Raw genomic sequence first — 72,089 nt, 5'->3', positions numbered from 1 at the left:
AAACAGACCTGTGTCTACTCACATGGCAGCCTGCCAACACTCATTACACACACACACACACACACACACACACACACACACACACACACACACACACACACACACACACACACACACACCTACACAAACGCCTCACACACAAATGGAAAGAATACACACACCCACACACAAATGCGTACACACACATGGCAAACATACACACACCACACACTCAAAGTAACAAAGACACACTAGCGAGACTGATGGAATCTGAGGAATTCTACACCCGAGCCAAGTCACATCCACGTTCCGGAAAATTACCCTTATTAAGGGATCAGACCAGCCCACAATCAGACAAGCAGCCTCCCCAACAAATGAGCAAGGCACCCCAAACAAAGCAGCACACACAAATACACATGGACAGACACTCAAAAACTCATATAGTATAGTATGCAAAATGTTTGTATAGCTTAGATTCACCCAGATAGAAGAAGATATTGGCCACAACAGAAGGTGAAGTATAACATACATTGACATGGACTGTTTAAGAGGTATTGGGCTGGTTGCCCAAAATAAAAAGCATCTTCAATAGAGATGTTCCATTGACAGTGTGATGTAGGCTAACTCTGTGCCCAGGAAACGGCCCCAAAGTGTTAAGGAATGGTATGTACTCCACAGCACTATCTGTTTGCATTGTAATGCTAGTATTGTGTGTATTTTAAATATCACAAACAATACGGATATGTGTATTATGACCGTCGTTGGAACTCAGTATGTCTTGATATTTTAATTTCAAGCTCTATGTTTGGCTGTCTTTGAATAAGGACTTGTGTACTTTGTTTTGTGGTTTGCACACATGTCTTTATTTCAAAGTGTTTACTGACCTCTCAGCCGTAGCTGGAACTCCTGCATCAGTTCGTCTTGTTGGGGCAGCAGGGGTGCTGGAGGGCCGGGGGGCCCCTGGGGGCCGGGAGGGCCGGGAGGCCCTGGTAGACCATGCTAGAAAGACAGAGACAAAAGCAAAACAATGAAATCATCCTCCATGTTGTCCGCTAACCTTCTGCAGGGATCAGCCCGAGTTAGCTTGGATTCAGTGCATGCATACTGCAGCAATTTGTCACAAATCTAGCGAAACAACCAACTAACTGTCACTCTCAACATTTCCAGTCATTATTTAGCTATTGTAAAGGCACATTCTACACTTAAGGCACCTGAGAACACACCCTTGAGGCCTATAGCTGCATGACTAAAGTCTTAAACTATCATTCCCTCTGTCTAACACTATGGTTTGACACCAGAGAGCAGATTGATGCCCATATGGGAAAATCTATTCTTCCTGTCTGGGCGTCTTAAACTCAATTCTTGACGTTCCAACCACTCCTGCTCTCTGTGTATTTGCATTTGAAACTGGGGTGAAATTAAAGGAGATGGATGTATCAATATAGCCTCACCTGTGTCATGTCCACAGCGTTTATGCTAACTACTTTTAGATCTATCCAGCTGTGTTGGAAATACCCCTGCTTCCAGTTGGAAATCCTCATGTTAGCCACAGACATTTCCTTTGATGAATATTATTCTCATTATCTATTCAACTATTTTAACTTTGTACCAGGTCATACAAGGATGATACCAGGTGAGAGGATGTGCCCATGTTGGCTTTACTTACCAGTAGCCACATGTGTGTGTGCAGTATTTACGTTTTCCTGTGTTAGCTGAGCCTTATATTTACTACTATCACAACTTACAAGTGACTTTAGTTAATTGAACATCTCCCTACCTAGCTGTCTACCTATGCTAGCATGTACTAGCCTTGGTTTAGCAATGTCAACATATCTTGTGTTACTGTAGCTGAACACTGTACCTACTTATCCCAGTTACTTTGTGGTAATGACCTTATTGTGTAGATCTTTTGTGTTTCACCTGTGTTAGACTTGTACCTACTCACCTTAGAGGCTCTCTTGGGGGGCTTGGTCTTCTTGTTCTCCCCTTTGTTGGAGTTGCGTCTGAAGATGAGCCAGGAGCTACGAGGACTTACTATGGCCGTATCTGAGGAGACTGTCTCCTGTAATTACAATAGTTTCCATTTCCATGAAAAACGTTTTTTTAATCTGTCTGTAAATATAGTGTCTGTCCTTATATTTGTGTGTGTGTGTGTGTGTGTGTGTGTGTGTGTGTGTGTGTGTGTGTGTGTGTGTGTGTGTGTGGTCTGTCTGTGTGTGTGTGTGTGTGTGTGGTCTGTGTGTGTGTGTGTGTGTGTGTGTGTGTGTGTGTGTGTGTGTGTGTGTGTGTGTGTGTGTGTGTGTGTGTGTGTGTGTGTGTGTCTGTTTACGCATGTACATGCGTATGTGTTAAAGCAATAACATACCGGGCTCTCTGTACTGACAGTGTTATTCTCTCCTGGGGATTCCTGGCTTTCTTCATTCTGTCCAGCACAGACCGTCACCAGCAGCCCCAGCAGCAGTAGTCCCTGTGCCCCACTAAGGGTGCCCCTTCCCTGGGCTGTCCGAGGCAGCATGATGAGCTGGAGGCCTGGTGGTGCTCCGTCAGGGGACTCAGCTCTTCAACTTGGCTGGCCTAGGCTTCCATCCTAGGGCCACAATGGAGATGACAGATCCTAAATAGGGTAGCACTGCTTTGTTTCTAGTGTATGAAATTAGGATTGTAATCCCAGAGTCTCCAGTTCTGTGGTCCTTCTTATTTTGGCTTTGGTGGTTGTAGTTCCACAGGATGATTGGTTCTCCAATACTTCTGTCTCCGATGTTCCTCTTGAAGGCTCTCTGATGCCACTGTGTCTCTTTATTTCTGTCTATGATACTCTGTTCCAAGAATTGAATCTATTTATACATGTGCCTCTACTATTTCTGTGCATGTCTTTGTGTCTCTCCACCTCTGTTCGTCATCTTCACTGTATATGTTGCATGCAAATGTATGTGCCACTGTGCAAGACATAAATACTGTGTGTGACACAGTTTTTGTGAGTGTGTGTGTGTGTGTGTGTGTGTGTATGTGTGTGCGTGTGCGTGTGCGTGTGTGTGTGTGTGTGCGTGTGTGAGTGAGTGTGTGTGTGTGTGTGTGGTTGTGTGTGTGTGTGTGTGTGTGTGTGTGTGTGTGTGTGTGTGTGTGTGTAGTATGGTATTGGCACAGTGGGTGGTACAAACGCTATTCCTTTTTTTCTTCCTCTTCTGTCTAGCCAACTCTCTTTTCCCTTATTTCCCCACTGCCCTGCGCTCTCTCTTTCTCTCTCTAACTCTCACTGACTGACTCTCTGTCACTCTCCTTTTTTCCACAGCAATTGTTCCTTTGCTTGTCGGTTGAATGAGGGTGTCCTATTCCCGGATAGATGTCTGACCTGTCTTGACTTCCATATTCCTTCGTCTCAGCATGTTGCTCCAATGACGTAGCTATGACTGGACTGGTTCTGTTTGTAAAGCTCTCTCTCCTCTCTATCTTTCCTTCTCACTCTCTCTCTCTCTCTCTCTCTCTCTCTATCTCTCTCTCTCTCTCTCCCAGGTCCTGTTTTATCTTCCTCCCCTCTTTCAAGACTCCTCCTCCATCTCCCGCGTCTCCATTGGCTCCCCCTCCACTCTCTCTATCTTTCTCTTGATCTTGAGCTGTCACTCTGTCCATCCACAGCTCTGTTCCCCTCGTCTGCCCTGTTCCCCTCTGTCTCTCTTTTTATCTCTCTCTCTCCCTTCCCCAGTGTTTTGTCGTTTTTTGGTCTGTGTTCTTTGTTTGTAGTCTCTCTCAACATCTCTCTCTCTCTCTCTCTCTCTCTCTCTCTCTTAGTTTCCCTCTCAATTCTTTCCCTTTCTGCCGCAGGTTCTCTTCCTCTGACTAGCCAGATTTCCCACATGCCATGGTTTTCTCCTGGGTCCTAGCTCCAATAGGGTAGCAGTTACTCACTGACCAGACCTAATGCAGTTGAATAGAATGTTGTATGTCCTTAAAACCTACACTAATGATGTTGATCTTGTCAATGTTTATTGGTAAAAAAAAAAACTGTCAGGGGAGAGAGAGACGCTTGCATTATCTCTCTCTCACACACACACACACACACACACTGACACACACACTTGCACCCATGCATGCATGCACGCACACACTCATGCATGCACGCACGCACGCGCGCGCGCACACACACACACACACACACAGAGCAGAGATAAGAGAGGGGAGTTGCCAAGATGATGACATTTGTCAGAAAAGTTGCATGAGAGACAGAACTGTCTTGATGATGAAATGTTAGTTAGAAATTGGGTATAGAATTTCAATGGACATGGGTTCCCTATCGATGACATTGATATTGACAATTTCAGACTACATGTGTACTGTATGTGATCTCTGTAACTTATTGTTAAGTACTTTCATAGCAGGCAAGGCCATGCAAACTTACTTAATTGTTTAACAGATATAATTTTTCCCGAAAAGTGAGGTGAGTGAGCGAAAAATGAATAAATCACGATCAAAGTGTGTAGGAATATCCATCTTAGATGACAAACTTGAAAAGTATGAGAAATACAGTATCTCTCAAATACCATAATGATTTATATCCTACCAAAGTCTACACATTGCAGCATATAGGGCTTTTCCTTATTCAGGTATACATGTGTCAAGAAAACATTCATGATTCGTCATGCAAAGTGCCTCCCACAATGAAGGTGCTTGCTGCTCCCTGGTATTGAAAGGCGCTGATCAATGCTCGGCAGCAATTGCTCAAAATTGATTCTCTCAAACACAGTCAATGCCTTTTACTGCCTAACCACCATGTAAGTTGTTTCTAATGTAGTGTTTCTAACATTTTTTCCAATACTCACCAAAACAAGGATGATATGCAATATCATCTAATATGGGCTGATAAGAAAAGAAAAAGGATGATATGTCGTTAGATATGTCGTGTGTCGTGTAATTTCTTCCACAGCAACACAATAGTTTTCAGGTTTGCAATGAGATGAAATAAAGAGATCTGAAGGTTGACGTCTTTTGGAGAGGGTACTTTATTCAATGTTATAAAGAAATTATGTTTCAGGCTAGCAGGTTATCTCTTTCTCTCTGGGACTCATCTCCCAGAGAAACTATATAAACTAGCCATGGAATTTGGCCTGGTAGGCAACAGGTTCTAGGCCCCCCTTTCCCTAGCTTCTGGTGTTATGTCTCTGCGTTGTGTATTTGATAGGTTACTACGAGGCCAGAAGTGAGGGGCACATAGAATACTTGGAAATAGAATACAGAAATCATGGGACAATTTCATTTTTTTTATTTTTTATATTTCACTCTAGAGGGGGGAATGAGCCTACAGTGCAATTATTGCAAATACAATATTTGCAACAATGTCTCATCATTTGAATGTACAGTGCTTTATCTTCTCATTGTGTTCTTCGGGACGCTGCATTGTCTGAGTATGTTTGAATAAAGATATTGGTCTCTTGAGTTAATCATTTACTTTGGTTATCAATAGGCCTTCATGAATTTGTAATGAAAATGTCATTGTCCCCGCAACACCTGTGAGCCAATAGTCTCTGGGATGATCTCTGCTGCCCTCTGGCGGGCAGATGGAACCGTGACAATCGTTCTCATCAACAATTGACCCCCCCTTGTGGCCTGAAATTGCTGGTGCAGTGTTCTAGCATTTTCTTCACCACTGTAAGTCTCCAGGAGGCCTCAGGCCTCAGGCCAGTTTACTCATCACACAACTGTAGTTGAACAAACCACTTCTATGACACAAGATGGATACATTACACCTATTACAAAAGCACACCATTTACAACCAATTAAAAACATTTATGTATGACAGCAAAATATTGTTTTCATAGTAGATACTGAAAATAGACAAAAGGTGTAACACTAAACCACCTGCTGCAGTAAGTCCTGGGTAAGAGGATTGGAGCTTCCTGTCTCTGTCTTAGCATGCTCTATAGGCAGCGATGTAGGCTCTGAGTAAACACACACACACGCACACACACGCACACACACACATACACACACCCCAGCCAAAGAGGCTGTGTAATTCCACTGCGTCCTGACAGACAGCAGGTAGCCTTGGGCTGCATGTCTTCAGAGTGTGAGAAGATTGTGTGGTACAGTATGAATAGAATGTAGCTAATCCAGTATATAGCAGAAATAGGCGTCTATATAGATAATGCTGTATAATGACAAAATAAATTATATTTGGCGGAGTAGATCTATTTGATATAGTGAGAGAAGGTGTTGTCAACCCTTATTTACAGCAATGCTTTTCAACTCATTTATTGGGAGGCCGGCATGTTCAGATCCTCTGTGAATTGTTCTCTTGCTGCATCTTTCCTCATTGTCAAGGTGAGTACAAATTTGCATTTTGTATGCATATGTATAAGTAATTTTCATATAAGTACTGTGTGTGTGTGTGTGTGTGTGTGTGTGTGTGTGCGTGTGTGTGTGTGTACTGTGTGTGTGTGTGTGTGTACTGTGTGTGTGTGTGTGTGTGTGTGCATGCGTGTGTGTGTGTGTGTATACTGTGTGTGTGTGTGTACTGTGTGTGTGTGTGTGTGTGTGTGTGTGTGTGTGTGTGTGTGTGTGTGTGTGTGTGTAACCCTGTCTGTCTGCATCTGTACATGTCTATGAATTTGAATATTATTCTCAAGAAGGTGAAATGGACCAGTGGGACCCTTCGCCCCTCAAGCATTTTGTGGTGGCGAAGATGACAATCAACAGTGTGTTTGATCAGCTGCTAGAGTTTGTGAAAGAGGGGTCAGAGTTCGTAGAGGGTAAGAAGAGACATTCAGAGTCTTCACAGTTGTTGCATGCATGTTCTTTGAAGTTTAAACAATTGTTATAGACACAAAAAATAACTCTAGGGGAAGTATAGTTGACCTTGGTCTTTTGTCGCTATAATCTGCATCTAAAAAGTGTCTTTCACACATACTGCGTCTATTACCTTACATACACCTGGTTACCCTGTCATATTTTCGGACATTTCGTTCTCATCTCATTAGTGTCTGCATTTGTAATGTCAGAGACACGGCGGAGTGCAGATCTGGAGCAGGTTGCAGTTGAGGAGCAGTGCGTTGAGATCCAGACCTGCGCCAGGAAACTGGCCTCCATTCGGGAGGTGCTGGCTCGCAAGCACATGAAGGTGGCTTTTTTCGGCAGGTGAATGAGAGAGATGACAACAAAACAGAGTGCTGCAGTGCAATCTGGGGGTTTCATGTGCAGTATGATTAGAACAAATTTGTCAGTATCTCTTTTTACAGTGGAAAGTAGAGGCAAATAACCATGTAGATGTTTAATGACTGCTGATGTTGGTTTGCTTTGGTAAAATGTGGTCTTGAGATAAAAACTATAATTGATATGACTAGGATGACATGAGAAACAATAGCACCAGGCCATATCAGTGTATGAATATGGTTAATGTTCAGAGACCTTTTCCTCCCTCCTCCTCTCGCAGGACGAGTAACGGTAAGAGTACGGTGATCAATGCCATGCTGAGAGACCGGGTCCTGCCCAGTGGCATTGGCCACACTACCAACTGCTTCCTGAGGGTAGAGGGCACAGATGGGGATGAGGCCTACCTCACCATAGAGGGCTCCGAGGACAGGAAGAGCATCAAGGTCAGAGGTCAAACTGCAGTATAGGTCCTGAAAAAGCAACATTACAGTATGTACATACCTTCATATGGTATATGTGACAAACTCTTTCACAGGATGATGCCTTTCCAATGCCTACTTATCTTGATAACCATTTGTGTCATGAAAAGGAAAAACAGGGAAACGATTCTGTCCATGATCATGCCTTTGGGTATGCTACCTTTTCTATACAGGCAAAACAATTTTGAAAACCGCTCCCCCTGATTTTAGCTATCTCTCTCTCTCTCTCTCTCTCTACCTCCTTCCCTCCCCCCTGCAGACAGTGAATCAATTGGCCCATGCTCTGCATATGGAGCACAGTCTAGACTCAGGCTGCCTGGTGAAGGTGTTTTGGCCCAAGTCCAGGTGTGCCCTGCTATGTGATGACCTGGTTCTTATGGACAGGTAAACACACACACACACACACACACACACACACACACACACACACACACACACACACACACACACACACACACACACAAACACACATACACAGCTGAGATACTGTAAGAGTGGGGAGTTGCCAAGATGATTTGTCATAAAAGTTGCATGAGAGACAGAACTCGCCTCATGATCAAATGTTATTTAGAAATTGGGCCACACACTTTGTCACAGCGTCCTTCACATTTTTCCACATTTTGTTGTGTTATAGACTCAGTTTAAAAAGGATTAAATTAAAATAATTTGCCATCAATCCACACACAATACCCCAGAATGACAAAGAGAAAACAGGTTTTTAGAAATTTCTGTAAATTTATTAAAATTGAAATACAGAAATACCTCATGTACATAAGTATTCAGACCTTTGCTATGACACTCTTAAAATGAGCCAAAATGCTAAAATTTAATCAACAATCACTCAGTAAATTGAACTGAGTCCATCTTAATGCAAGGATAATAGTGTAATTTTGGAATTAATATCTTTGTTTTTATAGCCTCTCTGATTTGCATAGGAATCAATTACACACTGTGTGGATTAGGATGTCACTACCAACTCAACAAATTTCATAATTTTCTCTTGATCCTGACAAACTCCCCAGTCCCTGCCATTGACAAACATACCCATAACTTGATGCAGCTACCACTATTCTTCACACGAGAGATGGTGCATTGCATGTGCTGGATTTGCACCAAACTTAATGCATTGTAGTAAAACCAAATAAACACATTTCCAGCCACTTTCTTTGCTGTATCACTTGAATTCATTGTTGCAAACACAAATATGGATATGGGATTATTTTTGGCCACTTGGTTATAGACCAATTTTGTAGAGTGACTGAGATGATGTTGTCCCATCAACTGCTTTTTGCTCCTCACTATCAACTTTGTAGATTTGTGTAAGTCTCCCCAGGCCTCAGGGTCACATTCCTGAGCAGTTTTGTTCCTCTCCATTTGCTCAATTTGGAATGACAACCTGATCCACACAGAGCGTAATTGATTCCTATGCAAATCAGAGACACTATAAAAACAAAGATATTAATTCCACAATTCCATGAACTATTATCATTATATAATTATATAATTGTATATGTGTCATAGCAAAGGGTCTGAATACTTATGTACATGAGGTATTTCTGTATGTCAATTTTAATAAATTTACAGAAATTTACTGAAAACGTGTTTTCGCTTTGTCATTCTAGGGTATTGTGTGTGGATTGATTCTTTTAATTTAATTTAATAATGAGTCTATAACACAACAAAATGTGGAAAAAGTGAAGGGGTCTGAATACTTTCCGAAGGCACTGTATATTCTGTGTTATATATTTAATGTTTGGTTTAATTGTCCTATCCATATTCTAATGCCGCCTTCTTATAGCCCAGGGACAGATGTGACTTCTGAGCTGGACAGCTGGATCGACAAGTTCTGTCTGGACGCTGATGTCTTTGTGTTGGTGGGCAATGCAGAGTCCACCCTGATGAACACAGTGAGAAAGTCTCAAAATCTGTAGATTGACACATCATCAACACCATCGAAACCTGATCTTGTCTTGCCAACACTTACAATAACACCTTGAAGAATATTACACCAACCTGAACAAGTTAGGTAGTATCTGAGTTAGTTGTTCTCAGATCACCTATGACTAACTTCTCATTGCAAAAAGTCAACAATTTTTGTATAGCATCTCTACCCATGTACATCTATATTCTGATTACTTTCCACAGGAGAAGCTCTTCTTCCACAAAGTGAGTGAGCACATATCCAAGCCCAACATCTTTATCCTGAACAACCGGTGGGACGCCTCTGTGTCAGAGCCAGAGTACATAGAGGATGTGAGTCAAAGACTAAAAGAAACATTATCAAAAACTAAATAGAGAATTAGGATAGACAATAGAGTATCCTTGATCCCATGATCTCAGAGCAGTGACTGCATCTGACCATAACAGGAGAGGCTGGTGAAGGTAGAAAAGACAGGCTCATTGTCATGCATGGAATGGAGTGAGGAATGAGTCTCATGGAACCTCATTCCATTCCATGCATTACAGTGAACCCGTCCTCTGATTTCAACCTCCACCAGCCTCGACTGGACCATAACTCTAGGAAGAGGAAGCTTGTAGTTAGATTGGATGTCACAATTAACTCTGTGAACACTCATCGGAATGGGAAATGAATTTAGAAATAAATGTGAACATGTGAATGACCAAGTGCTTTCTTTGCAGGTGCGTAAGCAGCACTTGGACCGCTGTATTGGTTTCCTGGCAGAGGAGTTGAGGGTGGTGAGTCCGCAGGAGGCACCCGGGAGGATCTTCTTTGTGTCGGCCAAGGAGGTGCTCAGTTCCAGGATGCACCATGCCCAGGGAATGCCAGAGACAGGTGAGGAGGGAGACAGGTAAGGTACCAGAGACACGTGAGGAGGGAGACAGGTAGGGGACCAGAGACAGGTGAGGTGGGAGACAGGTAAGGTACCAGAGACAGATGAGGAGGGAGACAGGTAAGGTACCAGAGACAGATGAGGAGGGAGACAGGTAGGGGACCAGAGACAGGTGAGGTGGGAGACAGGTAAGGTACCAGAGATGGGTGAGGAGGGAGACAGGTAAGGTACCAGAGACACGTGAGAAGGGAGACAGGTAGGGGACCAGAGATGGGTGAGGAGGGAGACAGGTAGGGGACCAGAGACAGGTGAGGTGCCAGACAGGTAAGGTACCAGAGACAGGTGAGGAGGGAGACAGGTAAGGTACCAGAGACAGGTGAGGTGGGAGACAGGTAAGGTACCAGAGACAGGTGAGGAGGGAGACAGGTAAGGTACCAGAGATGGGGGAGATGGGAGACAGGTAGGGGACCAGAGACAGGTGAGGTGCAAGACAGGTGAGGTACCAGAGACAGATGAGGAGGGAGACAGGTAAGGGACCAGAGATGGGTGAGGAAGGAGACAGATAAGGGACCAGAGATGGGTGATGAGGGAGACAGGTAAGGTACCAGAGACAGGTGAGGAGGGAGACAGATAAGGGACCAGAGACAGGTGAGATGCGAGACAGGTAAGGGACCAAAGACAGGTGAGAATCCAAGAGTGGTAAATGTTACATATCAATCAATGTCAATCATAACAAACAAGGGCTGAGAGCAGGAGGGACATAGTTTGCCTCAAAAAGGAAAGAGTATCAGGAATGTGGCATTTTTCGAAAGACTGGCAACAAAAATGTATCCAATTCTCTCAGTTGGTACAAAACCTGTGTTGTGTGACTGTCACCTTACTCTTCCATGTCCAATGTCCACCAATGGTGTTGATCCCTGTCCTTTGACTGACCTATACTTCAGGTGGTGCGTTAGCTGAAGGATTCCATGAGAGACTGAAGGAGTTCCAGGGTTTCGAGAGGACCTTTGAGGTAGGAAGAGAGATATAACATTGCTGACCACTGCTACACCATTGTAATGCATGGATTGGACTGAGGAATGGTATCATTACATAGAGCCCATCCTCTGATTTCTGCCTCCACCAGCCTGCACTGTGCTATACCAATATATGGTCAATAGTTACATGCTAACCCATTTATGACCTCACAGGAGTTCATCTCACAGTCTGCGGTCAAAACCAAGTTTGAGCAGCACACAGTCAGGGCATGGCAGATCACTGAGGCCATCAAAGCAGTCATGGATGCCATCAACATTGCCTCTGCTGAAAGGAAGTGAGTTTGTTACCTAAGTCTCTTTCCTTCCTTGGATTGGGGGTAAGGTCCTGTGACAGACTAGCATCCTGTCCAGGGGGTATACTTGTACATCAAGCTGCCTCACGCTACAGAAACGCAAGATAGGCTCCTGCCCTATGGGCCATTCTGGCATGCATACATTTGCTCAAGGCTTACTAATCTTGCATGTAGATATACAGTTAGGTCCGGAAATATTTGGACAGTGACACAATTTTCATAATTTTGGCTCTGTACGCCACCACAATGGATTTGAAATGAAACAATCAAGATGCAATTGAAAGGCAGACTTTCAGCTTTAATTCATGGGGTTGATAAAAAATATTGTATGAAACGTTTAGGAATTGCAAAAAATTTTATACACAGTCCCCCATTTTCAGGGGCTCAAATGTAATTGGACAAATTAACATAATCATAAATAGCATGTTCATTTTTAATACTTTGTCGAGAATCCTTTGCAGGCATTCACATTTACATTTATGGCATTTAGCAGACGCCTTTATCCAAAGTGACATACAACAATACATTTGTTTAAGTAAGTGAATCATCTATTCAACAGTCATCATAAGACAAAGTAATCAATGCTCACACCAGGGGCCATTGGCAGTCGTAATGCCAGTAGGCAAATTTTTGGTGCGGAGGAGGGGCGTGACATGGGACAATTTGGGGAGATTGAACACCAGACGAGCAGCAGCATTCTGGATGAGCTGCAGAGGCCTGATGGAGGAGGCGGGGAGTCCGGCCAAGAGTGCATTGCAGTAGTCAAGGCGAGAGATTGAGAAGTGCTTGGACCAAAATTGTGCTGCTTCTCTGGTGAGGAATGGACGTATCCTTCTGATGTTGTAGAGGAAGAATCTACAGGAGCGTGCTGTCGCTGTGATGTTCACCACACAGGATAAGCGGTTGTCAAGGATCACCCCAAGGTTTTTGGCTGTATGGGAGGAGGTCACAGTAGAGTTTTCTACTGTAATGGAGAAGTCTTGGAGAGGGCAGGCTTTCCCTGGGAGGAAGAACAGCTCAGTCTTGTCAAGGTTGAGCTTTAGGTGGTGGGCTGACATCCAAGCAGAAATGTCTGCAAGACATGCCGAGACTCGTGTTGCCACCTGTGAGTCAGAAGGGGGGAAGAAGAGGAAAAAGTTGAGTGTCATCTGCGTAGGTGTGGTAGGAGAAACCATGTGAAGAAATTACAGAGCCGAGAGATTTGGTATAGAAAGAGAACAGTAAAGCCCCAAGGACAGAGCCCTGGGGGACACCAGTGGTGAGGGGTCGGCCAGGTAGAATGCAAACCAGGAGAGTGCAGAGCCAGAGATGCCCAATTCTGAGAGGGTGGAGAGAAGGATTGGGTGGTTTACTGTGTCAAATGCAACAGACAGGTCCAGAAGAATGAGAACAAAGGAGAGGGAGGAAGCTTGAGCGGAGTGGAGAGCCTCCGTGACAGCGAGGAGAGCAGTTTCAGTAGAGTGCCCAGCTTTAAAGCCGGATTGGTGAGGGTCAAGGAAATTGTTTTGAAGGAGGTAGTTAGACAGTTGGTTAGAGACAGCACGTTCAAGGGTTTTAGAGAAGGAGAGAAGGGAAACTACCGGTCTGTAGTTATGGACAGCAGACGGGTCAAGAGTTGGTTTCTTGAGAAGAGGCTTGACTCTGGTTGTCTTGAAGCAGCTGGGACAGATCCTGTGGATAGAGAGGAATTGATTAAGGTGGTAAGGAACAGAAGGAGGTCTTTGGAGATGAAATGGAGAAAGGGGGAGGGGATAGGATCGAGGGGGCAGGTGGTTGCCCGCTTGGATGTGATCAGCTTTAGAACATCCTCAGGGGAGAGGGGGGAGAAATCTGATAAACCAGGGACTGAGAGTTGCGCAGTGGGTTTGGGAGGAGAGGTAGCATTGTTGGTGAGAGGTAGAGGGAAGGAGCTGCTAATGTCATCAACCTTCTTTTCAAAGTAGGTGACAAAGTCATCGGCAGACAGAGAGGAGGGAGGAGGGGGAGGAGGAGGGTTGAGGAGTGAGGAAAATGTGGAAAAAAGTTTCTGTGAGAGCAAGGAAGTGGAGAGACATGAAGCAGGCATAGGTTGAGATAGCCTCTGCTTTGGCAGTTCCAAAGTCCTCCTGTGACAGTGAGGTCATGGTCAGTTGAGCATGGTGGGTAGATTAGATTAGAAGGGTTGCGAGTGGAGGTGTAACATTGATGTGTCCTCCTAATGCAGGAAATAACAGGAATGGGGAGAAAGTACATTGTGATTTTTTGCCGATGTAGAGGGAGAGGGTTAGTGGGAAAAGTATACACAATACACTCGGGGTAATAAAGAAATTATCAAGATAGAATAAAAATACTTAGTAGTATGGCCTTCCTCTCAGGCCTTCCTCAATGGACTCCACAGATAGACTCCTATGTCTTTGTGTCTTGAGTCTTCGTGTCAGGAGGCTGTCGCAGAGGCTGTGAGGCTGTGAGGCAATGACGGCCTTAAGTCTGGAACCCATGGACATCACCAAATGCTGGGTTTTCTCCTTTGTGATGCTTTGCCAGGCCGTTACTGCAGCTGTCTTCAGTTGTTGTTTGTTCGTGGGTCTTTCTGCCTTTAGTTTTGTCTTTAGCAAGTGAAATGCATGATTGATCGGGTTGAGATCAGGTGATTGACTCGGCCATTGCAGAATATTTCACTTCTTTGCCTTAAAAAACTCCTGGGTTGCTTTCGCAGTATGTTTTGGGTCATTGTCCATCTGTACTGTGAAGCGCCATCCAATCAACTTAGCTGAATTTGGCTGAATCTGAGCAGACAGAATATCCCTAAACACTTCAGAATTCATCTGGCTGCTTCTGTCTTCTGTCACATCATCAATAAACACTAGTGACCCAGTGTCATTGGAAGCCATGCATGCCCGTGCCATCACACTGCCTCCACCGTGTTTTACAGATGATGAAGTGTGCTTCGGATCATGAGCAGTTCCAAGCCTTCTCCATACTTTTTTCTTCCCTTCATTCTGGTGCAGGTTGATCTTAGTTTCATCTGTCCAAAGAATGCTGTTTCAGAACAGGGCTGGCTTTTTTAGATGTGTTTTGGCAAAGTCTAATCTGGTCTTTCTATTCTTGAGTCTTATGAATGGTTTGCGCTTTGTGGTGAACCATCTGTATTTGAAGTCTTGTGAAGTCTTCTCTTTATGGTAGACTTGGATAATAATATGCCTACCTCCTGGAGAGTGTTCTTCACTTGGCTGGATGTTGTGAAGGGGTTTTTCTTTACTTTGTGAAGGATCCTGCCAGTGTTGTCTTCCGTGGACGTCCAGGCCTTTTTGTGTTGCCGAGCTCACCAGTGCGTTCTTTTTTTCTCAGAATGTACCAAACTGTTTATTTGGCCACTCCTAATGTTGCAGCTATGCCTCTGATGGATTTATTTTGTTTTTGCAGCCTAAGGATGGCCTGTTTCACTTGCATTGAGAGCTCCTTTGACCGTGTGTTGCGCGTTCACAGCAACAGCTTCCAAATGCGAATGCCACACTTGGAATCAACTCAGACCTTTTACCTGATTAATTGATAAAGAAATAACAAAGGAATAGCCAATACCTGTCCATGAAACAGCTTTTGAGTCAATTGTCTGATTACTTTTGGACCCTTGAAAAAGAGGGGGCTACATATAAAAGAGCAGTAATTCCTAAACCCTAAATCCTCCAATTTGGATGTAAATACCCTCAAATTAAAACTGAGAGTCTGCACTTTAAGCCCACATGTAACTTGAATATGTTTTGGTAAACAGCTAAAATAACAAAAATTGTGTAAGAGTCCAAATATATATAGACCTAACTGTAGTTGAGATTTGGAGGATAAAGCAAGGGAACACTTTTTACCTCTTTGCTCCAATGACTGTTTGACCTGTGCAGGATCTATTCCCTGGAGGGTAGAGAAGAGCAGAGGGACCAGCTGGAGTTTGTCCGAGGCCAACTTAACCGTCTGACTGAGAACGTCAAAGAGAGGATCAAGACTCTTACAGAGGCAGTGGCTGCTAAGGTACAATTGAGCACACCAACACCATAGGAAAACAACCCGGTTGGTATCCTGTGCATTGTTCACTCAACTGCCCAGTGTTATGCCAAAAACATTTGGTCTTCTGGAACATCTGGAAAAGCAGTGTCAACCCCCATGGCAACTTGAATGCTTAGATCATAGAGGCTAATCAGCATGTGAAGTGTAAAACATGAATAATGCATTGAAAATAAAAAAATTGTTTGGTTTAACTGGCAAAAACCTAAAACTGATATATCATTGTGTGGTAGAAAAAAGAAAGAGTTGATTTGAGTTGAGTGAATATTATATATATATTGTATATTATCACTAAACCTCTGCTCTTTCCTCAGGTCTCAGCTGCCATGGCAGAACAGATTCACAGTCTCCCTGCACTGGTTGATGAGTTCAGCATTGATTTTAACCCAACACCAAATGCATTAACGCTATACAAAGCAGTGAGCTTTTACATTCTTCTATAGCTGACCAACAGATTACACTCCCTGTGCTCCCTTTCTACCCCACATCTGTCTTCAGCCAAACATTGAACCTAACAGCACACACAGACACACAGAAATAGAAAGAGAAAGAGACAGAGAGAGACAGACAGACAGACAGAGAGAGAGAAAGAGACTTATTGTATCTTTGCTAACCCCTACTGCAGGCGTTTGTGCTTCACTCTAAACAGGATTGAAAGGAAAGCCTCTTAAGTGCCATTGGGGTCAGGAGAGTGTGTGTGTGTGTGTGTGTGTGTTATCTGTGTGAGACTTTGTTGCAGTCATGAGGACTTAAATTGATGATTCTAAATTAATACTGTAATAAACCTTTTCAATATAGGTTAGACCAGTCCGGTCCAGTGTCAGACACCTGGGATGTGTCTGGGATGTGTTTTTTCTACAACAATGACGTTGTAGAAAAAAAAGAAAAAAAATATTGATGGATAATTAATAGGACAGCACACATTGATAAAGGGATCCCACAGGTAATTCAGCTATTTCTATGAGCAAGCAAAGCCTCAGTAGGCTACAGCAATGATTAGGGCATGCAACACTTCACACGGAGAACACTCCAAACAGCCACACAATTGGCTGTATCGTGAGCCAAGCGCTACAAGGGTATACTGTAGGTGATAAATCGCATAACAAAGTCTGGCCAACTCAGGGCACGGTGATACACACTAGTGATTTGTAGACATGCATATTTCTTAGCTGGGCCGGCAAACGGCAGAAGGTGAGAAGAACACACCCCAGGGTGATTTAAGTACACAAGACTAGACTAGACTAGACAGCTATGCCCGCCTCCCAACAGCGTTACCTCCCTTGTTACTCCCACCTCACTGTGGCTGTAATTCAAAACATTATACACAGACAAGACAGATACGCCTAGACATTTAACACATACAATAGATTTTAAAAGCATGTAACTAGTCTTTAAGACCCTCCTCCAGGGTCTAGGCTTTGTGCTAGGCTTTGTGTGCAGCGTCCGACGTGGCTCGTGTGAGCCCGGGTCTGGGGGATCAGTCGGTCCAGCACAGGAATAAATTAGGAGCAGCAGCGACAGGACGATCACTCCAACCAGGAACAGAGAGAGGGGAAACACTCCCATAGAACTGGACTTCGTACTATCTGACTCCCACCAACTAGCTAACTATCTTTTCTCCGCCAGTGGCCCTAGACAGAACACACACTGCTAACAACGTGCCCATGCTCCTGGTTCTCTTTTAATGTCTTTCTGAGAGTCCCAGACAGTGTCCTACAGGCGAGCCAGCAGGTGCAAGCAATTAGTCCATTAATTGGTGATGAAGCAATCAGTGATGTGCAGACCTTCACTACAATATTATTAAACTAGACTTGTATGAGAGAGTGTGTGGGTGTGTGCTGGATTGCAACTGTGTGGTTCTATATTGTGGTCATCTTTTCTTCCTCATCGCTTTCCCTGCAGAAGCTTCTGGTCCATGTTGAAGAGAGAATGAGTGGATCCTTGGCCTTTCGTTGTTCTACGGGGATCATTGGCAGTGTGCAGTCTTCCCAGAACAACATGATAGGTCCATTACTACAGTGCATTAGCTATTTCCCTCTTTAGATTTTCCCTATTCTTCTTATCAATGTGATAGTCGATGTTGTGTGACTCTTTCTTTGTTTTAATGTCTTCCAGAGAACATTCGGTCTCTGCTGCCAGTTCAGGAGCAGCTCCACATTCACCTACCCAGCAGGAAGTTTGACCTCGCCTACAACCTTAATCTAGCAACACTCTGTGCAGACTTCCAGGAGAATATTGAATTCCAGTTCTCCTTCGGCTGGACTGCACTGGTCAATCGATACCGTGGGTCTTCAAATGCCAAACAAGCCCTGACAGCCATGGACCAGAAGTTTCAGGTCAGGCCAGGATTTGAAAGTTTTACTTTACTGGAACAGCAAAGCGGTCACCCTCCCCCTTTTTTTGGTAAACAGCTGAGGGATGGGGCTGGAGAAATGTAACCACTCCCAAATTCATAGACTGAGCTATGGATGCAAGGAGTCTGACCATCCATGAGATCAAAATACATGTTTCATATAGTACGTTTCACTTTACGAGGTTAATGCTTATGAATTGACAGTCAACAATGCTTTACTCGCTCTGGAGACAAAAGGGGCAAGAAAATGTCTCTCTCTCTCGCTCCCCCCTTCTTGTCAGTCCCCCTCAGCCCTTTTTCCCGATACTCACTGGTCCTTTCGTTCTAATTAACCAATCAAACTGTATCAGGGTAGGTTACCTTATTGTACTCAATCACAGACTTGCTTAAATACAGTATGTAATCTCATTGTATACAGGGTTACACTTTGTTTACAAACAATGGATTAAAACAAGATTATATTTTGGGTTCTGGTGGGGTAAGACAGTTGAACCAAGCTCATGAGGCATTATACGTTAGATTACTCAGATTACCCCTTTAACTTTAACATACTATGCTTTAACTGCGATGGGATATTTCAGTAATTTGTTATTTAAAACCCCTTCTAGACTACATCCTCTGCCCCACTCAGCCTCAGTCCTCAAAAGAGTAACCCGCAGGATGAGCTGGTCTTCTCCATGGCAACAGGTCTGGTCTCACTCACCTCCCGAGCCTCCATGACCATGCTTGTCATTGGTGGAGTGGTGTGTATACTTTCCCTTCTCTTCAAATCAATTCTTACTTGTATTTCATATTATGTTGTAGTTACAGTATGTTACAACACATAGCCAAGTCATCCTGGCCCATGTAGGCAAACCTTTGGTCATAGTATATTGAGAGAGATTAATACCAATATTATTGTAAATAAATTGTAGGGGACGATTTGGGATGTCTTCTTTTAAAATATGAGCAGATTACCTTATGGGTCTCAAAACGTCATGATTTCAAGTTGTTGGTTAACCAACTGAAAAGTTATGCTTGGAATGATCAATTCAGTTATCGAAGCGCAATTGAAGCTGTATTTTCTTTCTGAAAAGGGTATGACAGGGTTGAACAAAGATTTTGTAGTTGAATGGAGATAGCCAACTGAGATTCATTTGTGAATCATTTCTCCATGAACACACGGAATGTTAGTGCCACAATTCTGCAAACAAATTAAAACAAATCCACAGTGATTTGATCTGCAAATGCAGATTCGACAGTTCTAATGCTAAAACTATTGATACCTACACAAAGCAATGCTTTTATTCATAACTTTGGAAAGATGTTTGTCACTGCTTTCATTTTATTCACACATCATGACACTTGTTTGCACATGTAAGAGATTCACAAATCTTTAGTCATATTTACAACTCATTTTGCATGTGTTAAAATAATGGTTTACAAATACAAATCTGAGGTATTTGTGTGTGGATAGTAAATTACATTTGTGCTTAGTGGTTTTTGTTTACGGATCATGGTACGCATTTGTGAGTTGTACTCTTATTTATTTACAATAATACTGGCATTAATCTATCTCCATAATATTAGACTATAGTTAACTATAGTATAGACTTGTGTCGAAAAGACCTGTACAGCACTCTAGGCAAATCATTCACATAGATCATTTAAAGACGAGGTGTATATACTGTATGCATACAAATGACACAGCGAAAAGCTACTGTGTAAACTGTCAAACACACATTTCAAATAGCTATTTCTTTTGTTTGTAACAGCTACAGCTAACTGACATGTGTTTTTATGGCTACTGTACATTATAATGCTAACATGAGTTTGTACTGCTAAAACTAACACAGGTGGTCTCCTCCTGCACTATGCGCCAGGTGTGGCGGTCGGTGGGCTGGAGGCTCATCGCCCTCTCCACAACGCTCTACGGCCTTTTGTACCTGTATGAGAAGTTTACCTGGACCAATGCCTCCAAGGAGAGGGTGCTGAAGCAACAGTTTGTGGAGCATGCCACCCACAGACTGAGGGTCATCGTCCCCCTGACCAGTGGCAGCTGCAGCCAGCAGGTCCACCAGTGAGTCACATTTGGTTTTGGTTTCTGTTGACGTTATAATGAGATCTGTACCCAGTACTTTGGCAGTTAGCTTTTTGTAATTGCAGCTGAATGTAGCTAACAAAGGACATTTGTGTCTGTCTTATTTCACCCATATTTGACAGAATGTGGAGAAACTTTCTGTTGTAAGAGATGTTGACCAGAACATTCCCCCTGCTAGTATTAGTGCTACCCCAAAACAGCTCTGATGCCTGTTTGATTTTAGATTATAGGTTTTCTGTTTTAGACATTGTTGTGGAAAAGAAGCACCCAAAATTATAACGTTGTTTTTATTTATTCAAAGCTGGTAGCAGTCAGAAGCTCAACACAAAAAGAGATTAGCCTGACATCATTAGACTCTCATAGTGGATGTTCCCATGCAGGGAGTTGGTGGGAACCTTTGACCGTCTGTGCCAGCGGGTGGACCTGAGTGAGGTGGAGCTGGAGGGCCAGATCCGCCAGCTCAGCTCCAGGATCCAGAGATTAGAGAAAGTTCAGCGACGCTCCAAAGCTCTCAGGTAAGAAGCACATTCAACCTCACTGTCATTCTAATCTTTTTACTCTGTCAAATAGTATTGGATGAGGAATTGCGGAAGCAAAAGACTGAATTGGGTCAAATAACCTCTCTTATTATCTTGCCATTTTCAGTTGTAAAATGTTAGTGCTTTAAAGCTCTGTGTTGCATTGGGGTTCTCCTGTCTGCCATTGCAGAAGCAAGAGAGAGAAGTCATTCATCCTGTACATCTGAGTGTTAGCACATTTGTGGCATATCTAAAATCTAGACAGAACAAATCCACAAAATAGTACTGTAGCATTAGCACATCTAAACCATAGAGACACAGCCATCTATCTTATAAGGTTTTCTTTGAGAATGCTATGATTTCTATCTACTGGTCAATGGGGAGTTAGAGGATATCAGATCTGTGATACTTTATTCTCTTTTTCCACAGACACAGAGCCACAGATTTGGAGTCTCAACTGGATGCTTTCTCTGCTCAGTATCTGCAATGACAGACTGAAGGGTAGACTGTAACTGTCTCTTAATAGTGGAGTTTACCAACAAATGTACCTCTGGATGTACAATACAGCCATTTAGCTAACGCTTTTATCCAAAGTGACTTACATTGCAGTGAGTGCATACATTTTCTGTATATATGGTCCCAGCGGAAACCAAACACCCAACCAAAGCATTATTAGCGCTATGCTCTACCAACTGAGCCACTTGTATGGGGCACAAATTATCCAGACACAGTATGGGTGTCAACATGAAGAGAGATGACGGGTGAGAAAATAAAATACAAAACAGTTTTGTAAAAATAGAATACACAGATGAAAGCAGAGTACTATTTTGGAGAGATACTCTTTATTGTTGCACAGAGGGCCTATTTCTACCTTTGAGAATTAATAGTTTGTGAGAAGACCTTTCAATCATACTACTGAAAATGCATTTGATTATCAGATAACTTGAAGTGAATAGAATGGTGCTGCAAGGCTACTGGTTCAGCTATCAGTTATTTTCCAAGATAGAGATTTTATACATTTAAATGAGAATGCTCACAGTAATAGATCTAGGGGTGGTTTCACCGCCACAGATTAAGACTTATCTTAGACTAAATTGCACTCTTAAAACTGGACTAACTAAAATGTAATAACTCAGGCAAGGTCTAAAAAAGACTTTCACTAATCAGGTGAAATCTGATTTTGAGAATCAAAATGAGACCCAATACAGAAGTAAGTGTTGTCTTAAATTAGAACTCGATGGAGGTAGGTTTAACTTCAAATTAGTGCATTTGCCAGTCAATGGCAGTGTTGGGAAATGACCCAGGAACACCACACAGGGCAACCATTTTAGACGTGTAAACTAGTCCAGTATTAAAAGTATTACAAATTATAACCTACTTTTTCATTTGTGTTGAATTCATGCAAACTATAGTTCAGGTTTTCTGAACTACAGCACTTGCATTTGGAAATGTATACTTATCTTCTCAGAGGTATTAATTACTGTATATGTTGTACATGTGAGAATATATACTGTGAATGGATACATTTGACTGAAGAGATGTATTTTTTTACATTTGACTGAAGAGATGTCTCCTTGCTCTGAAGTGTTACATCAAGGGGGAAATTTTGGAGGACAACCGGGAATGCATAACAGCACCCAAGACTGCAGTTCCTCTGCTTCATGACAGAAATAGTATAATAATCTAACAAAAGGAAATGGTTCTGATGCTAGTGATGTTTGTCAAATTCATGATAGACACAGCATTTTGCAGAATATGTCTATTGTGCTGAGACACCAATAGAGACGTTGTCTTGAATCATTTGCAACAGGGCTGCAAAGTTTGCAAAACATTCTCAGTTCAGACCTCCTTATTTTAGTGAAAATGTATGCAAACACATTAAAACATGATACATTCTGAACAAATCCAATGGCCCTGTTCTAAAACTTGAAAGTTCTTGTGACCACTGCGCTTTGAACAGGTGTGTTGACCAAAATGTAATAGAACTCCAAAATTGTGTAGCTGGTCCACACTCAGAAAAGAGATTCAAGGTTTATTTTAGTGTTTATTTCATTCAGCCTTAGCCTTTGTCAGTGTAATCCTGTGCTAATACGTTTAACAAGTGTGATTCCTTCCTACTCTACCTGAAGTAATCGCTGATCTCTTGTATGTATAAGCAAGGGTTCCATGACATAATGTGGACCCATCTAGTCATGGCTTAGTGAACGAGTCAGAGAAGAGAGGGAAGAAGAATGCATTTCTGAAGTATTCACACAGGGACCAGGGGTAAATCTCACACATCTGTGGCTGATCAACTCATTACGGAGATTAGAGGGTGACTCAAATATCTGCACAAGTAACAATCTTGATTGCCTTGAGGCTATAATGATTTGGAAAATTATGAGCAGATCTTGACTTTTTGTTGGATGTAAAAAAAACTATATGTTGACTTTGTATATGCCTGTGCTTATATTGATTTGACCACACACTTATCAGTGAGAGCGAAGTTTAATTTGGCCTCCTGGCTTTGATGTATCTAATAAATGTACAGAGCGATGGCTGCATGGTCTTATTGTTTTTTTTTTTCTCATTTTACCAGCCAGAGAAAAGCACAGAAAACACTAGGGGGAGCCTGTAGGCAACACTTACCGTACACTACAGTTTACCATCTCAAGTCCTGACTAGTCTAACCTTTTTAATTTTCGACCTGCAATACACTGAACCACTGCATTTCACAAAGCATAGTATTAATTTATTGCCATACACTGAAGGTTGTTTACTTACTGGTACACAACTTTCGGCACTTGTGTTTTAAACATTTCAAGAATACCAGTGTGGGCTGTTTTAATACTGTAAAAACTGTTCCAGTATGTGACTACATTGAATTAAAATGTGATGTTGTTGTGAAACGCAACAAAAGACAAATGGGATTCAATTATGTAAGAATTCTTTAATTCCTAAAATATCATTTTAATATTTACTATAAACCTGTGATTATAATTCTTCTTCACAGAAATCCAGTTGACTGTATACCCAGTTGACTGTATCGTGGCATAAACATTGGGAAATCTAAGTGTCAGCTATAAATGGGGAACATTTACAAAGGACATATGATTACACAGCATATGTTTACATGTGTAACGTATTGCATATTGATCAGTAGGCCTATGGCAATACTTTAGTTGCTTTAATGGCATATGTATAAGTGCAGTCAGATATAAGTAGAGTGGTTGTGATTAGATGAAATTTGTACTGTGGTTTGTAAATTAAATCTATTTAGGTGCATCTGTGTAAAGCCCTGGTCTCAGAGGTGTAACTGCTTTAGCCAGTTTCTCGTACTATCATTGTCATGATACGATTTGGTCAGAGGAGTTGCTTCTAGTTGTCCTTTATAAAAACATTACATATATCCCCATAATATACTGTAAATACAATCTATTAAGTAATTAGGAGTTGTTTTGCTGTATATGCCAGTTTAGCTTGAACAAGTGCAATCTAATGTATTTACAGTGTATAAACAGAAGAAAGACATTGAACACACAAATTGGAAGGTTCACTGTAAATAAATGTTTAAATACTGAAGACAACATTACATTTTTACAGTATCTTGAGATGGTAAAAGGTTGTTAGTTGACCATCTGAAAGTTGTATAATACCTTTACATATAATTGAGTAGCTTAATTATTTGTTGTGCATACTAAGAGAGAACCTTGTTACAGAAGAAAGTCAATGATGATCCATAAAAAAATAGGTTATAATAAGGTGACATATCCCCAATTTAAGTCTTGTTGAATGATCAAATGCTTGAACATTCCAATGGTCAAGATACACTCAACCCCCCCACATGTACTTTGGTTCATTTAGCCAAACATACAGTATGAGAACAGTCAATATCGCATACATCTATATAGCATGGGGCATTTGTTGTCAAATTAAACACACTTCCCAAAGAGCAAAATGTTGACATATTTTAAACAGCAAAAGTGTCTCTCTTTACTATACCTAAGCAATAAAGTGAGATCACTCTTAAAACTAGGTCACTTAAAACAGTTAAAAGTAATGTGTAATTTGTTCAAATTGGTTGCATGTCTCAGTTGTTTTGACAGGTGTGTTTGAATAGACTTTTCTCACCGTTGCTCTGACAGGCTGTTTTGGTGGGATTTAATAGATTAATATTCAACAGTGCTACTGAATGTTACTGAAACAGATGGACCAGGTGTCTCGTCAAGCAGGTTTGTGTGTGTAAATAACTAAAAACACTACATGTCAGGGTAATTCCTGTCAGGGTAATTCCTAATTGGGTAATTAAAGGGATAGTTCACGCTTAATCTCAATCTCTGTCATTAACCACATACCTTCATTACAGTCGATACACAAGTCACTATTTACGTCAATATCCTGGTTATTTAGCAACTTGCAGCAGACACATTTTACAATATATTGGAAGCTGATGGGGGTCTAATGTGTGTCCACAAGGGGCACTCAACTGGACCCCATCCGCCAACCCAGTCTCCAAATGATTACATTCTGGGGCATAGTTTCTGCAAACTGAAGAAAACAATCTGTGTGGTCGTATTGTCTAGGTATACTGGTAGCTAAATACGGAAGACTTGTAACCCGAACATTGCTGGTTCAAATCACGACTTAACCAGTCAAAGTTAATGCCTAAACTTAACTACTTGAAGTTAATGCCTAAACTTAACCAGTCAAAGTTACACAAGTCGTAATTCCAAACACTGGTATTACGATACCCCAGATCGTATTTCCAGGTCTGCAGAAACTATCAGCCAGAATGTAATAATTTGGAGATAGGGTAGCATCCATTATATTGGAACATGTGGCAGAGGACTCAATTTCAAGCTGGAGGAAAGTGGTGTTAAGGCAGAGGTGGTCTGTGCACCTGCAGACATGGGACATACATCAGTTGTGACTGGGAGAGGAAGTCTCAGTTCCACCTGGAGAGATTGATTTCCTAGAAGATTACTGAACACCGAGACATTAGGCAATCAGACTGATTGATTCCTGGCCGGAAGGAACTGCTTCCTATTTTTCTCTCGAAGGCTATGTGTTTGTGTGTTTGTGTGTGTGTGTGTGTGTGTGTGTGTGTGTGTGTGAGTGTGTGTGTGGTTGGGGGATGGACATATTCATACTGTGCTTAGAGGATTGAAAGGACATGTGACATTAACTCAACATAACTCAATACTGCAACAACAACGTATAATCAAAAGACAACAAAGGGCTTGATATGGGTTCTCACACAATACAATGGCCACAATTTGAACAATGGTAACTGTCTGTAAAAGTGATGACTTGTACACTTGATATAATTTTGATATAACTTCCTAAGGCTTCAGTTCTTACAAAATTTTGATTTCAGGGCATGCATGGCTTATATTTCCTTTATTTTTTACAGCATTTCTCTCAGTCTCTTGCTTTGTGTCTCCCTTCAATGTTCACGTCAATGTTGTGCTCTTCAGGAAAAATGCCCCAACGCAGTGGTGCAATTCCAAGGACCAATTGACCAATGACCTTCCACTTCACTGAGAAGACATTTTTCCATGGCAAGTCCCATACAAGATAAATGTGGGTAAATGTAGTCTGCTTTGAATCTATAGCTGTGTTATTATAATTTCAACCATCCAAGGCCAGTTAACTTATACATTGTTTTAATTTCTAATGGTTGGCTCATGTCTTCTTCCTTTTCTTATCATGACATCAAAAGCCTTGGCCACTCTCTTCAGTACGCCATCCATCTCTTCCACTCCTACAAACCATCCACTTCCTTTCAGACCTTTCCTTCGCTTCACATCAACAGAAGCCATTGTTGTTAACCATTCTTGGCCAATCTGGCAACCATCTAGCCAGCACCCCATTGTTTCCCTACTTGATGACCCCAAACATTCCTATTCACATACTCCCATTTCAAAAGCCTTCATGAGAAGGTCCAGGTCTCCCACGCTGGCAGCCTGGAAGAGCTCGGGCCGGTCCAACATGGAGAGGGCGATACGGAGGGCCGCCCAGATGTTAGCTGACATGACCTGGTGACTCTGTCGTTGACTCTGTCTCTGCTGGTTTAGAGCTGTTAGGAAGTTACTGGCTGCCTCTCTGTAGGGGAGAAGGGGAAATCTTGTAAACATTTTCAGCAACCAAAGATATAGCAGGGAAATTGCAGTGTCACCTAGCACATCTGTGCTTTAGACAGCTTCAAAACACGTTCCCCAAAAACAGTCAATTGACTAGTTCACGCTGCAGCTGTTGGTGACCTTAATCGTGATTGCTCTGTAAAATGAATCATGCATTTTACCTTCAGCAGAACTATCTGGAGAATAGGGAGTTGAGTCTAACCACCCTGGTTGGTTGATCTCATTGGTTCTAGGTTTGCTGCTGTCTGATGTTACTGTCTGAATTATTACAAATTATTATTATGAATTATTACATGTGGGTGACAGTGTCAGCACGTTGTAATATACAGATTAACACAAATGGATGTCATTATTCCCTGGTTGATGTCTTTCTCTTTCGCAATCATCAACAGACAACTCTAGCTTTAGACACGACCATGACGGTCACGTTTACGAATTATATTTATTTAAATTAGACAAATGCATGATGGTTGGACACCATTTGATGTTTTGAACGTTCCTCAATAAAATATCTCTATCTTTCCCTAAACCTACCCCTGACATGGTTTAAGCAAGAACGCAATTTGCATGACCCCTAGTGGAAGTGAAGTGATTTCTGGAGTACATTGCGAGTTCAAGGTCATACATAAGCTTCTAAAAACCACAGTGTACACAGCAATCACATTTACGCAGCTGTTTATTTATCTATAAGCTTAGCGTTAGCATCACTGAGTGCATAATAACAATAGTAGTGGTGATAGCATGCTCCAAATAGCATGCCTTAAAACAATTCTAAATCTGCCACTATAGCAACATCAAAGGATACATTAACTCCCCATAAGAGAGGAAGATTTTCACCCACACCTCTCTCTCCTCTCTCCCCCCGGTCCCTGATTCCTAATTCAGTTTTTCCTATATACCTATGTGCTCCCAGGTTAATGCAGCTGATCCCCAGGTTGTAGCGTGACCTGATGAAGCCAGGCTGGAGCTCCAGGGCTCGAGTGTAGGCCTCCACTGCCTCCTCACTGCGGCCCCCATTAGCCAGCGTGGCCCCCAGACGATTCCACAGCAGGTAGTCCTGAGGGATACACACAACATAATAAACATGAAAGGCGGTGATGGACAGCGTACAGTGTGCATTGAGGTGTTTCTTGTGTGTGTGTGCATGTGTAAGTCTGTCCAGTGTATGTCCATTGGTGAGTTGTGTACTTCTGGTCTGACAGACAGGGCTGAGTTGAAGGCTTCCACAGCCTTGTCAAACTCTGAGCTGAGGTTGAACAGGACCCCGAGGCCTGTCTGGAGGTCAGGGTCCACCCCATCTGTGTTCAGCAGAGCCGCCTCCTGGAACAATCCCTTCACCTCCACCAGCTGGCAGCTGTAAGTACACACACACACACACACACACACACACACTCATCACCAGAATGACAGCTCGCAGTGCAGCCAGTGCACCTCATGACAGGTACTGAAGGGCATGGATTCAGCATGCCCCCGCAAGTTTTACCGCAAAGTCAGCAAAAAATGAAGCTCAATGTTTGTAAAAAAAAAAAAAAAAAAAAAAAAAAAGAAAGGATGTGCTGCATCAAATTTTCATTTCATGATATATGAACAGCTGGAAGATGTAAATAGGTAGGGAGGGGAACATTGCAGCAACTCAACAGATAATTCAATGCTGAATTACGGTTATACATGAACAGAAAATGAAAAAAGCAGACATGTAAAAAGCAGGGCCCCCTTGTGTACCTAGCAACGGCTATCCTCTTCGATTCCATCTTTAATGTATCAATGAAGTTCTGTCATCTATGGATCTATCCTAACATTGATCAAAACAAAATAACAGCCAACCTGCCCATGGTAGGGGTATGGGGACCCCTGCAGACTGAAGCTGGAGACCCCTGCAGTGGGCTCCTGCTCCCCAGCAGCAGTTTTTTGTAGCGGGGGTTGTGGCAGATCCAACGGCGCAGAGCCTTGCAGGCGTTTTGCTGCATACCTGTGTTGGTCAGACTCACGGCTAAAGCCATTAGGGCAGGCAAGTTGTTGGGGTGGAGCTCTAGACACCTGCAGAGAGGGATCAGACCCATCCCAGTTGTGATTATTAGAATAATTGTGTAATAACCAATATTATGTAGAAATGTGCATGATATGACTCGAAAATATATGATAGGGAAGTCACATGAGCGGCACTATTTAGACCTTCTAAGCCATACTGCTTGAATGGGATTGACATTGGGGCTGCTGATAATGTTTTAAGAGTAAATAACAGTGCATGACAGGTAGATACCTAAAAAGAGTCATCTTTCAAAAAATGTATTATGAATATCACCAAATGTATACGGCAGCTGTGTTTTGGCCACGTGCCCCGTATAACAGTAATCTGATTTAGAAGACCTTGAGGAGGGAATTCAATCTATTGCTGATGCACCAACATGTTCATTTAATGATGCTATCTTGGGATAAAGTATAGGTGTATAATGAATTTGTTTGTTGTTCATTCTAGTCCAATCACCTGCATAGAAAACCAGAACATAGACACCTCATTGTCTGTATAATCTACTTGCATACCAGACATGCAAGCTTGGGTTTATTCACTGGACCCAAACCAAAAACTTTTTCATATGGTGTACAGTAATGTATTAGAGCCATGAATGCTTTGCCACCACTGCTTGCTCAAGAAACAGTACCTCCCCTCTAGATGCCTCAATGATCTATACGGTATGATTTGTCTGTAAGTGTAATGGGGATCCTAATAAACTAAACAAACATCCTTGTAGTTATACAAGACAATATACAAGCCATACAGTAGATCTCTGTGTGTGTGTGTGTGTGTGTGTATATATATATATATATATATATATATATATATATATATATATGTCAATATGTATTGAATATATAAGTTGAAACCCCTTTCTTACCTCTGAAGTGACACAATGGCCGCCTGTTCATTCTCATTTTCGGCCTGTGTGGTGCCCAGAACCTGCCAGGCCTGAAGAGGTCAAGAACATTAAATCCATTAAATTGAATCATGGTCTAATACTCAAGCAAAGGAAACCAATATCTCCCAAAAAGACATTTAACCAAAGTTGAAGAGAGCGTTTCCAATGGGAGGTTTGGTGGAACATAGCATTAGCAACAACCGAGTTGTGGACTGGACTCCCGCATTGGCCACATGCTTTGAATATTGTTGAACATTTGAATATTAAGTGTAAGTAGCTTTGTATAAAAATGTCTGTTAATGTCCATATTTGCATTATCTACGTGGACAGTAGGTCAGAGTTTAAAAGGTTCATGGTTGAGCGATGGTAGCTCAGTGGTACCTCCGCAGCAGTAGCGAGTCAACTTTTATTTGAGGTTTTTCCCCTCTGCAAAACAAACATGAGGGGGCATCGTTGAGCAATTCTAATGGGTAATATAATAGTACTGTATAAGCTATTTAGCTGACGCGTTTATCCAAAGCAACTTACATTGCAGTGAGTGCATACATTTCAGTATATATGGTCTCAGCAATAATCAAATCCACCACCTAAGTGTTTTTAGCACCATGCTCTACCAATTGAGCCATAGAGACTTATAGTGTGTTATAGACCCCTTTCGGTGTTTACAAACATAGTCTACATTACATTACTACATGTGTGCTGTAGTAAACTTTAATACAAAATTAACTATAGGCTATCCTGACAGCAAACTCCACATATAATTTGGGATTAACAGGACAGTGAGAGTGGGCCAATTGGACATTAGTTGTTTTCAAGGTGCAATCTATCTTGCGCTAGGCTACAGCGACCATTATATAGATATAACTAGTGGCGATGATCACTAGTGATCAAAACGTCAAAAATCATTGGATCTGATTGCTTGAACTGAATGTTGTCAGGCTAACATATATTTTATACAGGAAGACCATGCCATTGTCACAAAGTGGGAAAGTGTATGGTCCTCTGTGGCTCAGTTGGCATGGCGCTAACGATGTGAATGAAGGTTGTGGGTTTGATTCCCGCTGGGATCATATATAATCAAAAATGTATGCACTCACTGCAATGTAAATCGCTTAGGATAAAAGCGTCAGCTAAATGGCATATATTATTATTATATTATTAAAGCTGACAGTGGCAGTGGTAATGAACAACCCTCCAAAGACGTCATGTCATTCTAAGAATAGTTTACATTTTCCCTCCTGTCTCGTCCATCCCATCACTCCAATAGGCTTTTGCATGTGGGCTTAAAAATTATTATTGGAGCTTCCATCATAGGCCTAATGCTTCTTTTACGGTATAATCTGAAAGCAGCCCAAGGAAAAGTATTATTTGAAAGCAACCAATACTTTTGTAAACCGAAGCAGCCTGTGAGCTCCAAAATTAGGAACATTAAAAACATCATCCTACGTGAAAGAACAGATGTCTGTCCCCCTCCATTCCTCCGTCTTGCATCAAAATCAATTATGCGCAGTGGATCAAATCGGAAGTTGCCTGTATAAGCTCCTGTTAGTCGACGTGGCCTACATTGAAGCCGAGTGCTTCTTTAATTTGTCTGGATTCATGAATTTACTCAGCTTTATTTAATCATCACCGATTTATGTTAGTTTGAGTCATGATCACTGAGAGGCGCTATGAAGCTTTGATGATTTACATGAGTGATTCTTTGATTTGTGTGGATGTGGTGAATTAACCTTGCTTTATTTAATAGCATTATTTGACAGATCGGTCCACAGATATGGATGAGATGGGAGTCATGATGAGAGCGCAGTTTGTGTGAGGAAGGTTACCATATTCGTAGTCCAAGTTGTAGTAGCGCATATCCTGTTTACTTCAGTATCAACCTTGCTTTTTAACATTAGGCCTACTGAAGATGAATCCTATTGAGGCTAAGCATTTCAGGTCAGTCACGACAGCCATGATTGTCTTATTTCTTTAGTTTTGAAGTTGAGTGTGCAGTATTTATTACGTTTGGCAATGAGGACGGAAACTAGCATAGATTGGTCAGCTAGCCAGCTGCTTTAGCCAGTCACATTTCATACGAAACAACATGGGTGCTTATCATACTTCTGCTTATAAAGTAGACTGTAATGCCACTGAAAGCAATGGGCGGCAGATTGATTTACTGATGTGATGGCACTATTTCCACGGGTCCGGAAAATCTTTAAAAATTCCACGATCGTTCCACGACTTATAAGTAATGTAGTTCAAGCGAAGTGGCGTCACACTAGAATGGCGACACTTGATTTTAGACAATGGCCATGGACTCAATGGGCATTGTAAGGAGATTGTAGTGTGAGTGTAGTGTAGTGTAGTGAGTGTATTGTAGTGTTTCAATCCCACTGAAATCCAAAATCCTTACTCCTGTCTCGCAAGAAAATTCCTAACTTTATTCTGTAATCCATATATTACATTATCAAAACTGTCTTGCGCTTCTGTAAAATGACGCCAAAACATTTCCCCCGCTGTCACGTGTTGGTTGGTGCCTGTGCATATAGGGCCTATGAGAGAATGTGTGACGGTATGAGAGTAGATAAGGATATTTGAAAAACATGACTTGGTCCCATTGCTTGGTCCTCGGTAAGATAACCTGATATTTAAACCATTTCCACTCTTCATCTCTGTTGTTCATGAGCTGCTATAATAAACTTAATTTTGCAAATCTATCTGATAAGGCAAGTTGATAAGGCAAACCATCACAAACCATTCTCTTTCTCATTTTTATTTTTGTGATTATTTGGAGGGTACACCAATAATGTCAGCACTGTCAGTAATATGTACCAATAGAACAATCGATCTTTTCAAACATCCTTCACAGCTCTTGTCACCATGTCTTAACAACTTGTGTCTGCCACAGCAGCAGCATTGAGGTAGACCACTGTTGCGATGGCAGTATGAACCTTTTAAACACTGGCCTACTGTATATCCAAGTTACCCACCTCCTTACTAAGACCAACCAAACTTGGATACCTCAGAGAGTACCATTCTGTTACTGTATATTTACCTCAGAATCCTGAGGGTCTTGTAAGATGGCTGCCTCCAGTAGCAGGACAGCGTTATTCAGGTCCCCCTCTCTGGCCTTCTGCTGGCCCTCCTCAAAAGCATTGGGCCACTCTTTGTACAGGTTGTTTGTGTGAAAGTAGTAACCCTAGAAGTAACACATATACTGTAGCACTGTCATACAAATATACTGTATATCAGAACATTGATATTACAATATTGGCATCACGGAATGTGTAGTATGACTATGACCCAGAGGTTTTGCTGGTCAGGTCACATGGTAAGGAAAAGCTCCTGGCCCTAAGGCAGCTGATTCACAAAACTGTTAGAAAGTTCGGTCAAGATTCAAGCTTATGATTTCATAATGATTATGTCAAAAAGTAGGTCTACAATCACCACCTCATAAAACTGTAACATCAATAGTAAACTTTAACATTTAAACGTCATAAACAGACCCGTCACATCATCCCGCTGTTGCCATAATACCAACTCGCCATTCCGGTTACACTGTAAGCATTGTGCTCAAGGGCAAAACAGTAGAATATCTCCAGTGGGATTTAAACTCTCACTGTCCAGCCACACTGCTGCCCAATACACTAACAGTAAGTCATCATGTGACTAATACAGACTCTTCCATTCCACCAAAAAAGCTGTTGACAGTAACCATATGTTCAGATAACAACTCAAGGACAAAGTCATCCATTCAGCTAATGAAAGTTCTACTGTACCCATAAAGGTTGTAGAGCCAATAAAAAACCTAATCATGATGCCAATACTAATGTAATACCATTGTTATGTAATACCAATATAAATATGACAGATATTCTTCATTTTGTGGAATGGGAGTTGATACTTTCATCACAACAAATAAAGATAGCACTGCATTTGGATTGCCCCACAAATAGATGGTTTGTAGATGTTCAGTAGATGCGTAATTAACTGACAACAACATTTTAACAAACTATTCATTAACCCTAACCCTTATCCTAACCCAAAACCTAACCATAACCATAACCCTTACCCTTACTCTAACCCTAACCACAACCCTAGCAAGCTGTTAGGCTGAGTAATACAGGGGAAACATATACAGTATATTGAAAATAATTAAAATGAGGTGAATTAATTTGCCCCCCACACCCACCCCTCTCCCTCTCTCTCCCTTTCATTCTAATGGCTGACATCTTTCAACATTTGAGCAACAATATTTGCTCCCATTAACACAATAGAGGGAGATGAGAGAGAATTTGAGATGAAAGTATCAGCCGTCTGTGTTCTGTGACGTTTGATGTAACAAAACCGACTTTATCTTACATGCCGGCTCAATGATATGTTTCACATATGAGAGGAGTAGTGAGAATGACAGGTTAGCGTGAGAGAGCGAGAGAGTGGTTGATGGAGACATAATGGCCTACATAAGTTTAGATAGTTTTAATGAATGTGTTATGCAACATTGACATTATGACAGCCACCCCATAGCAACTTTTATAAGCACACTACTTAGTGTCCACCCCCCAAAATATATCTGTTATAACATATAGTAGAGTGCCCTGCCTAAGAAATGGGACAGTGAAGCATTTTCTCTGTATTTCAAGCAAACCATCATGATGCTTATCATGAGGCCTTATGAATACAAAGCAATATATTGCACAAGTACTCTAGGATCCAATATGATAGAGAGTCTGTCATACAGTGATGAGCAAATTATTATCAATCATTATTAACCATAAAATATAAGATATAACGTAATGTTAACTTGTTAGTTGGTCATGTGACCACTAGCGTATAGATGTAACCGAGTTGAAAACTCACTCCTCAAGTTCAAATACCCCCACCCGTGCTGTTGAATTGCTAGCTTTTCGATAGCGTAGATGGTTTACAGCAGGTATTTGAGGAAACGACTTGATGCCTGTTTCATAGAGTCCGCTTTATCATGTCCATAACTGTCTGAAGTTGTACTGGGGAATAAATGTATGTCTTTATTCTTAACCCGTCCAGTCCTTTGTCTATCCTTCAGTATTTTCATCCAATTCTTCATCATATTTATAGTGGCTTATAAGTAATGTATAACCTCATTGTCACCACTGTAGGTAAAGTGAAGCACTGTTCAAATGTTATAACATTGTCAGTATGTAGTAGTATGTAGAATACATATGTAGTATGTAATAACATGTATAATAATATCAGTGCCTCACTTTACCTCGAGTGGAGACAATGAGGTTATACATTACTTAAGCCACTATAAGTATGATACATTATATCAGCAGCTGCAAAGCAGTTTAATGACTGTACTGTATCTTTACCTACCTACCTGACCTATGTTTTATATAAACATTTGTGTAACTGTTTTAATATTGCACCATAACCTTGAAACAGTGAGTCAATACAATAAAAAAACAGCCATAAATGTGATATAGGACCTGTCATGCAAAATCAAAATCTACATAGCTGTTTCATAAATACCTGGACAATATGTTGCCGTGCATTCATAACGTTTTGTAACAAGCATCATGATGGTTTGCTTGAAAGATGTTATAATAGAGATAGTGGTTTCTAGGTGGAGACTAAGTAGCATGCTTATAAAAGTTGTTATGGAGTGGCTGGCATAATGTTTAATGTCAATGTTGCATAACACATTCATAAAAACCTTTATAAATGACTATAATGACTATGTAGGCCATACTGACTTTGTGTAATGCATATAAAGGTTTAATGAGTGATTTATGAATGTTACATTATCCCCACTCAAAGTAAAGTGTTACCATTGTATCTGTATTGTATCATTGTACCAGTGCTTAGGACATTTGTAAAACACATGTAGAATGCCGAGGTCAAAGATATTTATGGGAGATATTTGAGGATGAATGTTGGGGTTAGGGGGTTAGAGTTGGGAAAGGTTACCTTCTCCATTGGAGAAACACTGGATATTATTGGACTATTATTTTCTGTCTCCTCAAGCCAGTTCCTTCGAGCAAGTTCCTCCCATTCCGCCTGCATCTTATCCCAGAATTCCGTGTCAGACTGAAATGGAAAGAGAGAAGTATTGAGTTAATCCACTCTTGACTCTCACAAAGGACCATTTCCAAACCAATGTGTTGCCACTTTCCCAAAACCAATGTTGAAACACACTTGCAGATCTATTTGGGGTTGGATGAAAGTAAGCAATGGGCATTGTAAGGAGATTGTAGTGTGAGCCAAAAAAGCTTCACTGTATCTAAAAATATCGAAAACCATAAAAACACCATGTGTGAAATTACACTGGGGGTCAACACTAAAAGTAAATAGTAGTTTCAAAGGGAGTCTGTTTCAAACGGGTAATGTGTAGCGATCTATGAGTGGGTTGGGGAACTATAGGCTACTGATGATCCAATCTGAGATACTGAGAAGAGAAGATGACTTCACTTTAAAAGTGCACTTCACACAGGGTTGCAACACACATTAAGATAAAAACACACGATAAAGCAAAAGGTGAAAAATAAAAGGATCAGTAGACACAAGTTTACAAAACAAAGAAAGGATTCTGAGGAGAGTGGAGTCGGGAGGGCAGCGTGAGAGCAGACCATGACATGTGCAGTGTTGTTGATGTAGGCCTATGGATGCGCCAGACTGATCATGGAAAGATCTGTATAAACATTGTCACAAATAGCTTTAGATTCTATTGTACATATTCCTGGATGAAAAGCATGCTACAAAAAGAGCATCCAGCACTAAAATTCTGTGTTGCCACAAACCAATGTGTTGCCACTTTCCCAAAACCATTGTTGAAACCCACTTGCAGATCGATTTGGGGTTGGATGAAAGTGAGCAATATGGCAATAATAATAATAATAATAATAATAAGTTACTAACCCTAACCCTATTACTAATTAAAACTACATAAAAAAAACTATATTTTTCAATTACAGATCACAATTGTATTGCCAAACGTGCAAGTTACAAACAATATCCCTCCAAATGTCAAAATCAAAATAAAGTTATAAAGCTGCTTCATATTTGTTTACATGCTCCTTCCTAGACACTACACTGAATTCAGGAATTGGAAAAATAAACAAATCCATAATTTTGTTTACTGAGGCACATCGCTCTCCACTGTAACTGTAAACATTTTTTTGTAGTTTGAAGTTTTATCAGCAATTTGCTCATTTAGCCCAAGTAGGTCAAATGGATACATCTGGCTTGTACACATGGTACACAGGTTAGAGGATTTGATTTGTTTGAGTTGACTGAACTGGAAGGATTGGTGCACACAACAATAGCAAATGGCTCCAGGTCCTCCCAACCTTTTATGAGGGTTTGCTTGCTCTGCTTTTAGTCACACAGATCTACATGTGCACGCAAGCTCACACGCACACACACACACACACACACACACACACACACACACACACACACACACACACACACACACAGACACTCTCTCTCTTTGTCCTGCTCTTTCAGTTGTGGAGATATTATTTGTGGTCAAATTAAGACTCTTTTCCATGCATTCCAATGACTTTTCAACAAAATGGAGTCAACTCAATTCTTAAAGGGTTAGTTCAATGTTTTTCAACTTATCTGATGATAACCATCTGGCTAGTTGAAATAAAAATATTCAACTAACCCTGTAATTGAACTCAGCAGATTGAGATTGAGGAAATGATCAATGGCACACAAAAAAACATACCTCCAGTTACATATCAGATTGACATCAAAACAAAATGGTCAGCACATTACCATTGACTGTTCATAGGCCTTGAAGGAACTGTGCACATTATGCCCCCACTTAACTGAAAGAGGAGACACAAAGTGGTGGGGTTGGAGGGAATGAAATGAGAAGAAGGAAGGAAAGGGGAGTAGGGAGGAAAGGGGAGGAGGGAGGGCTCAACGGAGGAATATAATTATCTGATGTGGTTTCTTGTTCTAATTCCTAAACCCTCCATTGGCTGTTTCAGGAGCTATACATAGCCTCTGATAATCTTCTGATGATACTGGATATCCGTTTGTGACTGACTCTTTTGTACTATTTGACCGGAACTCTGCTTATCTGCTCTTTTTTTTTGTTGCTATTATTTGCTTTGGATTAAGTTCCACTCTCCTACACAGGCAGAGAGGGACTGGAGGGCACCAGGATGATTCAAACAAACTATCAATATACCATGTACACATGACCAATTTGTTTTATAAGAGCTTTTTATAACCCACATATTATGAAAACAACTTTAAGTGTGTGTATTTACTGTACTGCTAAGCCTTAACTTTACACACAGAGCTAAGGTAACATATCAGAACTAAATTGTGGGAAACATTACTGGTAATATATGACAGAAAGTACATCTCAACAGTCTCCTAGAAAAATATGCCTGCAGAAATGATATTAGAAGGCCACCACAACGTGCCCATCTGGGTCTTGTTTCCCAAACGCTACGCTCATCGTTAGAAGCCATGTTAGTGCATCGTAAAAATCATTGTACTTTTTTGGCCTGTTTCCCAAAACCCTTGTCACTAACGTAAATTAAGTGCCTCAGACCATTTGTACAGTAGCAACATCCATCCTAAGGTGGATTTTTGCCCTCCCAAGTTACTTTACACCCACAACATGCCTGTCAGACGATAAAATAAATCAACCCAGTCTCCAAATGAATACGTTCTGTGTGAATGTGTTATCTAGCTCTTTTGGCAGGTAAATATGAAAGGCAGAACGGTGCATAAGAAGGTTGGTGGGGTGGTGGAGATATGAACTACCCATCTTGCAAACCGACGTTGCTGGTTCGAATCACACTTGAGACAACACTTTTTTTGTTGTTGCTTATGCTAATATTTGATAATGCCTTTCCCTGACAACTTGCCCTAACCTTAACCACTCAAAGTTAATGCCTAATACTGCCTAACCGCCACGCAAGTCGGAATTTACGTAATTCTCAGTAACGTATCTTACAATTCGCCTAACTATCATAAGAAACGATCCCCCAGAACGTATTCCGTTGAAGACTATGTTAAAATGAAGGTTTATTCACCTCCGACGCTCATCTAGGCAACTTTGATTAAGTTTGCAGTGTCTTTGCATATAAATAAATTACTACTAAATGTTATCAGGATATTTTTATAGGCTTAATATTTCAATCATGAAGGTGTGGATAAATTGCAAATTGTGATTGCTTATAGATTTCATAACATGATGCCATAACTTTGATCTTGCACATAAAAATAAGCCTAATCTGTTTATTATAGCATTCATACAATCGTTTCACAAACATTGAGAAAGCCAACGTTTACCGTTGTTGCGTTGAGATGGGCTGCCATTGGTGGAAAATCTCCAAGAGCCGCTTTAGTGTCAGTATTGCGTATAACTCCTCACGTGAAAACCAGAATTGGAACAGAGAAAGCTAATCTGTGTGCAGCGTTTCCAGCCTATCGACGATTCATAATCGATTATGTCTCTTTCTGCTGTTATGATGCTCTTAAGATGAATTTAACAAAAGTTTTCTCTATGAGGTGTTGTTACATTGTTACATTGTCGTTCTTAAAGAACGATGCATTGTTAAAACTCCATCACTATCGGGAAACAAGGCTCTGTTTTATGTGTTCTGTATTCATGGATTCCTTAGGGATGTGTTGTCAGACCGGGGGCCACAATTCATATCAAAATTCTGGAAGGCGTTCTGCTCTCTTCTCTGGGCCACCGTTAGTCTCTCCTCCGGGTACCATCCCCAGTCCAACAGCCAGAGCTCAATCAGGAGCTCGAGACCTGCCTACGGTGTCTTGTGTCCCAGAACCCTGCCACTTGGAGCAGGCACCTCAACTGGGATGAGTATGCCCACAACACCATGCAGGGCTCTGCCTACTCTCCCCCTTTCAGTGTGTCTATGGATACCAGCCGCCATTGTTCCCGGACCTGGAGACGGAGGTCAGCATTCCTTCTGCCCAGGCATTCGTCCAGTAGTGCTGCCGCATCTGGAGCCGGACCCGGCAGGTACTCCTGAGAACCTCAGCCCGGTATAAGAAGATGGCGTACCGTCAGCGAACTCCTGCTCCCACCTACCGGCCTAGGCAGAAGGTATGGCTGTCCACTATGGACCTTCACCAATGGGTGGAATCCTGCAAGCTGGCTCCCCGGTTTGTGGGTCCCTTCCCCATTTCGAAAATTGTTAATCCTGTGGCTGTGTGTCTTAGACTTCCCAGATCCCTGAGGGTGCACCTTACGTTCCACGTGGCAAAGGTCAAGCCGGTGAGGGAGAGTTCCCTGGTTCCCGCCTCCAGGCATCCCCCACCCCCCCCGGTTCATCGATGGAGGACCAGTGTATACGGTTAAGCGGCTCCTGACTGTTTGTCACAGTTAGTCGGGGTCACCAGTACCTGGTTAACTGGGAGGGGTATGGGCCGGAGGAGAGGTCTTGGGTCCCCACCAGGGACATCGTGGACCCGGACCTCATCCGGGATTTCCATCTTGCCCACTCTGACCTGCCTGGGAAGTCAGGTGCTGTCCCTGGGGAGGGGGTACTGTAATATCCTGTCCTGTGCATTAGTGTTGTTTGTCTTTGTTTTTGTTATTCATTTAATTCCTGTTTTACTCACATTTTGTTTTTCATTCTGTCACTTCACTATCTGCCCTTGTGTATTTCCCACTTGTGTAATTGTCTACCCCACTCCGATTGATTCCACCTGTTCCTTACCATCATTCCCTGTGTATTTAGTCTGTGTGTTCCTCTGTCTCGTTGCCAGTTCATTTATTGTGCCTCCGTGTCAATACGTCCCAGCAATTCCCCTAGTGTCTAGTTTTCATGGTTTTGATCTTTGAGTGTTTTTTGACTTCGCCTTTTTGTCTTCTCCCTGTTGGACTATCTGCCTTGATCTTGGAATTGACTTCCTGTGTACCGTACTCTGTTTTGCCTACCCCTTTTCTGGATATATACTACCTACCCTTTGCTAGTAAAACTATTCTTTTGGATCAAGCCTGTGTCCTGAGTCGTGCAATTGAGTCCTCTGCCCTAGTATTTGTTATTACAGGTATTGCTTGTTTGAGGATTTTACCCTGAGGTGACATATTTGGGGCTAATCACATGGTTTTGAAAACTACAAGGAGTTTTAGGGAAAGAGTGAGCTTACCGTTTCCTAGTTAGCTACTGCCTGGGTAGTTTATAACCATAAGCACTGCGCTTGCGCATACAGTACACCTATCACTTGTGTTTACTAACGTGCATCTTAGCTTACGGCTATGGATGTTGTAGGTCATTCTGACAATTACTTCCTCGTCCAATACAAGGCTATTTTCTTGCAATTGTTTTATATTTCCTGGCAAAGACCTCTAATAACTTGCTGTTGAGTCATGGTGACAATCTGTGAAATGTTCCTTTAAAGTGAAGAGTAGTGTTAGGCATTAGCTTTGAGTGGTTAGGGTAAGGGTAAGGGTAAGTTGTCAGAGGAAAGTCTTCGCAAACATTAGCATTAGCAACAAGAATTAGTAAACAAAAACACTAAAAGCACTTTTGCCAAAAATTGCCCCAAAGCTGACTTGAACCTGCAATGTTTGGGTTGCAAGTCTTGTTTATTCTCCAGCCACATCTGAGTGCTCTTGTGTCACCTTGGATCTCTCGATCTCATCCTGGTCTTATGAGGAGGATCAATCTTCCGCTCGTCTCTGTCTTTCTCAGAACAACCTCCCTTATCGCTCATAGACCACTAGCCACCAACTCAATACAGCTCCATACCCCGCCCTTGCAACTTGGCGTCATCCCCTGTATCACTTTAACCATCTCCCCATAGGACTTAAGAGCTCCACTGTACTGCCTCTGCTGTCTTTCTTTCTCTGTGTGTGTGTGTGTGTGTGTGTGTGTGTGTGTGTGTGTGTGTGTGTGTGTGTGTGTGTGCGTCCACTCCAATCTACTCCTTCATTCATTGGCTCTCTTTATGTGTTTCCCTCATGTACTCAAGCCCTCACTTGTTCTGTCTATCACTATCTTTCATTGTCTCACTCTGTCTCTCCTTTCTCAAATGTCCTGTATGTTATTGTCTCTCTCTCATTCCCTACCTGGCATGTGTTTTACTCTCTCCTACCTCCTCTCATCTACTTTACAGTATAGTTGCCTCTCTCTTTTTCGTTCTATTTCGTTTCGTTTTATTTTCTCTCATCCTTCGTCTACTTTCTTTATCTACTGTATCTCTCTTTTCCTTTCTCATCCTGCATTACGTTAATTGTCCCTCTCTGCTCTGCTCTACCATTCATCATCCACCTACAATTTCCCTCTTCATCTGGCATGCTTTCATTTTCTCTCTTTCTGTTTAGAGTGTAAAACAAAAACTATCTTTTTGAATATGATATATTCCAGGATGGTATCATAAATCTATAAGATTGCTGATTCAATCAGTCAATCAATCAAATTAGCATTTGTATGGCGCATTTTACAAAGACAATTCTCTCAAAGTGCTTAACAATAACACTAAACAATAAATACAATACAAACAATATGAACTAACACTGAACCATAGACCCCCAAAACGCAGGCCAAGCAAAAAACTCTGATATGATGATATACACGAGCTGCAGAGTCAGATCATCCTTCAGTAACTCTAAATGTAGATACTGATACTGTCATATCATATTTCCGATGGATGGATGGATGATATCATGACAAAAGTGATGTTCATGGGACAGGCTTTATGAGCCGAGTTTGCAGAAATCCATCATAGCTGAGCAGTTGTTCAGCACTGGCTATGCGAGTATGTTTTGGGCTTCCCACCCACCACCCTAGCTTCCACCTGCACGTTTGCTCTGTGTTACCTACCTACGGGGGGTTTGAACTTATGGGCTCCCCACTATGTATATTATTTGTATTTAATGATTGTTTAAGTGGGGAGCTATATCAGAGTGGAACCATCAATTTACGCCAGACCTAATGTACTACCTAATGTATTACCATTTATGAAACTATTATCATATTAATGACATAAGTGTCCTAACCAAACAGCACAAGTGAGACGTCAGTGCTGACGAGGCCCAGCGGAACGTCAGATGGTGACAAATCCTGGTCAGACTGCCCCCCCCCACCCTAGGTGTGACATGGAGTGTGACATGTGACAGTGTGCTGTCTAAACTGTGCCCTGTACCCTGTTCCTAACAGCAGGCATGTGTGTGTGTGTGTATGTGTGTGTGTGTGTGTGTGTGTGTGTGTGTGTGTGTGTGTCCGTGTCAGTGTGCCTCACCTCTACAGCAGCCTTCGCCTTCACAAACTCCTCCTCCAGGGAATGATCTCTGGCGAGGACGGAACGGCCCTGCCTCTGCTCTTTGCCCACACAGCATTCCTGGAGAACACATATGGCAACGCACACACACACACACACACACACACACACACACACACACACACACACACACAGACAGGCGCAACTGTGAGCTGTCACTAACACTTCTGCAAGCCATAGGAGGCATATGGAGAATGAAATGATGTGGATCTCAATGAGGTTCATTAGTTTGGTGGGGGAAAGTATTGGTTACACTTTATAAAAACGTTCATTTATAAGCAACTTAAAAAATATTTATGAATAATGAACTCACTCTTAACAACATAAACTTTTATAAATAATTTACAGATGATTTGTTAAACATTTTAATAATGTGTACAACATTAACACATTCATAGATGTCTACATAGACATTTGGTTCGTTGATGATTTGCAAACATTTACATGATTTGCAAACAATTTCCAAATCATGACATCATCATTATCACGCCTCTATTCGAGTGTTTCTCATGTGTTACAAATGATTTGTAAATGCGTTCATAAATTATGAGCTATGCAGAATAGTGACATGATGTTAATGGTTCAATAGCCCAACAACAATGACGGAGATGTTTTATGAGATACCACACAGTCAAACACGATCAAATCAGAATACTACAACTAACTTGCTTGTCCACTGTCTCTAAATGATATGTTAGTTATATTTGTAATTGGGGGGGGGCGTTGCAGCAATATAAACAAAAACAGCACATGGTAGATATAACGTTATGCCCAATGTTTTGCATATTTATTGTCGAGTGAAGTTACATCTGAGCCAACTCTCACCTAAAATTTCTGGTTGCTAGGTATACTGTGTGACAATGTTTTTCACCTCTCTGGTGGGAGTCTTTAAGATGTCAATGCAAGGCGAACTAACTTGCTAGCTACAGTTCTCAAAATAACATAAAATCACATATTTACTATAAACAGCAGTGTTATTTAAAGTATAGCTAACAGCACAAACTACATTGCTATTTTGAGGACTGCAGCTAGTGGTTATTTTTTGCCTCGTTCCTACCAAGCTAGCTAACTAGATGGTGGACAAGAAAGCCAGCTGCAGTATTCTAGTTGAACGCGTTTGATGAAGGTTTGTTTGTCTTCTAGGTCATTTGTGTCATTGAGTCATTGAGTTCATGCTGAGATAATACAGTAAAACATGATTTATACATTATTCATGAATGCATTTACAAATAATTTGCAACACATGAGAAACACTTGGGTAAAGGTGTAATAATAAGTTCATGAATTAGGAATGTATGTAAGCATCCAATAACCAACCAAACTAATCTGTAAATAATGTATAAATGTTATATAGTTACTAATAATTCACTAAGCATTTCATGTTTATTAATATTGTAATAATAATTTGTTGATAGTGAGTTCATTATCTATAAATGGTTTATAAATGGCCTATAAAAGAACGTTATTATTAAGTGTTACCAAAGTATTTAGTATAGACCTGTGGTGATGATATGAGGTCACTCTCATCAATGCTGTTGACCTCAAAAGAGTTCTTAATGGATGGATCGGTTTTGAACTCTGCAGACCTAAGTAAAGAGAAAGAGAGATACTGTATAGTTATAATTCAAGTGTATGTTTTTGGTGCAGTGCTCCACAGAAATGTGTTGACTTACCATCTTAGGCTTCACAATATCAATATCAAGCCTATGTAGCAAAAGTAAGTTTGACCTTACAGTATAAGTCACTCTTGGGAGTCTTGTTGGGGGAATATAAGTGCCATCTTTACCATAGTAATTCACTGGAGGAGTGGTTCGATGTACACTTCTTCTCATACCGCCTCTTCCTCCCTCCGTTCTGGGCACCATCAGGGTGAAGGTTCACCTCCTCCCATTTCTCAAGAGGGGAGGAGAGACTGACTGAGCAGAAAGGAGGGACAGATTCGGAGCAGTTAGCATCATGCTATACAACAACATGGACAGGGACATAATGTGTTTCTCAGCTTATATATATGCCATTTTATGCCATTTTAGCTGACGCTTTTATCCAAAGCGACTTACATTGCAATGAGTGCATACATTTCAGTATATATGGTCCCAGCAGCAGCTTTAAAGCTTATTTAAACTATAATATTTATAGTGTAAGCCAAAGGATGACATTCCATCCACCAATCAAAATACAGCGGCAGTGCAGATACAAGATGGCGTCAGGTCAGACAACAAAATGACACAGGTGGACTGGACGAGGTACGAGAATTACCTCATTATGATGAGAGCAGGGATTAAAATCAGCCTGTGCCAGCTTAATATGTGTTGCTGCATAAATCACTTTAGGCAAATGAGAAAACCATGATGATGATAGTGAAATTGTGTGGTTAAGCCTGGTTCTGCAGACATCAATAGAGTCATATTGAGAACAGATACTGAGTACAGTATTTACTTCAGTCAGGCTAAAACTTTCAAATCAATGAAAGAGAATAATCATTCCAGCGAAAACCCAATTTGGCCTATACAAGAATAGCTACTATATATAAAATAATGAGGTACAGATAGTAGAGAGATATACATAGCAACGCTCTACTTCACAAACAGCACAATATTGTTCTGAACACACTGTATGCATCTTGGCATGATGATAGATTCAATAGGTGTAATTACAGTGCTTATCAGACCTGGGTCAAATACATATGCCTAATACTTGCGCTCTATTTGATTACGTTGCCTGGTACAATGGAGCTAATGGAATAATTCCTGAAGTGCAAACTCCAAGCTATACTCAGACGCACATCAAATACTTGTTTGTTTTTTGAATCAGGTCTGGTAATGTACATAGACAATATTCACAATACATGTCCTTACACTAAAACTCACAAACACACGCAGATACAGACAACTAAACACCCATACATATGAAACATCCTCTCACACTTTCCAGTACCTGAGTCTAGGGACACCCATTCGGGAGTGTGGGGGCTGGGGGATGAGCGCTCTACCTCCACCTGGATCAATTCTGTCTCCTCCGGCCTCCTCCGGCGGGGGCTGCTCTTGGAGCTCCCCTTCCTGAGCCCTATGGAGGGGCTCCTCCGCTCTCTGCTGCTGCTACCCTTCCTGCTGCTGGTGCCGCTGGAGCTCTCGCTGGGCTCACTAAGGTCCACCAGGTCTAGAGCTGTGGACAACACTTTGGAGACACAACAGAAGAGAAGTGGACATTTTGACATGGGAAGGCGAGCATAGTCCTGTCATGTTACAAATGTGCTTTGTAACAGATGCTGCGGCAAGTAGTTGAAGGGAGGTGGTTTATTGAACCTAGTCAGCATGATTCCTTTGCCTTTTGAGCACAGCTCAGGGTGGGTAGGAATTAAAATATGAGAGACAGAGACAAAAGAAAGAGAGAGAGAGGGAGACAGAGGGAGAGAGAGAAAAAAAAGAGGAGCAGATGAGTGTGGTAATGAGTTGGGCTACCTGCTGTGTTGGAGGTGACCGGACGGGCCACAGGACCGTCGATGCGGCTCTCCGACAGGAAATCATCGATGGAGGGGCTCAGCAGCGGGCGGCTCTCTTGCTGCTCACCGACCAACTGTGGAGAAGAGAATTAAAGATCAGAAGAAAGAAAAAATGCTACTGGAGAGGGACATGATATCCTATTTTGGTATATACTGTATCCTATTCTGATTGATACAGTCTTGTATCCTATTTTGATATTGTAGAAACTCAGGGGTGAATTTACCAAAGGATTGCAAGGCTTTTGCGCCTGTTAAACCGTCACAATAGAGAAAAAATTGCGCCTTATTCACAAACCACCGCAGTGGACTGAGAACGCACCTCACTGCGCTGCTTTGCAAATAGCGACACTGCACCGTAGTGATCATGCACATTTAAATAGTGTTGTTTATATACATATTTGCACACAATTTTAAATTAGGCTCATTATAGAGAGCTCCCAAATCACAAAGCCTATTTGCCATACGCAATTAACATGGCTCTGTTAAGAACCTGACAGTAATAATGACATGGTCTATCTAGTCATGGTCTATCTAGTCATGGTCTATCTAGTCATGGTCTATCTACTCCGCTACACCATTGATGTACAACCATATGCTTATTCCCATGAAGGCCTTATTCACGGTAACAAAACCAGAATAAAGCATATACATGACTTATGCCTTATTCTGAGTATTGCCATATTCAGTAATATTGGATTATTAGCGTGCATGTAAACACCGTTTTTGTGGGAGGCACTTTTCATGACCATTCATAGCAATGTTTTCTTAACACATGGGTCTGAATCAGGAAATCTCTACTATATATGCTGCGATTTGTAGACTTGAATGAATATACATCATTATGGTATTTGAGAGATACATTGATTGCACACGTACAGTGCCCTGTATAAGTAATGGGCACTGTCTTTTTTGGCTCTATACTCCAAAAGTTTCGAAATCAAACAATTACTATGAGGTTAATGTAGAGGTTATGGGTATTTGTGTTCACATTGGTTTCACCATTTAGAAATTAAAACACTTTTTATACATAGTCCTCCTATTTCAGCTCACCAAAAGTGATGGCACAGATTCATATAATGTCCAAATTCAACGCACTCATGTTTAGTATTTGGTCGACAATGCTTTGCATGCAATAACTGCGTAAAGTCTGCCACTCATTGACCCCACCAGATGCTGGGTATCTTCTGGTGATGCTCTGCCAGGCCTGTACTGCTGTACTACTCTGAAGATTGACTTGGCTAGTGAAGAACATTGCACTTTTCGGCCCTAAAACAAACTCTACTAGGTTTTGGGTCATTATCTTACTGTATGATGAAGCGCCCTCCAATGAATTTTGAGGCATTTGCTTGTACTCGAGCAGACAAGATGTTTCTGTACACTTTAGAAAGCGTTCTGTTGCTGCAGTCAGCAGTTACATCATCAATTAAGACGTTAAGAAGTTAGTCAGTTCTTGTGGCAGCTATAACACCCCCTTCACCATGTGCAACAGATGAGGTGGTATGCTGTACATCTTGAGCTACTTGCAATCACTCTGGTATATGATAATATTCATCTTATCTGCCCACAATAGCTTTTTACAGACCTCTGCAGGCTTTTTAGGTACTTTTTAGCAAACTGTAACCTTGCAGTGAAGCCTCTTTCTTTTTAATGATGTTCCAAACTGTTGATTTAAAAAAAAAAAATCTGCCTAATAATGGGTTTCGTGACTTTCATTGGCACCTCTTTGGTCCTCATGTTAACAGATACCAATAGCAGACTTCAAAGGCAAACACAAAGTCTAGAATCATACTAGACATTGCCAGCTCTCTTATGCACAAATGATGTACACAAATACCCTCAAATAAAAGCTGAGAATCTATACATAGTAATTGTTTGATTTAAAATCCAAACTTTTTTAATATAGAGTCTTTACTGTCACATTACTTACGCAGGGCACTGTAAAAACTGGAAAGGTATGTTTTGTTAAACTATTAACATTAACATAAACTTCATAAACTATCATACAATAAATCACTTTTTAGTTTGTATTACTTTGATTGTGCCTTGATGTGCAATAATACTGCATCTACGTAAAAATTGGTTGTGATGCAATATACAATACATCCAATCCTTTCTAGTGGTGATAGATGAGGTCATAAAAGACACATTTCATAAAAGTGAAATAGATCCCGTTGAGAAAGTTAAATTGTGCAACAATAAGAAATTTATACGGGCCACTCACAGACAGAAAACTGAATGAACCTTCATGGCCTTCAAAACGAGCACAGCAAGCATGGCACCATCCATCATTACCCCCAGTGTGTGTGTGTGTGTGTGTGTGTGTGTGTGTGTGTGTGTGTGTGTGTGTGTGTGTGTGTGTGTGTGTGTGTGTGTGTGTGTGTGTGTTTGGCCATGGCAACTACAGTATGTGCACTCTGGATGAATGCCCATGTGCATTTGGAGAGAAAAAAGTGTGTATTCTAGCGTGACCTAGACCTAAAACTGTCTCTTAGAAGAGTCATACAAACCTTTAACTAGGAATGAGAGAAATTGAATCACCCTCTCCAAATTAGTTGACCCTCCATCTACTTTATTTAAGAGCTTGTTGGCAGTAATGCATACTGATCATTTTGAATGACTGATAAAAGTAAGTAAAGATTACTTCATATTGAATTTGCAATGCTGTTGGAAAAATAAGGGGAGAACACATTGTGTGTGTGTATGTATGTGTGTGTGTGTACTTGTGTGAGTGCATGCACGTGCATGTCACAGGGAACAATCCTTTGGTCATAATGCCCACCCAATCTCACTAAAGAACACAAAAGTCAGACACTAATGTGTTCCCAATGAGAGATATTGAAATAGGATACACTAGAATCAAATCATGGTTGAATAATCACTTGACTGTGGAATTAAAGCTTGACTGTGGCTGAATCCCTGGTTGAATAACCACTTCTCTTAAAGCTTGACTGTGGCTGAATCCCTGGTTGAATAACCACTTCTCTTAAAGCTTGACTGTGGCTGAATCCCTGGTTGAATAACCACTTCTCTTAAAGCTTGACTGTGGCTGAATCCCTGGTTGAATAATCACTTCTCTTAAAGCTTGACTGTGGTAAATCCCTGGTTGTAAACATTGGCAGTATCACTGGCGATCTGTTTCTAGTCCCCTCAATCTGCTCTGTCTTCGTAATCCTGATCCACCAGGGGAGCCTGGTGGAGGTAGAAATTGGAACACGGGTTTGATACCATTGGTTATTCCATTCCATGCATTACAATGAGCCCGATTTCTACTTCCATCAGCCTCCCCTGTGATCCACATAAATGGAAGGAAATGAAAAAAGGAAATGTTTGAAGTCAACGTCCAATGATATGAATACAAACGCACAGGCATTTACCTCCAACGGGCACAATCCTGTATGTATCTCAAAAAGAGTAGTATCAAGGGAATACTGAAATGAAATTCAAAATACAAAAAAAAAACAACAGCACAAATATAGTGAGGTACCATTGATTGAGAAACTTTGCTTGCTTGTTTTTAGATTAGATTAGATTAGATTCAACTTTATTGTCATTGTGCAGAGTACAAGTACAGAGACAACGAAATGCAATGTTGTATTTATGTTGTATGCTGGATTTGCTGAACAAAACTATTAAGATGGCTGGCTGAGGGCTTTAAGGTGACTGCAATCTAATTCTACTGACATTGGGGCTTCCATTGATCATACATTAAAGTTGGGTCACATATCTGATATCGATATTCACAAACAAAAAATAAAGGAAATAGATCATAGAACTATGCAACACACTCAAAGCCATATTTCCACAATCCACATAATAAAGTGAGAAGGCATTAGGCAAAACAATACTAACACAAGCCTTCTTCACTGCAGTGGAATATATTGGTAAGCCACAATTCTATATTTCTGGGGTAACCCAGCTCAAAAAAACAATAGACAGGGACCAGCATCTGCAACTACAGTTTATAGCACTGACATGCCAGACGGATGCCAGCTTCTTCTTTCACACACTCATAAAATCACCTCCAACCAAAATAAGATTCATTTCATTGCAAATGTAATCCAATGCAGTCTAGTAAATCTTGTTACAGAGCAGAAAGGGAAAGCTAAGCTGCTTATGAGTTTTGTCTGTAAGATACATTTCATTTCATCTCCCATGCAATAAAGACAAACATCATGCATAATGAAAGAATACATGTACATAAAATAAAGTAAGCACTGTTCTAAGCCTCAAAATAAAATAACTGAGGTCAAATCGCAAAACAGAGCCTAAACCAGACCATCTGGCTGCAGAAGGGTGAATCTCTTGACTGATAGGTGATATGGATATTAAATGGATATTTAAAGGAATTATCCGGATCCAAATATCCACTCAAGGGGTGTGTAACTGAGCATATTTGAGGAGACGGTCACGTGTGTTGGCAGGTCAGAGGTTGCAAGTTCGAGACTCGGTCAGAACAACTCGAATTGCAACTTGACGTCTGTTTCAGATGCTTCACAGATACACATATGATTTCTTAGATATCAAAAAGCTAACATGACATCATATACACCTTTTAGGGAATACAACACTATGATACCATTGTATTAACTATACACCTGATAAATAACAATAATTAGCAATCCATCTTCCATTTCAGGAATCTATTTGCCCCTACATACTGTAATTAGCAGAGGTGGTATCACCCAACACCTCTTAGGACGGAATAAAAAAGGATGCCATTCAGCTTGCACACCCTTTAACAAAAATGGTGCCCATGCTGTCGGTCGAAAACAGCAGGAGAGACTACAGGTAAACATGTAAGCATGTGACTTGTCACAAGGACTTAGTAAGAAGTGTGCACTCAACTTTGACTTGCCAGTCAATAAAGGAATGATTGGGATATGTGAAAGAAAAACAATGCGTCTTGTCATGATTTGTAGATTGTTAGGTGTACGGTACAAACTGAATGGTCTTGTGCATAAAGGGGAACAATATTTTAATGTGCACAGCCACCACACTAGCCGCTTTTCCACAGCGGTGCCAGTGCATATAAAGGCTTACTAGTGGCCAGCTAGTGCCCAAAGCCTGGTGCTCCGAGCATCGTGAACAAGCCCAGTTGGGCTTTCTAGTTCCGCCCCGTATGATTTCCAGTTTGTTTACATTTTGCAGTTTGTACGGTGGCAAACTATGGAGACACTAGCAACAGGTTTTGGTAACTTAAGCACTTTATGACAATTGTATTTGTAAAAAGCACTATTCAAATCTATTCAGTTGTGTTGTAACAGTGAGCTAACTTTCATTATGCTTCCCACCAAGTTCGCTAGTCAACTAAAGCACTTGGATGATAAGAATATCTGGCCCTTGCTCTAAACTGCCCCCCCAGCCCTGTTTGGCCTCATAAGGACCAGGGGGGAAGAGGAGGCTAAAAGCCTGAGTTTTAAGCACTGAATAGGCCTGGAGTAAGCCCTGTTGAAGCCCGGGAGTGACTGTGGAAAAGCAATTAGCCTTGGCACGCACGGCATAAGCTGTGGAAAGCCGGTTAATGAGTTTATAAATTCTATTGCAATCAGACACATAAAATGGTGCTTGCATTAGTCTGCCCATACAGTAACTATTTTGGGGAACTTGGGATGCACAGTACAGTGCTATGTCTATTTTGAAGTGTTCGTATTGTATGTTGGGTACACTAATAAGGCAATACTCGAAGCTCTTGCTTGCAGCCAGCAGCCATTCAAGCAGAAATGGTTCCAATCTCAAGTGGATATATGACTGATGTGTGCCCACTTGGCAACGCATTTAACCTAAATTGGTTCACTGACTGTCTGGCTGCATACAAAGATGTGTGCAGAATTCCAAGCCGTGTGATTTGCTTAAGCGAGTTGCCATAAGCAAAGGAATCAAAAGGAAAACCACAGTGTTATATACCAAACCAGGAAGTGCTTGCTGCTTCCTGTCAGTGGTCGTCATGCCCACCTTGGTTGTCACGGTGTGGAGGGGGTTTCCTTCAGAGGATGCCTTTTTACCCGGAAGCTCCTTCAGCACCATGGCAACAGCCCTTTCCCCTTTCCCCTATAACAGTGAGATCAACAATGACTTGTGTCAGTGGTGACAGATGGTTTCTACTCCAATAAAAAAAAATGTGATGTCCTAACAAGTTATTTCAACATGCATGTATATTGTATTGTAGAAAATATACTGAGGGGATGCACTTTCTTTCTTTTGTCTATCAAAATGTTTGTTTGTTCAAACATCTTAAAGGGGTGGTCTACCAGTAATAACCATTCTATGATAACTGGATTGACCCCCCCTTTAATCTGAATGACTATCTATTATGAGGAATGGGGGGGGTAAGGCAAGTATGATAATCCAACCAAAAATCACAATTATCGTATCATATTGGGTGGAATTATGTCATTATCTACAGCAAGGAAATAATAAAGTACATTTATGGCTCCCCTGCCTTGAGCATAATTTCCAAGATAATTAAAATAAAATAAAATAAATAATAATAATAATAATTGGCTTCTGGCATTATGACTGTCAATGGCCCCTGGTGTGAGCATTGATTACTTTGTCTTATGATGACTGTTGGATAGATGATTCACTTACTTAAACAAATGTATTTGTTTTGGATAAAGGCGTCTGCTAAATGCCATAAATGTAAATGTAAATGTAAGATACTTGGAAACTACATTTTCAACATACAGTTGAAGTCATACTGTAAGCATATTGCAGTGTTCTGTTCTGTATAATAAATGAATCACAATCGAAAAGCCCTGCAGAGAGTGGTGAAAACGGTCCAGTCCATCACAGCCGGGAAGATCATCAGGGACAACAGCCATCCCAGTCACACCCTGTTCTCCCAGCTTCCATTGGGCAGATGGTACCGTAGCATTCAGACCTAGACCAACAGGTTCCGGAATAGCTTCTCCCCTCAGGCCATTAGACTGCTGAACTTCCCCCCCCATTTCCACCTCAGGCTCCTTCTCTTGACCGCCGCCCACCCCCCTTCTGCTCAGTGACATTGCACTCCACTGTAAAATTCTGCATATTCTGTAATTGTACTATATTTACTGTTATTTACTGTTACTGCTACTTTTAGCGCTTATATTTATGTCTACATTTTATACTTATTACACTGTATTGTTGATGTTGATTGATGTTGTAGTGCTGCTCTGCCTTCGGCATTTTGTTGCATTGCATACTTGTATATGATGTAAGGACAAATAAACTTGAACTTGAACTTGATAATATCGTCCCTTTCTCTATTGCCAATGTAACACAACATGCAACCCTACCCAAGACTTGAAGGTGTGCGATGGTCTCAGTGTCCAGTCATATGTTTGGAATCCTCATTATTTTTCAATATATGTCTGTCGGAACCAGAATTGCACTATAACAGTATAGTGCATGTATAGCAATATAGCAGCTTATTGTACAGGCAACCAATATAGATGTGTACTCATGTTCTCATCTAACAGTAAACATTTAACTTATTCAGCAGGAACTTCAAGTCCAAACAAACTGAATAATAGATATGTTATGCCAGAATGCAATGTGTTATGACCTCTAGCCAGTTACAACTCTGAGTTACAACTGAATATGTTTCTGAGTGAATAGCAAATTCACACCAAATAAGCATGCATTAATAGAACAGAAACCTCAAGAGAGATACTATGTTTTTACTAGATCACCAGATTGCTCTTTACTGAGTCGCTTAAAAAACGAAGGGGATCTTAGGTCAAAGCTAGAAGCTCCCCTTGCAGTTCAAAGCCTGTACTGCTTTGAGAGATGGAACAGGGTGCAATCGTATGTCACTAATACCCTTACATTGCTTTTACCAACACTGCCTTTACCATGACACACACACACACACACACACACACACACACACACACACACAGGTTTGACAGCGTGAGCACTTAAGTGAGTGGGGATGTCGTAATCACCATGGGACAAAGGAACAACGGGCAGGAAGCAATTTGCCCACCATGTTTCACAGGGGCCAAGTGTCATTTAAACCAGAGTGTCCTGCAGCGCTGTACTGGACACCAACCTACACTGATAAATAATGTTACGTGTTTTGATCTGATAACCTTGTTGTAATGCTGCCGTAACATAATGGTAAATGGAAGGGAGTCTTTTTTTGTTGAACATAAGTCGCATCCTAAGAGTTGGTTGTGGAGTTTGTCGAAGTGTAGAAGAGACAGACAGTGATGAACTCAAATGAACTCAGGCAGCATCTGTCAGACACGTTTGAAATGAAGACAAAATAATAAAAATAAACTCATCACAGAGAATTTCTTAATGCATAAACAGCTTGATCAATTGAAATCAACCTCATCAGACTTGGCAGGTAGCTCACGGCTGGAGGTTTTGTATTTATGATCAATAGAATATCAGTAGGACATCATCCAGTTTGTTATTATTAGATCTAGGATCTGCGCATCTATAGTTGAAGAAGCTGAGCAGTTTGTACTGTAGGGTTTAAAGCTTCTCTCGGTTCTCTTTTCATTTATTAAACATGTTGTTGTGTAAGATCTCCCTAAAAACCTACTGTGCACTACTGTGCACTATGGGGGATGACTGAAAGTGTAGAGTTTTTACTCAGTTGAAGGCATTCCAGTCAGAATGTTGAGTGAACACATTCTAGATTAGTACATTCATGACCAAATCACTATCATACATTTCTGTTTCATGTGTATGGTGATGGTCAGTGATCGCCATTGCTGTAAGTATGCCCAGTTTGACTCATAATCCAAGACTGTTCTCTTCAAATGTGTCTTTCAGCAGAAAAACACAGAAGTTCTTCTGAGATCTAAGTTTGCGCTTTCAAAAGGAGAGCTTAAGCTACAGGGAGAATTTGTATTGTTCCATCACTGCAATAAATCCAACTTTCCATTAACTTTCCAAACACACACTAATAACATTGAAAAGGGTAAAGTGACAGGAGTAAACAACCTCTAAACTCCACACTGACATTTTGATTCTTCCACTCCTCTGCTCTGCCCAGCTTACTTTAAGCTTGACCTTTTTCAAACACTCTCTCTCATCTGTCTCTTTCTTCTACTATCACTATCAATCTTCTAGGGCACTGCTTTCCTGACCTGTTCATGTTATTTGGCTTTCGACACCAGAGCCTTAACTAAGTCCTCTCTATATAACAGTAAGTTCTCAATTCTAGGGGCTTGTGTTTCCAGTGTTACAGTTTTTCTTGATTGCTTACACTATTTGTATGAAACTGTAGTTCACATGCCCACAGCAATAACATACATGAGCACAACAGTAACATTTTTAGCAAAACAGTTAGTTATTTCTCATTGCTATCACACAAAATGTAAATGTTAAGCACCTTTTTGCAAAACAGTTAACACAACTCTCTGCATAATGCACAAATCAATTGAATAAGTGTTGACCTATTTCCTTACAGCATATAGCTATTTCTCCCATTATAGTGAATCTTTACTCCATACAGTACATGTAAATGCTCATCGCTCAACAGTTCAACTAACAAAGTCTGTAATCTTTTTTTATTTTTTTTTATGAAAGTTGTCTAACTGGCAATGAATATTGATGTTTATAGATACTATTTAGTGTGTCATTATGAAATGAATGGTGGATTGAACTTTTCATTAGATAACAAAGGATGCTGTATTGATGCACTGATTTGCTTTTGTGACATGTATTCTAATTTTTGAGTTATAGTGCATTTTGCAAAAGAAATGTGGTGTTTTGGCAAACGTGTTTACTGTTTAGGTGAACGTGTTAACTGCTTTGAAAGGTTGAATACTGTTTCAAGAAATGTGCTCAAGCAATCGAGAAACTGTAAAAGTCTGTTTTTATGGATGCTGGCCTCATCTTTTCTCCCTCTCTCTAACTGTCTTACTATCCCACCTTGTCCGGCCGTGAAGCACTTCAGTATCGTTGTGGTTTGGGAGACGCTGTCGCGTCTCAGATCTAAAAATAGGCCTGCCATGTGCTGAGCAAACAGTCTACCATCAACCACTCAGAGTCCCAGCAGTGCTGAGCTGAGCTGATCTGGGCTGAAGCTGGGGCTCTCCACGTGTTCCCAAAACTTCTGATTAAACCCACACTCCTGAGCAACATCTTGCTGGTCACAACAACCATATCTGGACCAGAACCTGATAGGACCTGATAGGACCACCACCTGATTATGAATGAACAACCCCTGAACATCCCTTCTTTATAGGAACATTAGAAACATTGAAAACACTTTGCATTACATAGGCGTCGTTCCAGGGGAACTGAATGGTAATACATCATGCAATTATTTTATTCCAGGTATGTAAGTACGTAGTACTAGTAGGTAGTACTTACTGCTGCTAATCATGTTACCCAAGTAAAGACTAAATACTGTACTGAATTACAACATGCACATGCTAACCTCTTCCAGGGTAATTACTTAGGTAATTTCATACGTACAATATTTCTCTGTGCAGCTATGTAATGCAAAATAGCCAAAATAATGTGATGATAAGTAAATACAAATAGGATTGGATTATTTTGTTTCAGTGACATAGTCTACTCTATATAAAGACATATATATGACTCCTTACCATATTCTTTGCGAGATCAAATAAGGGATTGGAGAACAAGTATTGGGTACTGAGATTTGGAAATTAGGATTTGTTGTCTGTTTTCTGCAAAGACAGATTCAGGTGTACGGTTAAAGGTTTTTCCTTGAGGAATTACAGCAACAGAATGGAATCTAGTTTGTATTATTATGAGAAAATTAATAATTCAAACGAATATACACTGTTATTTGTTCAGCCCTTCAATGCCATAGTCACTGATCAGCATGCAGCCAAAAGGCCCCTGTGAAAGCTAGCCAAGGGCAACAGTGGGTATATACAAACACCTCTCAAGCCACTGTCCTCTAGCATGTGTCAGGTGAAGCTGAAAAATGTGTTGACTGGAATATTTGACCCAAAGGTTTTATGTATTTATATCCACCAGTAATCTAGCAGCACTCTTTCTAATTAATCTTGTATGAGAGCATCCCTCCTGTGGTTTTTTCTGCCTGAGTCACTAGGACTGTAAATACTGTACAGATGCCCTTGAGGAGCCAGAGGATAGGCTCCACCTCTCCCGCTTTCTTCCTCAGCCTTAAACTCCATAGAAGTTCTCTTTCACTCGACTCAGGTTAACCCCTCGCTATGGGACATGCACTGTGTGTACCTATTCGCTAAAGACCCCTATTAAATCACACCTGTTACAGGCCAGTGATGCTTGCAGGCAGATAGCCCTGCCTACCTTCTTGAGACCTCGTTTTGCGAGCTATGCACTATGCTGGACACTGAGGTTCTCAAACGAAGAGTCTAAGAGTTATGTGGAGGATGTCGTTGCTGCAGAGCACCTTGATGAGGGCGAGGCACCGCAACTCTCCTCTGGAGACGGCTCCTTCGACTTTTCTTCGACCGCCGAGCCCCCATCGAGCCCCGCTCACAAGGAGTTGAATGAGGAGGACACCGACAGTAAGGTGTTTTTTCCGTTCTCCTGCACAGGGACTTATTTCAAAAACCTTGTTTATATTTAGAACTTGTCCCACTATTTTAACGGCTGGTTTGTTATTGTTCTGGGTAAGCTGTTGTGTTGGGTAATGTATATGATGAATCTAATTTCTTTTCCAACTTCATTGTGACCCTTTTGGATCTCAACTCTCACCAGTTGATTCAAGGAGGTGATTTCAATTCCTGGCCTTAGCTCAGATCCTCTCTCTCTGGACAGCCTAATCTCTACTCTAGAGATTGCCCAAGCAATTAAATCCATGCAAAGTGGGAAAGCCCCGGAGCATGATGGTTTCCCGGTTGAATTTTATAAAGCTTTCTCCCCTAAATTATCCCCAATTTTTAAATGAGTATATAAAGAAATACTCTTCTACCAAAATCTACCCCTACAAAATCTAACAATTACACAAGCAACAATCTTGGTTTTGCTTAAGAAAGACAAGAACCCTCTGAGCTGTGGCTCTTACAGACCTATCAGCCTTTTGAGATGCAATTATAAGATTCTCTCTAAGACTCTTTCACAACATTTGTAATACCTAATATAGTCAATCCGGACCAAACAGGCTTCATTTCAGGGAGGCAAGCTTTTTTCAATATGTGTCGACTTCTTAATGTCCTATACTCAGCCCAATCAACCCTGCAACCTGAAGTTATTATCTCTCTTGATGACAAGAAGCCTTCGGCAGGGTTGAGTGGGAATAACTTGTTCCTGTTTTGGTGAGATTTGGATTTGGCCCCACTTTCTGTTCCTGGATCAGAATCTTATATTCATCCCTTATGGCCTAATTTGATTGAGGCTTACAATTGTTGGGGATTGCAGCCCCCTTTGGGCGTCAGGGCGCACTCCACCTGCGGTTTATGGCGCCGTGGGCCATGTTCAAGGATGTCTCTGTCTCAGAGATACACTCTCCAAACACTTTATTAGGAACACGATACTAATACTGGGTAGGGCCTTCCTTTGCTCTCAAAACAGCCTGAATTCTTTGTGGCATTGATTCCACAAGATGTTGGAAACATTCCTTTGAGATTCTGGTCCATGATGACATGATTGCATCATGCAATTCCTGCAGATTTTTCAGGTGCACTTTCAAGCTGTGAATCTCCCGTTCTACCACATCCCAAAGGTGTTCTATTGGATTCAGATCTGGTGACTGGGAAGGCCACTGAAGAACACTCATTGTCATGTTCATGAAGCCAGTTTGAGAAGACTTTTGCTTTGTGATTATTGCATTATCATGCTGGAAGTAGCCATTAGAAGATGGGTAAATTGTGGCCATGAAGTTATGCACATTGTTAGCAACAATACTCAAATAGGCTGTGGCATTCAAGCAATGATTGATTGATTGGCATTAACGGGCCCAAAGTGTGCCAAGAAAACATTCCCCACACCATTACATCACCTCCACCATGAGAAGGTGTACAGGTGTTCCTAATAAAGAGCTTAGTGAGTGTATGTGCCAGCTAGGCTTCTCCACATACTTTTCAAAGGTTTTACAGCCCGGAGGTGACCATGCCTTCTGTGGCGCACACTGTCCTAAGTATTGGTTTGACTGTGTGATGTAGACGGGGTACATCCTTGTATCCATACAGGTTTCCAGTTGGGACCAGGCAATCAGGGCATTTTGCAGGGTGCCATCACGAGGGTTCGAACCGAGTTGACTGAAATAGAACTAGAGGTTCAGAATGTAGGAAGACCACTCACCTCGTTGCCCCTCTCATACTGAGCTTGTGTAGAGTGGTTTGCTGGATAAATGGGCATGCTTGCTAGGTCCTATATATAAGACGGACGGTAGGCAGGGCCATTATCAGCCTTATCAGCCGTACCAGGCCCGATTGAATAGGGGTCTTCAGTGAATATACACAGAGTGCATGCCCCATAGTGAGGGGTCTCCCTCATGTCCTTCAGAGAACCTGGGTTACATTCGTAACCTCTAGTTTTGTTTGCAAAAGTAAATGTTTTGGCTTTGCTCTGTATTGTATCATGTGCTATATAAGGATAATGTGTTGTACACTTGTAGATGGGTTACATTGGAGGTTATGGTTGTGGTTGAAGTTGGGCTTAATAATCAAGGTTAGGTCTGCATCAGCGTTTACTTATGTGATACAGCAACCTCTAGAGTGGCTTTTGCTGACACATACTAATCACAATACATGGTCATCCACATCTATGTTTTAAATGTAATTGCATATCTCCCTAGTATGACCCACTGATTATTATTAGTGGACTGAAAACCAATGTTCAAATCCCTGTATATTAATATTAATATTAATAACAATAATAACAATAATAATAATAATAATAATAATAATAATAATAATAATAATAATAATAAACGTTATTTATATAGGTGACACTACTTCTATGTCTCAGTTCGGCAACGCTACTGTGCGATACTGACCACAGCCATCTGCTACATGTGTTCATAGTGGTGACATCTTTAAGTTGTTTGCTGCATGCTTATCACTAATCTTTGCTAAAGAGCCCTTTGAAGTACAAAACGTTTTTTTTTGCCACAGTCCTGATAACTGTATAAAACTTTAATTGAGTTATTATGTAACTGGGTCGTGTCGACGCTCTTGCTACAGTATGCATAAATAAATCTGTCTGTGTTTGAAGAGCCTTGTCAAGTCTTTTCGATGTCCTTACAGAAAGATCTTACTTTCCATCCTCATCATCTCAGAGAGACATTACTGTATGCTTGCATGGCAAGTCACTTGAAGAACTTATAATGACAGTTTATGTCAGTTGTAGCAAAGGCTAATGGGTGTTGGTCTTGTCCATGATTATGGATGTTTATGAATAGAATCCATAACTAATGCAGCCAACAAGAACTCACAGCTGTACTACTTGACAACCATCTACTTTTCATCAGGTCATTTGACAGGATGCATGATGAACATCAATGCAATGTGAATGTGAATGTGCAACACTGACCAGTATATAGATTGACATGTTATGGGTAGTAGTGCAATGTGCAATACTGATTTATAGACTAGATGTGTTTCATGGCTTATGGCTCTAATGTTTTTTGTGCTTGGGTAGCTTTTTAATATGTTGATGTTGTTAATGTGTCATTGTGTTCTTTTTAAAGGTTGAGTGGGGCAGTCCCACTCTTATATATATGTTGTTTTTATTGGATAGAAACAGGAATGTAAGGAGTGCATTCAAACCCATGCCAACATGGGCCACCCCGGGCCACATGTGTTCCTTTTATCTTGTTGGAGCATGTGAGGGAGAACAAATGTCTTGTAACCCAGAGCTGAGCCTGCTGATATAGTGTATGTTCTGCTTTGATCTGCCTACACAGACAAAATGATCAAGACATTTGCATTGAGCTTTTCCGCTGATCAAAACCATTCTGGAGGGATACTTCAAACAGTCACTAAGTGGTGCCCAATGTTTCACTTTAACCATCACAACGTATGAATGCTCTTGTCATGTCAATCAATGTTTCCACTGTGCATTTCACAAGCTGAAAGGGGCATTGAACAGATGGTTCACCAGGTACTGTATAACTAGACATATCAAACTCCACAAACAGAAATAACTATCAATAAAACAAGACATAACAAACATTCTGCATTTTGTTTTAGTCAACATAGTATTGTTCACTAGCATGGATCTTTTTCAATCTGTCATTGAAATCCAGTTTTTAGAACCCAATCACCTCCCCTGGGACTGAACTATTCTCTGTTCAATCAGCTCATAGTATTGCTGAAGTAATGTTTCAAAAACAAAATGTACCTTTAATCTGAAGAAGTAAAAGTATAAAGCGATTCTCATCGGCATGCTTACTAATTCATTAGGTTTCCTCAAGTGCCCTTGTTCTTGATATGAGTTAAATCAAGTGATAGTTTGGAAAAGCATGAGCAAGGAAAACATGTCAATTCAAACATCAGCGTGAGAGCTTTTAATGTGAATTTCCACTCGCATTGTCATCATACAATAAGTTGGAAAGTTACAATCCCCTTTCCATTCAAGTTCTATTAATCAATTCACAAAAAAGGCGAGCTTGACTTGACAGAGTCGTAAAGAGCTTTTGAACTTATTTCACACCCTCTGAATCCTCTTGGGGAATATTTTAAGGGTTTCTTTAGGAAGACTGCGAGGAATTACAATATAATGTTCAGTGAGCAAAGAAAAAGAGGAAAGAATTGGAGGCACGGTTGCAAAATAAAAACAAGAGGACCCTCCCTATTGTCATGTGCCACTTTAGTCTCTTTGGTAACATGGTTATAAAACATGGTTTTAAAGAGAAACAACTGGATTTTTATTTGTATAATTTCAGCAACAGCTTGTCAGTTTCACTAGTTAGATCTATTAGATACTAAACAGTCATATTATGAATATATGGCATTTATTTTTCGCTGGAATTGTTTCAAGGACACAAAGCTTTTTAAAATATAACTGAGTTTCAAATGGGTTTTTCTACTGTGGCTCATTAATGAGAAAAAATCAACCAGGAAATTGCTTTTGGAAAGATTTTGCATTACAGTCGCTGTCCTATTACAGTTACTGTCCTATTACTTACACAGGGTACTGTATATAACCATATCATAAAAGTAGCAGTCAAAGTCAAGGGGGAATGGTAGGCCAGCCGATAAGGTTGCGTCTCAAAAGCCCCAACAGTCTGAACAGCCTTCAGATTGTCAGGAAGAGAGTTCCATTGGCCTGGTTCTGGGCACATTAAACAGTTTGGTGTGGCTTGACTGTAGGGTGTGTGGAGGTTCATAGAGGCAGAGTAGACCTGACAGGTAGGCAGGTCCAATGACATTTAGGGCTTTGTAGACCAGGAGGAGAATTTTAAAGTCAATTCGTTGAGGGACAGGTAGCCAATGGAGGTCAGCAAGGATGGGGGTGATGTGGGCAGACTTTTTGGTTTGTGTCAAAATCCTTGCAGCACTGTTTTGAATGAGCTGCAATTTATGAATTGAATTTGCAGCCAGGTCCCCAAGGACTGCATTCCCATAAGCAATTCTGGAGAAAACAAAAGCATGGATACGTTTTTTCTCATCAGAATTGTTAAGAGAGGGTCTTAGGCGGGACAGTGAAAAAATGACATTTTACATAAGTGGAGGAGGTTGGTGATGTCTGAGGAGAGGGGAATGATATGGCCGTCTATGGCACGCATCATTCTTATATGTGTTTCAGTAACTGCTAGCTATTCTCATCATTAGTATTTCACAAAACTATCGTGAATAATTATTGAAATATGAGCATATTCATTCATAATTGTGGCTCACATGAGGACTATATACACACAGGCATGTTATTAAAAATAAAACTAGGCCCCTTATAGTGCCCCACAGCACTGTAGAACAGAGACAGGCATCTCCTAATGCATCCTCTTGAGAAAAGCCATTTTAGCCTCAAGCCCTCTGTCATTGCATTCATTTCAGCACCAAGGTCAGATTTGACTCATCCCTGTCACACTGGCTGCTCATTATAAATCCACACTTATGCCAAAGTGCCTACAGAAATATTAAACCCAGTCCACAGAGGTCGGTCGGAATCTTTCATTCATGTTTCTTCTCCAAAATAATTACATATAGGATCATTTGTATGCACTTCATTTTCGATTGACACAGCATATTAAGCCTGGCTATTGAGGTTGTGTGCTTCTTGTGAAGGGCACACAAACAATCCAGCCCACTCAGGAGTCCACCCAGGAGTCCACCCAGTGATCTTTTCATCCCAAGTTGTTTTACTAAAGCTTTTCAACACACACAACTGCAGTTCTTACATTTTGGCCCATATCTTTAGCTTTGGTTGATCCATTAACCCATCACAATGATGTGTTTGACAAACCATTCTCTCTGAGGCTTGTGACCAGCCCATGCACAGGCATTTTGGCAATTTGTGTCGGTGGTGAAAATACCACTGCGTTGTAGTATTGTCTCGCCTGCGCTCACATGGGTGGAGTAGCAGTAAATAGAGGCGTGTTTATGACAATAAACAGGTCAAGTGCCGTCATGTGCGCTGGAAAATCTTAAATATCACTTTGTCCATTCGAGTTACACAAGATTCTGCAGCAGCTATGCACAGCAGCTTTCATTTGTCCACAGGGCACCAGTATCTGGCCCTCATGTCTTTGGATTTTAACTTCACTCATCGTGTCAGGAATTTAGAACATTGTCATGCATTTTTATTCTACTTTTTTAGCTTGGGTGTGGTAGAACTTAAAAGGTAAAGTTAAGATGAATGATGGCCACTTAGGCCCCTGGCCACTTAGGCCCTAGACCCATTTTCTAAGCTTGATGAGGCAATCATATCTCTTGACAGCAGAGGGTTGGTTCACTTAAAGGGCATGAAGGCCCCAAGGACAAAAGCTCAAACCATGGGTCAATGACAGAGTGTTGGCCATAGGTTCACACTTATGCTGTTTAAGACCACTCATGACCATGCCCCACCACCTCTTAAAGGTCCAGTATGTAACATTCAAGCTTTCACCTTTCTGTCTCTGGTGGCTGCCTCTTTGAATTGTGCATGCATGCAGAAACACAACAGCTAATGTCTGACACTGTAAGTCCATTTTGGGGGTTATATTATTATTAGGGAGGATGTTGTTGTTTGGAACTTCAGACTGAATTCCGCTGCGGTGACAGTATGCCTGGCATTGTCCTGGCAGTATAGAACAAACATCTTAAAGGAGCAGGGCAGCACCAAGAGTGGGGTGTTCCGCTGATCACTCTCCCTGAACCTATCCCCATCATGGCCTTGGACAGTCGGCCCTTGGGGTCGGACATGATATCTCGGCGCACAATCCCGGTGCGTCTCCAGGTGGGAGAGGGTCATAAGGAATGCATCCAGCTCCTCATTGTTGACTCCCCCGATTGCCCCCTAGTCCTCGGTCATCCCTGGCTGGCTGCCCACAATCCCCACATCAACTGGTCCTCGGGCCAGCTCCTCCGTTGGGGTAATCCTGGTGATGACCAGGGCCTGTCCCAGCGTTCCTGTTCCCCTATATCCCACGTGGCTGGTTCTACCAGGAAGTCAGAAATCCCAGAGAGAGAGGCCGTCCAAGGCACGTATATCGTTGTGTAAGTGAACCCATTGCAGGTCAGAAACACATTGGTACCAAGGTTGGTGTCACCAATAAGATGTCGCTATGAAAGCACGCATTAACAGCATTTCCTGGATTCACTGCACCAATCGCATCTCTCATAGGAATCCATTGAAGGTCAGTAGTTTGTGTTATCCAGTTATATATGTACACTCACCGAACACTTTATTAGGAACACCTATACATTCTCATGGTGGAGGTGGTGTAATGGTGTGGGGAATGTTTTCTTGGCACACTTTGGACCCGTTAATACCAATCAATCATCGCTTGAATGCCACAGCCTATTTGAGTATTGTTGCTGACCATGCGCATCCCTTCATCGCCACAATTTACCCATGTTCTAATGGCTACTTCCAGCATGATAATGCACCATGTCACAAAGCAAAAGTCGTCTCAAACTGGTTTCATGAACATGACAATGAGTTCAGTGTTCTTCAGTGGCCTTCCCAGTCACCGGATCTGCATCCAATAGAACACCTTTGGGATGTGGTCGAACGGGAGATTCATAGCTTGAAAGTGCACCTGAAAAATCTGCAGGAATTGCGTGATGCAATCATGTCATCATGGACCAGAATCTCAAAGGAATGTTTCCAACATCTTGTGGAATCAATGCCACGAAGAATGGAGGCTGTTTTGAGAGCAAAGGGAGGCCCTACTCAGTATGAGTATCGTGTTCCTAATAAAGTGTTCAGTGAGTGTATATGTCAATGCTTAGATCAGGTTTTGTTCAGGATGAAAACTGTGCAAATGTTCAAGTTTGTCTTGTAGAATATCTCTATAGTTTATGTACCTGCGCTGGGCTTCAGTGCTCCAGCAGTTCTGATTTGTGTTTGTGTAATGGTGAGTAGTTGCGTGAACTTACTGTTCAGTATTTTCAATTCACAGCACACATAATCAAGGACTTCTGTCTTGATACTGTCCTGAACATGGGGAACTTTACAGTACAACACATTATCAATTACCTCATAATCTAAATCAACAACTTGTAAACGAATGATACATTCAAACAAGTCGACAAAGAGGCGTCAGGCTAGGGTTGGGCGGTATCCATTTTATCACAACTTTATACCGTCCTAAAATGTTCCAGGGGTATACAGTATTATATGGCATTAATACAAAATGATGTCATGAGGGGAGCCGTCTTAGCTCCATATATTTAATATACATTGAAAAGCTTAATTATGTAGTTTATGTGGTGACTGCACACGTTCACTATGAAAAGGGCTAGGTTTGCTGGAAAGCTAGAATGTTTTAACGTAGGTGACTGGTGCTATCTTGGCAAAAAAATACAAAAAAACAGCTGTTACCAGGCAAGTGCACATGTAGGGGTGAAAGGGGCCGTGGTGCCATTTTTGGGAAAGAGCACCTGCAATTCCATAAGTCTGTTTTTATCCAAAAATATGCAAAAAACTAACAGATCTCTCTCCCTCACTTGTGTGTGTGTGTGTGTGTGTGTGTGTGTGTGTGTGTGTGTGTGTGTGTGTATGTGTATGTGTGTGTGTGTGTGTGTGTGTGTGTGTGTATGTGTATGTGTGTGTGTGTGTGTGTGTGTGTGTGTATGTGTGTGTGTGTGTGTGTGTGTGTGTGTGTGAGAGAGCGCGGCACCAGCCCCTCCCCCTCGTTCTGCTTCTCTCCCTCTCTCTCCTCAGTGCTGGCAGGCGCTGTACTACATTGTCAATAGAAAAACAGCTCTTAATTTGTCAGTTTAATAGATAATGGAGCAGAAATTGTATGACAGTATTGAAAAGCAGACCGTGGGCATTTTCAAATCCTGTGGGTTACCATATTACCGTTATACCGCCCAACCCTACGTCAGACTTGTGTGATTGTTGTTCAGGTTATAGGAATGTTGTACAGGTTTGATTGGGGGTTTTCCTCAGCATTTGATGCAGGTGTGAAAAGCCTTGGCATTGGCTGACTATTCAAGGGGAACTGCATTGTATTATCTCATGGTTTACGAGACTGGGACCGCTGGGACCAAATGATTTCTTCAGGGAGTCTCAATGCACTTAACAGAAGGCAGTTGCGAATGGAGCTTTTGCACTGTCTACATAACAACTTTTTCTTAGGAGAACAGCAAATCAAGTGTGTTGATCATGCACTACTTTTGCCTCCTCATCCATAAGCATCCAAAGTGCCATATTTACACACTCCATACATCAATCCTCGAAGGCCAGATTAGATAGTGATGGAGATGGATTGTATTGAAGCCAGTGTATCAAATCAAATCAAATCAAATCAAATATTATTTGTCACGTACATCGTATATGGCCATAATTGATGTAGTGAAATGCTTTGGGACCTTGCTCCTCAATCATCCTGCAGCAGTCAACAACAATCAACGAATCAACAATACAATATAATACAGTTATAATAAAACAGTGACAATAGTAGCTAAGGGTGTAGTGTAAGTAACAACAGTAATGGTTGTTATAATAACAATAGTAATACAATGGCAAAAGTATGTAGCAGCAATAATTTACGGTAATAGTGCAAACGTGCAATGAAAGTAGTGTAAGTAGCAGCAGTAATGGTTGTAATAATAACAATGTTTCCACTTGAGAGATGTGTAATGGACATGGGTGTCTACAGTATATGTAGAAAACAAGATCAATCTGACTTCCCTGACTTAAAGCTACAGTATGTGAGGGATAGGATCCATTCATCTCGAAGACTCAACTACGAATCATACTGTGTATGTAGTACTGTATACGTCATTAAGCGTAGAGAGGAAACTGCAGTGACTTCATTACAGTTTCACGTTTTCGCCATGTCGAGACAAAATACTTCTGTGAGCTTTGACAATCATATAATTGTTCCTCCTCAATTTGGCATTGCTATCTTCAGCAGTAAAAAGCACATGTTGAGATTTTTGGGTTGAGCATACGTACAGCCACCAGCAGGGATCCCTATTCCCTGCAATGGTTGTGTGATAACACCTGAGATGTTTGACTAAGGTCCAAATCTGCCAAATAGTGATAATGGGTGACCATATTGAGGTAATATGCTTTTTTAGAATCTCTTCTAAATGTATTTATCAAATGTCCCCACCAATCACAGTTAGAATGGCTGTACTTATTCATGATCAGTTACATCAGGAATCTATACTCCTACACTCTATCACAGCCTACTTCTTATACCCTCTGTACAATCCATTCTAAAGATGCAGAAATTGCAGCTTAAATAGTAATCTTAAAGCTTTAGGGCTGTTTTCCCAGACCTAGATTAAGCCTGTTCCTAGAATAAAATGTGATATAACTCTTAGCATGCATGTTCATGATACCATGGACATAGGAAAGTAGTCCAAATGGAATCAAAATCATTGGTCACTCTTAATGAAGACAAAAGGAAGTGAGACCAAAATAAAGGTGCTGAATGCATTTCCACAAAAATATTGTCAGGGGTGTATTCTTAGGACATCTTCTCTTCCCCTCATTTCTGTATTCATTCATCCTATGCCCAAATTCAGATGTAATATGTAATTTCCGTGCTCTGTCAATCTGTAAAGATTCATCCTAGGATCCTGTGAACACAATAACTGGCAAAAATATATATATTGAAAAAGGTTTAAAAATCGTAATCTTACCTGCAAATGCCCCTGGTACATACTCAAATTGATAGCACTATAGATCAAATCGAATAGTTCAGCACTTGCTGACAGACGAGGAGCTGTCCCTTGCTGTAGTTCTGCACACGGAGTTGACGCTTTGTTGTCCTATCCAGCTGCTACCCCATCGGAGGCAAGGTCCCGGACCAGGAGTCGATGCTCGGCGTTATATTACATTACCATCACGCCGACTTCACGAAAAACAAATGTACATTTTCGGTCGGTCATCCGATCCCATCAGCGTTTGAAAAATGAATCCACGTTATGGTTCAACATTGTAGTTGTGTCGCTTCCTAGTTATAAAATGTGTCTATGAGCTTCCCTGTCCCGTCACCTGAAGCCCCCACCCAGAAATGAACGGGAATAGAAGCGAGTCAACGTGAGAGACGCCGTTACCTCGAGATGGCTCAGTGAAATTTGATTGCATTCTGGATATTACTGTGGTGTATTGGCTGTTTTGTTGTTGTTGTTAGTGTTGCAGAAAGAAAACACAAGAGGGTAGGTATCAGATATGGTAAGTATGTGTATTATGTTGAATATTATTTTATGTGTAAGTGGGAATAAGGGTGGTAAACTGATGAAAAAAATAATCTTTAAAGAATTTAATAAAGATCATTTTAAATTGCAGCAAAGAAAAACAAATTAAAGAAAAAAGAAAAAAAAAAGATGATGGCAAAGGCTGCAAAATGTGGATTTTGTTACTTGGTCATTACAGAACTGCACACATTGTCAAATAAAAGGTTGTACTAACAATGTTGTGTTTAGATCTATTTTATAAGTAAGCCTATGTATTCTACCCTCAAGAGAATTGTTTCATCACAAATCAGCTAATTGTTCGAACAGCTTTATCCATTGGGGTAATCCTGTACCAACGGAGGCATACTCAGGTGTTTGAATGAAACACTTTTTACTTATCCTTATCTTAAGTCAACTGCTCAAGTGAGACAACCTCATACATGTTTTCCTTGTTGGCAGCAGCTGAGACCTAAGCCAAAACATGTTATCATCATGCCACAGTGGAGGGCAATAACGTTCCCAGTGTGTTCAAACAAGAATAGGAAACAGTTTGAATTAAGTGCACTGATCCGAGAAATTGACATTCTACATTCACTCAGCTGGGTTTCTGCACCGCAATGATTTACAAGATCCCCTTGTGTAGTAGCAGGCCTACATATCAGTCCTTCTAGGCAATGCATAACGTGGTTTTAATTGAATAATGTTATCATACAAGGAAAATGTGTGGTTGGCATATCTAGTCTTGAGTGTTCATCTCTCTTGGTAATTAAATGTGTGAGTTAACAAGTAAGAACTGCAGTTTACTTCAATTATCAAATACAGGTTGTTTGATGGTTTATCTTCCATACGTTTTTGATGACCTCAAAACTCCTAGGGATCCACAGACAGTACATAACATCACATGTGCTTTATGACATGAGTAAAGAAGGGTGTCTATTTTAATCAAATCTTACCCCACGGGACTATGGGGTGAGCCCTTAGTTGAGTTGATTGTTGTTGACTGTTGTTACTTGTTGAGTTATCACACATTTCTGTTTGGGATTTAGGATGATTCAATTACTGACATTTTATATTTGATTCCCCATAAACGTAGAGAGCTAATCTTATGTCCAGATGGTGTGGCGCAAAACTGGGCATGGTCAATGTCAGAAATGACATCTGTGTGCTCACATAGATAGGGCTTTATTTGGTTTTCTACTGACCTTATCTCGCCCGTTGTTGCACTATGTAGCAGGATGTGACAGAAATGTGATGATTCAAATGAAAGATAGAACGACTTGCAATTAGGGGCTATGCAATTAACCAAAATTAACTAAACTGAGCTATAAGGGTTAAATGCACAATCCATAGCTTTGTGAAAATAGTATACACAGTCACGGCTGAAACAAAACAAAACTAGCCCACAAAAAAGGTTGTCTATTTATGGTATTCAAGGAAGGTGCCTATTCTTCTACGTCTTTGATTTTGCACTTGCAAAAACGTTGTACCTCTGTCCTTTAAAACTATAACAAAATCTTTACAACAACAATAATAATATTGTATACTACTATATTCACTGAACCTGGACCCGAAGTGATGAATAACTGTTAATGGACCTGTATGGAACCATACTAGACTAAGATCTGTGTTAAAGACAACAGATCTTGGACTTGTGTTACTGAAAAACTGCACTTCTGATGGCCACTGAAAACCACTGTCAGGCCAGTCGCTAGGAACCCTGTTATCGGCTTCTGAAGGGCAGTTATTGTGATTGATTGGCCGGAGATCTGACAGCCATTTCAGACTTAATCAGCCCTTCAGTGCACACTTTTTCTCTATTCATCTCCAGGCGCTCATGTTTCCCCCACATGAGGGATCTCCTCACAGATAACATGATATTTGGCATATTATGCAGTCCATAATCTTGAAACGGGGTCAAGAAATGCAAATCTCACAAACTGAGCATCCCCTTCTTTCTTAACCCTTAAAACTCATCTGGTTTATTATTGTATTAAGAAACAGTATTAAGAAATGGTTGAAAAGTCAAATTGAATGGCTTTGATAATATGTGTTTTTACATTACACTTTGGATAGAAATTTGTCTCTCTTCGCTGAGGGACGATGTTAGTTTCAATAGATCTGATAGCCACTCCAGAATCACTAACAGAGAAGATTTTTGTGACGCCTGTCAGGCTTGGTAATTTAAAGCATCGACAGTGAATGAAATTAGTTTTCAGAATCCTGTCAACAAGGTCTAGAGAATCCATTATGGTGATAGATAGGATGACCCCCCCCCCCTTTGTCTTTCTCTCTCTCTCCCCCCCTCCCTCTCTGTCACTCTCTCATTTTGTCAGTTACATAAATTCTTACCAAGGACAAGTGCTGTTGGCCCCTTAGGCGACACAACTGGGTGAGAATCGATTAAGGATCTCCTCACTGTTGAGTGGAGTTAATACAAATGTCAGGTGCATTCTTCATAATCACAGAGGCAGAGCTCTGGTAAGAACATGTTCAATGGGATCTCAAAAGTCTTACTGTACATGCAGTGCAGTACGTGTGTGTGTGTGTGTGTGTGTGTGTGTGTGTGTGTGTGTGTGTGTGTGTGTGTGTGTGTGTGTGTGTGTGTGTGTGTGTGTGTGTGTGTGTGGTGGGAGGTCAAGAGGTAAGTAAATTGTGTGGAATAACTGAATTCTGGAAAGCCTTGAGGCACAAGTTTGGTTTTCAAATCTCGCCTAGCTTAGACACCAGACAAGAGGAGAGAAGTATGTTTCATACTTATTCATGGTTATTGTGGAACAGAACCATTACATTACATTGCCTGAGGCAACAGTTCCTTGATAACTAAATAGAATTCAGGACAAAAATCACAGATGATTACAATGTTACCAATATTGCATATCCAATAAAGGCTATTAACCAGTGGAAA

At 41.2% G+C, this 72,089-nt stretch overlaps 3 protein-coding genes across 3 annotated transcripts in view; 1 reads left to right on the top strand and 2 right to left on the bottom strand.

Annotated features, from left to right (window-relative positions):
- The window catches only part of LOC310823611 (erythroferrone), an 8,871-nt gene extending 5,126 nt beyond the window's left edge, over nt 1-3,745 (bottom strand). The window contains exons 1-3 of the mRNA XM_083696498.1: nt 2,345-3,745; nt 1,925-2,041; nt 864-978 (exon numbers count right to left, since the gene is read on the bottom strand). Of these exons, the coding sequence (XP_083552624.1) occupies nt 864-978; nt 1,925-2,041; nt 2,345-2,494 (382 nt within the window). The 5' untranslated portion in view covers nt 2,495-3,745. The remainder of the gene's footprint in view (nt 1-863; nt 979-1,924; nt 2,042-2,344) is intronic.
- A 2,859-nt stretch (nt 3,746-6,604) lies between these two features.
- On the top strand, nt 6,605-21,193 carry mfn1a (mitofusin 1a; the record flags this gene model as incomplete). Its single annotated transcript, XM_083673682.1, has 17 exons — nt 6,605-6,719; nt 6,969-7,104; nt 7,400-7,562; nt 7,858-7,982; nt 9,397-9,505; nt 9,744-9,851; nt 10,239-10,392; nt 11,335-11,402; nt 11,581-11,702; nt 15,593-15,719; nt 16,067-16,171; nt 17,655-17,757; nt 17,868-18,088; nt 18,714-18,848; nt 19,968-20,164; nt 20,566-20,700; nt 21,133-21,193. The coding sequence occupies 17 exons, from the start codon at nt 6,605-6,607 to the stop codon at nt 21,191-21,193; spliced, it is 2,184 nt and encodes a 727-aa protein (XP_083529808.1).
- Nucleotides 21,194-26,556: 5,363 nt separating this feature from the next.
- On the bottom strand, nt 26,557-68,701 carry pex5lb (peroxisomal biogenesis factor 5-like b). Its single transcript, XM_083665260.1, has 14 exons — nt 68,648-68,701; nt 52,443-52,538; nt 46,450-46,564; nt 45,926-46,165; nt 44,778-44,907; nt 44,490-44,577; nt 42,953-43,051; nt 35,675-35,794; nt 32,781-32,924; nt 29,720-29,790; nt 28,650-28,862; nt 28,014-28,179; nt 27,725-27,882; nt 26,557-26,787 (listed from the first exon to the last, which is right to left on the bottom strand). The coding sequence occupies exons 1-14, from the start codon at nt 68,666-68,668 to the stop codon at nt 26,586-26,588; spliced, it is 1,863 nt and encodes a 620-aa protein (XP_083521386.1). The 5' UTR covers nt 68,669-68,701; the 3' UTR covers nt 26,557-26,585.
- Nucleotides 68,702-72,089: the final 3,388 nt, after the last annotated feature.

Source organism: Argentina silus (assembly GCF_951799395.1).
Source record: "Argentina silus genome assembly, chromosome: 1".
Taxonomy (NCBI): Eukaryota; Metazoa; Chordata; class Actinopteri; order Argentiniformes; family Argentinidae; genus Argentina; species Argentina silus.
The sequence above is the reverse complement of the archived record's forward strand: the minus strand, read 5'-3'. Positions and strand labels throughout refer to the sequence as shown.

What these genes read in the sequence shown, in the direction of transcription:
- pex5lb (XM_083665260.1), bottom strand. Translation starts at nt 68,668, where the DNA reads ATGTACCAGGGGCATTTGCAG. An exon ending in TGTACCAGGGGCATTTGCAG is followed by an intron (nt 52,539 to 68,647) that starts GTAAGATTACGA and finishes TCACTGTTATAG; the next exon opens with GGGAAAGGGGAAAGGGCTGT. An exon ending in ACCTCATATCATCACCACAG is followed by an intron (nt 43,052 to 44,489) that starts GTCTATACTAAA and finishes TGTGTTCTCCAG; the next exon opens with GAATGCTGTGTGGGCAAAGA.